Raw genomic sequence first — 72,089 nt, 5'->3', positions numbered from 1 at the left:
AGATATGTATAGTTCTGGATTTTCTTTCTAAAAAAGCCCTTAAGAAGAGAGTGGAGACTCCAATATATTCAGATAGACAGATGGGACACAGTATGTGTCCCATCTGCCTCTGTATATTAAAGTCTACCCTCTCTCCTTTTAGGGCTCTTTTGGAGAGAAAACTCAGTACTTTACATATCTAACATGGTATCAGAGCATATGTCTAGCACACCTCAAGGCTCAACATATATAATCTAATCTCATCGAGCCTCTGTCTCAAACTGTGTGTTAGCATGTCCCACATCGGTTAAACACAGTCTCATCTGCCTCTTTATATGTTGAGTCTACCCATCAAACATAAGGATCAACCAACCTTCTTCGCCTGCAGGGGCATAGGCAGATCGCCTTGAGCGGGATTGCTGTTGTGGTGTCGGCTGATAATAGAAGAAAAAATATTAGAGAATCACGTTTCTATATTAGGAAGTAATTTTTGGTTATTCTAGTTTTATAATTTCTAAGTTATTAAAAAAAATCAAAATACCTGCAATTTAGGGCGGAGTGCCTCTAAAGGTCCTTTGCTCTTCTGTGATCCTTGCTGTTGCACAAATAATAACCACATTTGGTTATTACTCCATAATTAGTCGTGCTAAAAGATTATAAAATTAGAGTTGATAAATTTGATTAGTCAATTACCTTTCCCAATGCCCAATCAGCAGAATCGAAAAAAGCCCGGTCATGATCCTATCCAAGATTTGACCAAGAAAGATGTCAAAAATCAAAACTGAAACTTTATTACCCTTTTTTCTTCCCAATTTAAAAAAAAAAATAGAAAGAAAAAAAAAAAGGAAACTTTTACCTTTGAGATCAAAGGGTTTTTCTTTGGCAACAATCCTCCGTACTTTTTCTTGATTACGGCTTCCTGCACAACACACAAATCTTGCTATAAATAGAAAAACAAAATACAAATATTATGCCTTTTTTATATTATACGTATCGCTTAGTTAAAGATATACACAAATCTAAGAAGTTTTTAGAAGATCACATAAAGATATTGTGGCAAAAAGCACTTGAAATTTGCAAAACGAATACCGAAAAGATTAAATGAAAAAATTAGCAGTCATTTGTTTTGTTATAGCAATATCATCCAAATTCAAAGAAATTGTTACCTATATAAATGGATAGATTTTTCAAAATATAATGTTCTAATAAGGGAAAAATTGATTGTAAAATGTTACAATTCACAAGATTTTTCAAACTACAACGACTTGATAAGATAAAAAAAAATAATTAAAAACTACAAATGAAAGTAGGATGCTATAATACACATAAATAAAAGTACTTTGCGATTTCTTGAATTTACCCCTAACAAAAATCTAATGTGTGAGAACTTACCTCCTGCTCCTTTGAGGGCATGGGGTTGTTTGTTTCAGACATTTGAGCTTATCGAATTTGCCCAAGACCTATCATCAACATAAGCATTTAGCATCGATTAATGAAAAATAACATGAAACATGAAAGAATCCATGATTCCAAGTTTCTATAATCGATAGGACATTGTACGAAAACCAAGATCTATCTCTTGAAAACAATATTTAAATTCTGATTTATGAATTAAGCTGCAATAATAAAGCACATACATCAAGAAAACACCAATCTTTCTCAAAAACGTAAGATCTACAAGTTTAAGCAACTTCGAGTAAGAATTTCTTCATAAATTAATTTACCCACAAAAAAGAATCACACGATAATTCCGAAGTTCGAATCTTTAAGTGAATTAAGTTGCCATTAATTCAATAGACGAAGCTCCCAGTTCACTGATTGCAAACATTAATCAAGAACAGACAGAGACAGAGACATGTATATGATTAAGAAAATCCCAAGTAGAAATACGAAACTAATTCAACTGTATGGGTAAAGTTTGAAGTAATTACTACTAATCTGCTGACGGAATCTCGAAAATAAGTAGATTTGAGGAAGAAGATGATGATTTTATGTTTGACTTTTTACCTTAGTCGATGATCCGAAGGAAATTGGCAAAGGGAAATCGAGATTTCTTTGTTTTTTGAAGGGAGATCAAGATTTCAGACAAGGTCTTAAGAGTTTCGTTCCCAAGAAGTAAAATAAAGAATAGATTAAATTTTACTTGTTAATTGAATAAGTTGTTGTCACTTGTCAGACGAGATCAAGAAATATTTTAGCCCATCATCTTAAGTGGGCTAGGTGTCCATTTTTGGATAATGTGGGATCACATAGCAATCAAACATTTATTTGAAGCCAATTGAGATTTTATTTATTTGATTTATTTTTAGGGTGTGTTATGTTGAAAGTTTTTAAAAGTTTCATTTTATTTTTTTTTAGAAAAATTTTGAAAAAAAAATAAAGCTGCGTTGAAAGCATTATTTTTCATCTTTTATTTTAAACTATCCAAAAGCTACTTCAAATAACTTTTAGAGTAAATTACACGAATGGTCCCTATGGTTTGGGGTAATTTGCGCATTTGGTCCCTAACTTATTTTTTTAACTCGGAAGGTCCATACTGTTTGTTTTTGTTACGCGCTTGGTCTCTACTATTTGTTTTTGTTACATGCTTGGTCCCTGTCTTACCTAAAAAGACTATTATTTAAATTGAGAAAAATGACGGGATAGGTAAGGTAAGGTGATAGGGTGGAGTTGGGGGTGTGATTATTTAAAAAAATTAAAAAAATCAAGGGAAAAGTAGTCTTTTTAGGTAAGACATGGACCAAACACGTAACAAAAAGAAACAGTACGGACCTTCCGAGTTAAAAAAATAAGTTAGAGACCAAGCGCGCAAATTACCCTAACCATAGGGACCATTCGTGTAATTTACTCTAACTTTTACATATTTATAGTTTTTTAGAGCATAGTTTTTAATTAAGACAAAAATGCATTTTTGGTCCGTGTGGTTATCCAAAAAGTGTGGATAAGGTCCAAAATGTTTTCAACTTGCATCATTAGTCCAAAAACTGAAACTTTTTGTGGTTTTGGTCCATGAAAAATTTAAAATTACTTAAAAAGACTATTTTGTCATTCCATTTTGTTTATTCCATTTTTTTTATGTATTTCAATAATTCAGTAGTTGAAAAAAAAAGCAAATAGAAAATATTATTAGCACCCCTCCCACCCCTACCTCTTACGCCGATAACCCTACCCCTCTCTTACTGATTTAATCCACAATCATACACCGATACACATACATAAACTATGAGCATAATGAAGTTCTGGGAAAAGATTCTGCAGATTCAACACATATGAGCACACATAATGAAGTTTTGGAAAAACTGATGTTGATTAAACATACATATGTGCACACACATACCTCTCTCTCTTGTGTCTCTCATTCTCTCTTCCTGATTCAACAAACACACACATACACATACTGATAAACTAGATTCAGAACATTGATAAGCCAACACCTCATTCTGTTACTCTCTTTCTTGAGGCTCTCATTCCAGCAAAGGATTTTCACCATCGGAGAAACCTCCAAGAGCGAAGCGACCATCAGTTTATGTGTGTAGTTGTTAAGATCCGAGATTTTAGGGTTTTTAGATGCTCATGTGGTGTCAATTTATGTGTTCATCGGTGTATTTATGTGATGAAGGTCTAATTTTCAAGCACTTGTTCAGAACCATTATTTCCATTTCTCAATTTCTTGAAGGCCCACTCTCCAGATTCTGATTCAATTTCTTGAAGGTGCAATATACAGATTCTGATTCCTTACAGTGACTCAAGTTCACCACCAAAGTTGTTGCGGATATGGATTTTAATTCGTGGTTGTTTTTGTGTGTGATGAACCCAATAGAGAAAGGGAGGGGTGGGGTTTACAAATTGGGAGGGTAGGTTAAGATGCTTTAGAAGATTGAAACCCCATTTTTCATGAGAACTGGTTTTTGGGGGAATTCCATGTGAGATAAAAACTGCTCCAGTACTATGGAATCATTTCAATGACGATGGTAGCTTAAGGTTTTTTGAGGTGGGTCTAAAATTATGTTACCTGGTGTTTTTGTCCTTGAAGGGATGATGAAGACGATGAGGGAAAGAGGGTTCTTCAAGTAAAGAGAGAGAGAGAGAGAGAGAGAGAGAGAGTGTGTGTGTGTGTGTGTGTGAGGGAGAGAGGGAAGGGTTCCCGGTGGAGAGGAATGGATGGGTAAGGATTTTATTTTATTTTTTAAACATTTAAATACTAAATTAATAAAGAAAATAGAAAAAAACAAATCAAAAGGGTAAAAGAGTCATTTCAAATTGTTCAGGGACCAAATCCATGAAAAGTTTATGATTTTGGACCAGTGGTTCAAGTTGGAAACTTTTTAGACTCCATCCACATTTTTTTGTTAACCACATGGACCAAATTTGCAGTTTAGTCTTTAATTAACTTTATACATTAAAAAATCGATTATTTTTATAGTTTTAATTAATTTTATATATTTATATTTTTTTAGAACATAAATAATAGTTGCTAGTTACAACTTTCTGCTTCTGGCTATAAGTTACTAACTTGTAGTTTACAAGTAGTTGTGCTACACATGTCTTTATTTTTGTTTAAAAATATTTATGGAAAATTTAATCATACAGGGAAAATGCAAAATACAATATAGATAAAACTGTAAAATTGGTCTATGTGATATGTATTTTTTTGGGTTTTCGCCCAAAACTTGATTTTTTTTTTTATTTTTTATTTTTTATTTTTTGCTTTGTTGTCATTTTATTATGTTTCTATGTGGAAATAATCATGTTAAACTTAAAATGACTAATATATCAATTTGTTTTCCTTATTTTCTTAAACACTTTTATCTTTTATTTTAATATTAATATTATGATAAATAAAGTGGGGTTCTCTCTCTCTCTCTCTCTCTCATCGAAATTTCTAATGAGATTCACTTCCATTTTCTCTATTTAAGTTTTTATCTTCGATCAATCCACTCCTAATAACACTGTAATACCCACTTATGATGAAATGTTATGTTAATATGTTATCAATTTCATCTTCGTGTTTTGATTTCTTTGTAAAAATGTTGTCTAGATCATTTTAATTTGCTCAATCTCAATGATAATTATTGTGTAAGCATCGCCCTCAGATCCTCAGAATCATGGCAGTTCACAAAATTCTATCGAGTGTCACCTCCGGTCATCAGATCGTGGTTATCAACAAATGGATATTTCAATACAACTTGTATTGACTCTGTAATACCTGTATTACATGACACTTTTATTCCATTACATGAAGAACCCTAGTAAAATTTATAAATAGGAAGTGCTTAAATGAAGCAGGTTTTCTGAGAAGTTCATTACTTGAATTTGTATACAGGTTGATGGTAGATGGAGATGAAGGGTTTAGTAGGGTTTTTTTTGTTCAGTTGGGTTTTTTGTTTATGTGTATGTATGTTTTTTGTTTGGTTGAAAGGTTTAAGCTTTTTGTTTCGATGAATTTTGGGTTCATGGAACAAATCAAAATGGTCAAAGCATTTAATCTAAAGAAAAGTCAAATTTGTCCTTCTATTGAAAAAAATGTGAAGAACAATAAATTTTAGTGGAAATCAGACAAAAATGAGGGTGGAATGAAGAATGGGTGTTTGTTGAATGCCATATATGAAGTTTGTTGATGAACTTAATTCATATTCGATGTGGTACAAGATGAATGAGAGAGAGAGAGACTCACTTTATTTATTATTATATTAATATTAAAATAAAAGATACAAGTGTTTAAGAAAATGATGAAAACATATTAAAAGAGCATATTAGTCGTTTTATGTTTAACGAGGATCGTTTTCATATAGAAACATGATCAAAAAGACCACAAACCCAAAAAAATCGAGTTTTGGACGAAAATCCAGAAAAAATACATACTACAGGGACCATTTTGTAGTTTTGTCTAAAATATAACTCTAATACGACATAAATTCTACTTATAAACGAACTTACCCTTAATTTTAAAAAAGAGAAATTAAATATCTTCCTACTTTTGTTCCTACAAATCCTCCTACCCAATTAAATGATGACATGTGTCATTTTATTATATTAAAATATCATTAAATGAACATTATATGTGACACATGTCATCATTTAATTGCGTAGAAAGATTTGTAGTAACAAAAAGTAGAAGGATATTTAATTTCTCTTTAAAAAATCATCAAAAAAAAGAAAGCATTAAAAAAGCGATATAACAATTTAATTAACTAGAAAAAAAACTACAATATATGGTTTGATCTTGATTATAACATGATTTTATTTGGAAAAACCTCTTCAATGAATGATCTAATGCTATCTATGAATTCAACATACGAAACGTCATGTTTTTATTATTGTTGAAAACATACATTACATTGAGAAAACAAGAGAAATGCATATATCTAAAAGTTAGGATACACCAAATTAAATTATGAGAACTATTCTAACTTTAATCTAATTATAGTAGCTTCTTAAATACATCGATTATGATATATATATATATATATATATATATATATATATATATATATATATATATATATATATATATATATAGAGAGAGAGAGAGAGAGAGAGAGTTAGGTTCAAGATTTTCTACTATATATTGTGTGCATGTAAGATTGATTCTAGACTAATCATTTCATTTATTTTAAGAAATTAATTAATGCATATTAAATGCTGAATATTTAATTAATACTCATTATATCTTCAACATGTAATATGCATTAATTAGTTTCTTAAAATAATTAAAATGATTGGTCCAGAATCAATCCTACATACACACAATAGATAGTTAGAACAAAATAACCTAACCCTACATATATATATATATATATATATATATATATATATATATATAGAGAGAGAGAGAGAGAGGTAAGTTCACATATTTCTCACATCTATTGTGTGCTTGAATGCACCAATAGGAATTTAGTATTAATTATATGTATATTAAATGATATCCATACTTATAATTCATTTTTATGGAAACTAATTAAATTAGTCATTAATGTCAACAATAATATTCTTTCAGAATGAATTCATATCTAGAAAAATGAGAGTGTATTATAGTAGAATACACTCTCGTTCTTCATATATATATATATATATATAGAGAGAGAGAGAGAGATGATCGGATGAGGACTCATTTTAAAGTGAGGACTCGTGAGGACACCTTAAAAAAATTGGAAAAAAAAATCTAAAAAAAATACAAATCATAAAATCGAGCATAGTTCTATGTAGGATGCTAGTTGTTTTTGTGATACTTGCATGGAAGAACGGGGTGTGACCTTGGCAAATATATGAAATACGAAGAGTTGACCCCTGATAATTGTATAAAAGACCACGATCTAGCCCTTGTTAAATGTATTTAACATCAGATCCTTGCCCCTGACATCATGTAGGATGCTAGTTTTCTTTTTGATACTTGCATACAAGACCAGGTAGTGGCCCATTACACTTGTATGTAAGACCCATATCTAACCCTTGACATTGCAAGGAAAGACCATGATTTGACCCATGACAAGAAGCAATTGTAAGATGTAACGCCCGTAGATCAGGACTAGTCAATTTAGAGACGATAAGCGTCAAAAATGACTTTTTTTTGGAAATATTATTTAGAAGGAGTAATCTTAACTAAGATGTAGTTTATGTCACGAGGTTTCCGAATATATAAAGAACGTCGAAATCGGAGTTATAACGAAGAAGTTATGACCTGTCGAAGTTTCGCGACAGAACCGGCACGACACAGCGCGACGTAAATAGTGAATTTACGTTAGAGCGATATTTATACAAAACAATCTAAATGAGAATTGAAGATCTCATCGATAGTAGTGCAACGACGGAAAGACGGACGAAAACGGACGTCAGACAAAGGAGTTATGAGTTTATAACGGAGTTTTCCTGTCTCGGCCTACTAAAAATAATATATAAGTAATATAATTATAATATATTAAAAATAAAGTCAAAACTAGCCAATGGAGTCTAAACGAGAGTTGTAGAGCATAATCTCACCTTCGCGTCGATATAAAGAACGTCGAAAACGGAGTTCGTATGCGAAAGTTATGAATTTCTGAAGTTCGGGGCGCGAAACCCCAAAACTGTCAGATACCACGATGTGGCAAGCAGTGTCACGACGTGGCCAGTCTTCTGACACCTCCGGGAGTCCCCCAGATGCAACTTGCGATGACGCATGTAGTGACGACCAAGCCCACGACGTGGAAAAAGGTGCCACGACGTGGCAAGGGCAGATTTTGCCCTATAAATAGATTTGAAGGGCCAGCCGAGTTTGGTTGCTCATTCTCTCATCTCTCACCTGTATTGCATCGATTTATGTGCAAAGAAGTACCCCCCGAAGCCCCGGTATCAACCCCGAAACCTGAAGATTCCGAGAAGAAAAGAGTTTCCGAGCCGCAACTCTGTCCGTAAGAAACCCGGTGTGTGAAGATATCCCGGTTTCATCGAAGAATATCTACTTGAAGAGTCGTAGTGTTGTCTGTGCATCGTCTAATCAAGTGAGTGTATAGTCCCTTTCATAAACACAATTTTAATACAAGTATTGTTTGAATGTATTAAGTGTATGTTTTGGGTGAGTGTGTGGTTACTTTCTTCTAACACATAAATATTTAAGTATTTGATGTGAAATACATGCTATGTGTTTATACATTGTTTGCTTATTTGAGATGAGTGTGGAATGGATGTTTTATATAGTTTTTAAATGAGTTAAACTGTATATGTATTTTATATCTACAAATATGTTGGGTAGTACATGGGTAGATGAGAGAGTTGGTATGTGATAAAATGATGAGGTATGAAAGATGATTAAGAATGATATTGGCATATGCACCAATTAGAGAATGTCATAATACTAGCAGATGCGCTTAAGAATAATATCGGTAGATGCACCAAGTAGTGAATGTCGTAATCCTGGCAGATGCGCTTATAGGATAATGTCGGCAGATGCGCCAAATAGAGAATGTCATAATGCTAGCAGATGCGCTTAAGCATAATGTCGGCAGACGCGCCAAATAGAGAATGTCATAATGCTAGCAAATGCACTTAAGCATAACGTCGGCAGATGCACCAAATAGAGAATGTCATAATTCTAGCAGATGCACTAAGCATAATGTCGGCAGACGCGCCAAATAGAGAATGTCATAATGCTAGCAGATGCGCTTAAGCATAACGTCGGCAGATGTGCCAAATAGAGAATGTCATAATACTAGCAGATGCGTTTATAGGATAATCCTGGCAGATGCGCTTATAGGATAAGGTCGGCAGATGCGCCAAATAGTGAATGTCGTAATCATGGCAGATGCGCTTAAAGGATAATGTTGGTAGATGCGCCTAATAGTGAATGCCGTAATCCTGGCAGAGGCGCTTAAATGATAAAGTTGGTAGATGCGCCTTAAGTAATAGTGGAATTTGTGTCTATTCCTTAAAGTCAATCTTTAGGAATGAATGAATGAAGGATAGGTGATTCTTAGGGTAAAACCTTAAGAAATAAAGAAGATAACGGGGATGGGTAATTGAGTTGATTGTTTGATGATTAAATATAATAATTATATTATTGTGGGTTGAAAACCCTATATGCTTATCAGGCTCCCAAGCCTGACCCACTTAGTTTTCTTTGCATTACAGGTAATGACACAAGAGTATAAGTTGGGGGACTTGACAAGAGGTTTTGGATTATAGATAAGTAGTTATAAAGAATTGTTGTAAGGTCTATTTTATACTGTTTATGCTTTTGGTCTGTATCGGAACATGACATTCCGAGATTTTGTTATTTAATGAAAATACATTTCTTAAAAGAAATGCTTTGATAAATGCTTATCCTATTTTTTTGGGACAAATTCCGCAACTGTTTTCTTTAAAAGATAACTCTGATTTTAAAACAAAGCATAAACAAACCGGTCTTTTCTGGCCATGAAATTGGGGATGTCACATAAGACTATGACTTGGTCCATAGCATGCACTATCTTATGTATGGGATGTGGTATTTTGGGGGACTCGCTAAGCTTTGTGGTTATGGTTTTGCTTTTTAAATCTTTTTAGGTACTCCCAGTTCCAAATGGAAGGCCTGAATTGACTGCACAGCATCCCCTGATGGATTTTTCAACACTGATTATTATTGTTTTTCTCTGATGTTGAAAGATACACTTTACTTTAAATGGGTTTGGAAAATATGTTGTATGGTATTGATGGTTTAAAAAAATGAATAAATTTTATTGGTACTTTTAGGAGATTGCAAGTTGGTATCAAAGCCTTGGTTTGAGGGATTCGAACACACTCTCCAGTGTGTTTGTACTCAAATTAAGTATTTTTATCTTTTTGAAAGAAAATAAATTTTCTAATTTTTTTAACAAAGAAAGGGGTGTGATGCTTGCAATAATCCGAGCTCAAGTAAGTGATTCCCAAAATACCCATACATGTTGATATGTTATATGTGTTATAGTATGATATGCATGTTAGGAGTGAGAATAAGGAGCTGCTTGGGATTGCATGCTAGAATGTCTGTTAGGAGAGATGCCTTATGCTGCCTTGCCTATTTAGTTTTGTTGCTCAAATGTTATATGCTTTGTGCTTTGTAGGACTTATATTGATGTTAGTTAACTATTAAATGAATATGTTAAGTTGCATGCCACAAAGGTTAAATAGTTTTAGACTGATTGATTTGGCTCTATTACGCAGCTCTCGTTTGATTCTAACTATTGTAGAGGTGGATCTTTTAGTCGAAAAATTATTTAAGTTTTATTGCATGTAATTGTATTCATGAAGTAGTTAGTTGACATTAGTAGGAGGCTTTTAGCATCTGGGGGCAGGGTGAGGTGGGAACCGTAGGAGAGCCTAAGAAGTGATTTAGTTCAAAGGGTGTGCTGTTTAGCGATTTTTTAGGGGGTGACTTAGAGGATTCATGAAAATTCTTAAGGAAAGTATGCATAGGTGTGGAAGGTATTATTGGGAACATACTACTAAAAGCACAAGATCCATACTCGAATCAAGGAAAGTCACAAGGATTCCAAGGGATGAGTTTCTAGCATAAGGGGTTGAAGGTAAGGTTTGCATCTTGCCTTCTGAGGGATCAAGCATGTGACTGGTGGGAGGAGGTTAGTCATGCCTTGGGATCTGAGGTCATGGCAACCATGTTTTGGAAATTCAAGGTGGAGGTTGCACCTGCCATTAAGGTACAATAGTTGGCGAGGGAGTTTCATGACCTTGGCCAAACGATGGAGACTATGGCGGAGATCACTGAAACGTTCATGGGAAAGGGCTTTTCTATTTCCACAGTATGTTGTAGGTGAAGAGATGAAAAAGATGAGGTATCTTGATATGTTGAGGGATGACATACGGGAGTTTGTGAGCATGTCGAGTTGTTAGACCTTGGAGGATATGATTGCCAGAGACTTGGAGGGAGAGATTGAGTTGGAGCTTCGGACGAAGCGGAAGTCAGTTTCACTTCAGTCAATAGAGGGCTCAACAAAGAAGCCCAATACTTTCGTTTCACAAGCTAGCAGCCAACATGGTCAGGGCCAGTACAACAAGAGCTAGAAACCGTACGTTGGAGCGTGTTAAGCAGTAGGTTTGAGTTGCTACAAGTGCGGAGAGATTGGTCATATTGGCTGGGATTACCCCCAGGGATCGAGTCTGATATGTTTTCACTAAAACCAAGTGGGCCACAAGAAAGCCGACTACCCGATACTAACAAGTGGAGAGATGAAGGCACCTGCTCAGCTACATTGAGGATTACTGATGGCCGCTAGTGCAGGATTAGTTTTTGTTAGGATCATGCCTTTAGGGACACCAAAGATTAGGTTAAGAGATACTTGAGCCACTCAGGTCGAATGTCAGTTGAAGGGTTGGTTAGCTCGTTGTACCAACCATTATCTTTAGTAAGGAGAACAACGGTTGTTGATCCATCAACCAACTTTAGAGTTGGTATGGTTATTTTCATATGGGTTTTGTTCAGTAGACAGTGAACCATTTGATTGGTTATATGTCCATTTTCGGTAGTTGGTTAATTCATTTTGTCATGAATTGAGATTTTTTGAGGATTTTGGAGTTGTATCAATGGAAGGTGCTATGAATGCATCAATCTTTCATCAAGTTTTGTGCAGTACAATTTTTTTTCTTTTGATGCATGTGTACCCTTGATCGTATGGTCATGGAATCTTTATTCTTTCAAGCTCGGGTTGGTGGAGGTCTTGAAAAGTAGAGTCCAGACGTTGCAGCGATATTGATCAAGGGATTCATCGGTATCTCTTGTGCCTAGTAATGTCAAGCGTAGATGTTAAGAATCAAGTAGTGAAATTCAGGTTAGCTTGGTAATTCGAATGGTTATAAATTTCTCAGGGTGTAGCTGAATCCAAGTGGGGTAGAATTGCATGGGATTAAAGGAAATATTCCAAGTGTGTTCCAATTTGAAGTTTCATATCCAAGGTCAAGCGGATTTTGGTTGAATTGAAGCTTATGCAAGGGATAATTAGTCAGTTGTAATTGGGGAAGCGGGTGTTGAAAAGTCAAAGTTATCTCGTCCGAAGACATGGAGCATCAACAACAATGCATTTTGGGTTAATGACTATGTTCAAGTGGAGGGTTGTCCAAGGGCCTCTCTGCTTGTTCTTGTCGGATTAAGGCTTGGGGTTCGAAACACAACTTGAGCGCCTAATAGGGTCTGTCAGGCTAGGGGATTCAGATCATGTTGATTTTGGCTAAGTATCCTTGTATGTTGTTGGCAAGACCATGAGGTTGGCCTGGTAATTGCAGGAGTGTTGTAAGACTACGATTTGGACGTAGAGTTCACTAGGATAAGATAGGCCGTTATGGGTGTGTTGTAAGACTATAGTTTAGTCTGTAGCATGTACTAGAATGAGATAGGCTATTGTAGGAGGGTTATAAGACTATGGCTTGGACTGTATCATTCATAAAGTTGAGATAGGCTATTACAAGAGTGGTTGTAAGAATGTGGGATGGCCACAACATTCATATAGTTGAGGTAGACCGTTGGCTGAGTTGGGTCGAGTGCGATGTAAGACTACAAGTTGGCCCATAGCATTCACCTGGAGTGAAACAAACTTGTTTTTGATCATTTTTGGTTGGTCAGTCGTCCTTTGTTTGGAATAGAGGTCTATTGGAGTCGTGTTGAAAGATAGGCTAGGATAGACTTTTTAAGTTAGGCTCTTGGTTGGAGTCGTGTGGTGCGACTGTGTGTGAGGTTGCCAACTTTAGCAATTGGATAAGGATTTATGTGTTTCAATTTATTACTAAATCAACAAGGGACTAGGAAAGTCTTGAGCAGATCGAACATGTGAATTCTTCAATCAACATGATTGATGTATACGTTGGTGTAGCTCTAGTGGTTGGGACTCGTAATGGGAGTCGCCTTTATATTCAAGTTCATGGTTGCCGACATTGGCGGGTGGTCATGAAATTTGTTTACAATTATCAGAAGGACGACATAGGACCATGGAGGTTTTGGTCGGCTCAAATTGTGGATTGTGGTCAACATGGTTTCAGATCGGGTGGTTTCTGTACGTCTGGTGGTCGGGGATAATTTAGAGTTTTCATGTTTCGGGTGAAGTAGTTAGTCCTTCTCTTTATGGCTAATTATGGTTTGTTGGTGTTCGTTTCTTTGATAGTTTGCGTGTTTTCTACTAAGTTTTGGCTTGGTAGCAGTGTCGGAAGGTGCTTGTCTATGTGAGGTGTCTTTGTTTTTCAGTGTTAAAAGGGATTCTAGTAGTTCATGCAATGTCGAATCATGTTGTAGAGTAAGGAGATACATGAAAGGAATCATTTAGAGGACAAAATCTAATTTTAGAGGGGGAGATTTGTAACACCCGTATCCCATAATGGATCAATGTATTGCATAAAGGAGTCAAAGGCACGGTTTTGAGGAAAACTATTGGTCATGGCGTGACAAGAAGACTGTCACGACGTAGCATAACAAATAGGTGAAAGCGTTTTTGGATGGATGTCATGGCGTGACAAGAGTATGGTTACGATGTAATGATAGCCGCAGTCCAAGCCTATGATCTTGTAGGGTTTCCCCCATATTTAAACCCCTAACCTCAAATTTAGGGCATCATTTCCAACCTCCATCACCCTTAAGAACCTTAAAGCAAACCCTAACACCATCTTCTCCATTTTTTTAGCTTACCTTTGGTGATTTGGTGCATTTGGAAGGAAGACGAAGGCCCTTGTGGCATAGCTATGTTTTAAATCCATGCATGTGATTGTGGTTCCATTTTTCATCATTTTGACCATCGTAACCTCAAGAAATGTGTTGAACATGCATGTCTACAAAGCATCAATTTTTAGAATGTTTTGGGAGTAAGAAATCCCTTGGGAAAGTTGGAATGGATGGATTAAAGAATTAAGGGATTAATGCATTAAGTTTCCCTAAATGCACTAGTCATGACGTGACTATATGGAGGTCACGATGTGGCGATGAGGCTCATCAACTATTTTGTATGGATTCTGTCACGACATGGTGGCATGACCATCACGAAGTGACAATGGTTTTGATCGCGACTGAGTTGTTTGTAACTGAAGTTTTGGATTAGGACTGAGTTCGTTAACCACGACGTAACCATGGGCTGGTCACGATATAGGTACAACTGATGGTAATGTTGATTGTTGAGTTCAACCTTGACCGTTGACTTTGGCATGGGTTAACTTTTGGTTAATTGGCTAGTTTTAGAAGGTGGACTAAGGGTTTACCTTGTGTTGTTTATTTGGAGGTGTATAACACACCCGTTCATTGGCTGAGAGAGTCGTTAAGTGTTGACTTCTTCTGCAAGGTGGGTCTTATCACTATACTATGTAGGATTGATATGTGTATTTTTATATATATATTTTTATACATTATATTTTAATATTTTGGCCTTTATTATTCTCTTTTAGATCTAAAAAGTACTCATAATGCTTTGAATTATGTTTTGCAGCTATTCGTTGTCGATAAAGCACAAAAGAAAAGACTGGAGCGGAAATCGGGCCTAGAAGCTAAAAGAAAGGAAAATGTTGGAGGAACGATTACGCCCCGCGTAAGTTTCATGTACGCCAAGCGTAAAGGCTAAGACGAGTTACGCCCCGCGTAATTCTTGATTATGCCCCGCGTAATGGCTGGCATCGGATAACTCCAATCGCGTATAAATCCTTAGTACGCCCAGCGTAATCCGACTTATGCCCAGCGTACGTAAGTCGGCTACAAAGGTTATAAAAGTCGATTTTCAGCTAATTAGAAGGGGGGATTCGACTTTCAACCTAATTTAGTCGATATTAAACTTCTGTTGAGCCGTTTTGAGGGTCTAGAAGGCGGCCGGAAGGCCGTTAAGCTAACGGGAGCGGAGATCGGAAGGGTTGGAGAGCGGATACATGTCGGTAATCATATGGGTTGTTAACGTGACCATGTTTAGCATTCCATTGTGTTACTATTCTGTATTTAGTTTCTGATTTTGGTGTAAAAACCTTTTACTTTGCGTTTATGATTGAATGAAGCTTTGATTATTAGACTAATTGCTATATTGAATTGTTTGTTTGTGGTTAATTTATCTTGCCAAGCTTGTTAAAAGATCCTTACGTATTAATGATAATTATTTGCTGTTAATTGTTAAGTGAATTGAGTTGTATGAACATCTGCTTGATTTCTTGTCTCTTATGATTTTGATGACCATCGAGATTATAAGTCTAGGAATAACGAATGTGAAACTAGGATTAACTTGGGAATAAGTAAGTTAATGTGTGAGCCTTGTTTGATGACCATCAACAAGAGGTTAATTGAATAATCAATTTGATTAACTATATTTACAAGTCTTGCTTGATACGAACTGAACACTAGGAAGCATGTTAGTTTAACCAACTGATCACTGTGTGAATTGACTTGTTTGCTAAAGGATTAGTTATAGTGAACGCAAATCTAATCATTTTAGGAATCGGTGAACATAAATAAATGAATTTGTGTATGCAATTATCTATGTTTTTAAGGTGTAATTTATCTAAATCAAAGTACCTGAAGATATTTGTTTTCCTGTTAGTTTATCGAAAGTTGTTAATTAATTGTTAGTTTGAGATTTATTAAACTATTTCTTTATTATTTTCATGTGACCTGTAACCTATAATCAAATATATTAAATCAATTCACCACCGTTCCCTGTGATCGACACCCGACTTACCTAAACTATACTGTAATCTGACTAGGTACATTGCCTATAAGTGCATAGATAGTTAAGTTTGTTAGGTTATAAATATTAAAATTAGTGAGTACTTTTGTGCACATCAAGTTTTTGGCGCCGTTGCCGGGGAACGGCTTGTCATTAATTTAGTTTATTTGATTATTCGTTATTTGTTTTTAGTTAGTTTTTATTTTGATTTTCGTTGATATCATTTCACTTGTCGGGAAGGTTCTTGTTGTTATTTGCAGGAATTTGGGATTGTACACATTGCTTGACTTTACTTTTTGCATGGGTTTCGAGGATGAAAGCAATTAGGGAATTCTTGACCTGCTTAGCCTACTACTTTGTTGATTTGTCCAACTCAATCCATGAGGCGTAGTATAGCAAGGCGTATTGTGGTGGCTAAGTGGATTACCGAGCTCTTGCTGTTCTTGACTAGTTAGGTCACTTCTTGTTCCGCTTTTAGTTAAAGGTGCAAAGAAAACAAAGGAAATATTCTAACGGGTCCCGAAAGTGGGTGTTTTTGCAAACCAATTCTTGCGTGCAAAGGTTTTTGATCAACCATTGTTGTTTGATCTTGACAAAGACAAGTGACTATGATGTCTCATTTTTTTTTTCACTCATCGGAAAGTCATCAGTTGCTGAAGAAATTAAAAAGAAAAATAATTGTAATTATAAGTCCCTAAATTAATTAGTTAAAAGAATGGAATTTCAAATAAAGAAAAGGAAATATTTCATTTAAATTATGCCCAACGTACATTTAATGTACGCCAAGTGTAATTCGACCACGGATCACGGATGCTTCTTTCCGGAGATGGGGTTACGCCCAGCGTAAGTCGACGACCAGGTTATATCTATTTACCCTTTGACTTTTTTGTTATTCTTTCAATTCTCTTCTACTCTCGCATACGCTATGACGACAAACTTCTTCACAAAGTCCCGATTCTTCTTCTTTTCTTGTAAAATTCGGCACACAAGTAAGTTTTTCGGTTACTCAATGTTTTGGATTTGTGTTTAAATCGATGGAATAAGCTGCAAAATGCCTTTGTTCGAAATCTAGGGTTTATAGGGTTCTTAAATTAGGGCCGATTTCACAAATGTAGGTTTTGATTAGAGCTTGAATGGACCGATTTCCATCTATGGACTAAACCCTAGGACTTAATTTGTCCTTAATCCCGTGATAGACCCATCAATTTTAGCTCGGGGACGGACGCCAAGCGTACGCCCTGTAAACTTCGATTTTTTACTGCCCCTATGAAGTTTCCCTATTAATTGTTTGTCAATCTTGAATAGATAAGGAACTAACAGGGGATTGATTCATCTTGTTGGACATAAGTTTAAAGGTGGTCCCGATTTTTTTTTCCTACTGCCTTGGACCACGCAGTTATATGTAAGATATGGTCCCGTTTTCTCTACTACACTGCCTGCGTATATGCGTAAATTGAAAGCTTTGTCATGAGTATTGATTTTAGAACCAGCAGAACACAGGTTCGTGAACTCTGGACGTACGCCCAGTATACGCTGGATGTACGCCCAGCGTACAGACCATACCCAGCACCATTTCTTTGGTTTAAAAAAAATTGTTAATTCTGTGAAATTTTGTTTGGTTTTGTGTTTGTGTTTATTTGTGCAGATTATGGCCCGAAGAACTCAACGGACCAACCCACCCGAGGATGTGACCGATCACCGTTTCTTACAATTTCCGCAAACGCTGAACGATGCAACCCGGGCACGATATGTCAACAGTTTGAGTTTGCTGCTCACCAAGGAGATCGACATAGCACCCTCATTTGACTGGGACTTGGCGACTCGGACTGGACTTGCTGCACTGATTCAGGATTTTTTGCAATACACACACTCGGATGCGAGTGGAGTGGATTTGTTTGTATGTCAGGGATGGGCATGATTGTTCAGGATCCAGAAGCCTGTTTATCGGGAATTTTTGCTGGAGTTCTACGCTACAGTTTCCTATGATCCGAGGAAGGCACCCGATGATAGGACAGCTTTTGCCTTCAGACTGGGGGGAGTGAGTCGGGAGTGCAGTGTCATAGAGCTTGCAACTCGAGTGGGTATATACACAACAGATGAGACGAGGAGTGTCCACTTCCCGGCATTCCTTGCTGATTGTCTTACGGAGCGGCCAGATGACTATAACGAGAACACTTTTTGGGCCGAGATTACAGGGGGAGTTTATACGCCATCTACTGCATGGGGTAGGATGATTCGGTCTACTACCTACAGACTGCTGCACCCGTTGATTTCCATGACTCTCACGCACCACAAGAACAGTGAGAGAGTGCCTTCGACAGACTTGTATTTCCTATGGGCACTTGTTACTCCAGGGAGGCACCTGAACCTTCCAGTTGCTTTAGCCGCATATTTGGGACGGAGGGCCAGGGGACTTCGGGAGGATAACCCGATTTGTGGAGGGCATTTTATCACGCGGTTAGCCCGATCATATCAGTTGTTGACGCGTGAGATCACGAGATCGATGGTGTTCCACGATATGAGGCCGATGAGCCTTCAGCTGTTGGAGTCGATGCGTGTACTCGAGCGGGGCGGAGATGGTGTCTTGCGGGTACGAGCAGATGATGTGGCGGACGAGGAGGGTGCAGCCGAGCCATAGCCGAGACGGGTCCAACGGCGTAGACCTGCTCCTCGGGGAGCGTAGCAGGGACCTGAGCCGTAGATTGATATGCGCTACCTAGCTCAGGGCATTGACCGTCTTGAAATGAGGGTTCAGAACCTTAGTGAGTATGTTGCACATGTGGACAGGCAACAACAGTGGTATGGGGATGCGTTGACCGCATTCTTTGCCCACCAGGGGTTTCAGTACTCGGTTCCCTACCCTCCACCATTCCAGCCACGACATGATGGGGCTGGTACTTCTGGGACACAGCAGCATGATGATGGAGATGATGAGTGATTTAGTTATCCTTTTTATTTTTATGTTATTTTTAGTTTATTTTTGTGTTTCTAGTTTTAGTTTTTTTTTTAATTTTATTTGGTATGTAATTAAACTTTAATTTAGGGTGTTTTTACTTTTGTTTTCCATGTTAATGCTCTTTGGTTCTTTAGATCTCTGCAGAATTTTCGCCCTTAGAAAGCTGGCAGTAAGTTCAGCAGCTAGGTCCGATTGTTGCTAGAGAGAGCCGTGTGAGAGTTCGAAGATTATGGTCAAGACCCACAATTTGTCATAAGTGTGGGGTGCATATTGATTTCGTGAGCGATTATTTCGAAGATTGGCATTTTTACGATATTTTGACTCTTATGATATGGATGAGCTGTTCCTACACCATAGAGTTGTTGGAATAGTGTCTAAGGCTGTAACTATATCCGGTTATGCATGGTCCTTTTGGGTTGCCTTCACCATAGCAACTTGATAGGATGATTTAATAAGAGAGAGTAAATATTATTAATATATTATGGGAATAATATAATGAATAATATATTGTTATTTGATTAATATAAGTCATAGAATTAATTAGAATTAATTTGGTGACTTAAAGAAGTTAATTAAATAAAGGGGTATAAACTGTCAATTGTTTGATAGTTAAACTTTAGACTGTAAATCCATTAGGATATGGTTTGGACGGATTCTAAGAGCTTTAGGAGAGCTAAAATCGTCCATATGCTTATCTAGGAATGGATTTGGATAGTCTTAAGAGAAGATTATCCAATTAGGGTTTAGGTTGTAACCCTTAAGGAGTCTACAAGTATAAAAGGACCCTATGGCATGGGAATTCGGAATCTAACCTAAAGTAAGGAACCTCTGGTCGAAATTCCTCCCCTCTCCTCTCTCCTAAATCATCCTCCTTGCTATTGGTGTTTGTAAGCCATCAGAGGAGTGACATTTGTGACTCTAGAAGCTCCAAGACCTCAAGATCAACAAGGAACTCAAAGGTATGGTTCTAGATCTATTTCAATGTTGTTATTTAACCTAATTAGTAATTAGAAGTCTTGGATTCAAAGCATGTTTATTAGAAAGCCTAGATCCGAGCATTAGGGTTTTTGCATGTGCACATAGAAAAGTTCTTATGGCTAAAACCCATCAGTGGTATCAGAGCCTAGCTTGGTTTTCTGTAAATTGTTGCTTGATTAACAGAAACAAACCTGCAAAATTCGATTTTTAGGTTTCTGAGTCATGGACTCGGCGAGTCTCAAAGTGGACTCGGCGAGTAGGCCTGACTCGGCGAGTCCCTTTGTGCACTCGGCGAGTCCAGGCGTCAGGAATGGCCAGATTCGGGATTTCTTTGTGTTTATCTTATCCAAACTTACCATAAACTAATTAGATCAATATTAATTCGTTTTTCTGATAAATATAATTGTTATCTTGATCTAATCAAAGGTAATTATCAACTAATTAAATATTTAATTTCCTTATATGATAATTAATTAATTATTTTGATTATTTTGGTAATTATCTTAAAAGAAATCTTGATTAAATCAAATATAGATAATTAGGATATTAATTGTTAATTGGAATTATTTGTTATTTGATCCTCCATGTTTTAAATGTTTAAAACTTGCCCTCAAGTTTTGAAATTTATATTTGTGATTAAAAGTTTTAATTTAGACAACTTAAATTTCAAAACCCTAGATTTTAAAAGGTTTAAAATACAACCCTATACTAATATGATATTACTAGTATAATATATATATATATATATATATATATATATATATATATATATATATATATATATGTATAACTAAATGCTAGTCTTACCGTTAGTAGGCCTCATTCACGAAGCCAATCTATAAGGTGGGTATAAGGTTGCGGCCTATAAAATGGCGCTTAATGGGTGTACACTCACACCCACCGCTTGCTTGATTGGTGGAGGGTCGTTAGCCGAACGGGTAGGATAGGGCAACCTCATCCTCTCATTAAAAGTATAATAAGAAATATAAAGTAACTACACATATTTTAATAAAATTCCCAATCTTAGTTACTTTAGGAAAAGTGAATTGATGCAATCCCATGAAATTACACTTTGCACATTGCTAAGAAGTTAGTGGAGCGTGTGTGGTTTACCGGCACACTAATTAGTTCTAAGCGAAGGTGGCAAGGGGTGATTCATTGTATATCATAGTTCGATGGAGCGTGTGTGGTTTACCGGCACATCGAATAGGTGATCGTTACAATGAAGGCACCATGTGAATTTGCATGGTTATTCACACCCACTTTGTGATCCTCGGTATCCCAGTCACAAACAAGAGGGGCATATCGAGATTTAAACATGCCATTGAATAGTTTCAATGAATCTCATCCGAACCTAGGAATTCTCAAAAACACTTAGGACTAATAGTTTAGGTTTTTGTGATGGAGAATTAGTGAATTGTCATTCACTTACCTTCAATTTATTTGCATGTTAGATTACGGCATCCCTTTTCTAATATGTAAATGTTATTGTTGGATCCTAGCCCTAATTTTTCTTATTGGGTGATAATTAGGGATTCATATTCTAATCTATCTTTGTCCTTTTCTAATTATAGATGTCGAACGCAAACAACGCTGCTGCTAGTTCTTTCACGTTGATGAGCCTTTGCCAAAAGGTCACCTTCGATGGAACGAACTTTAGCGAATGGATAAGATACATTCGCACCATTGCTCGCTATGAGGACAAGGAGTATGTCCTTGATGAGAAGCTCGAGAAAATCAACACCGAAATCGCTACTCCAGCCGAAATCACCACCTTTGAAACTCATGAGCGAGATGCAACGAAGGTACATTGCATCATGATCGCTACCATGAACTCTGAATTCCAAAAGTCCTACGAGGACATGTACCCGTACGAGATGCACCAAGACTTATTGGAGAGGTACCACCAAAACGCGAGACAAGAGCGGTATGAGATTTTCACTAACATGATTTCCGCGAAGATGGGTCATGGAGAATCTCTTACCGTGCACTTGCAAAAGATGCAAAGGTATGTCGACCGCCTTCGCAAGTTAAATGTTGACTTCGGGGAAGACTTGGCGATCGACATGGTGCTTCACTCTTTGCCTCCGATGTACAACCAATTTAGGATGACCTACCACATGAACAAAGAGGAGGTCACCCTAAGCAAACTCCAAGGTCTCTTGAGAGTCGCTGAGAGCAACTTCAAGGACAAGTCTGTTGCACCTACTCCCAATCCGCCCGCTGCTCCTGTCTTGGCTATTGGTCAAGGAAAGGGAAAGAAGAGGAAAGCTTCATCGAAGAACTATCGCAAGGCGAAAGCCCGAGATGGTGCCTCTTCTAGTGGGACCAAAGTTGATCCCGCTAAGCCCTGTCCTAACCCGAAGGAGGCAGAGTGCCACCACTGCCACAAGATAGGACATTGGAAGAGAAGCTGCCCAGAGTACCTGCAAGAAATCAAAGAAGGAAAGATCAAGCCATCTTTCGCAGGTATATACACAATTAAATCTAACGATTCTAATCATGCTATTTCTTGGGTCCTTGATACCGGTTGTGGTTACCACATTTGTTCTAATGTGCAGGGACTAAGAAGAAGTAGGGATATGGAGCAAGGAAGGATAAATCTAATCATGGGGAACAGAAGATCGTCGCCTGTGACCAAGATTGGAGTGTATTCTTTAGTGCTTAGGAATAGTTTGGTTTTAGATTTGAACAATTGTTGCTATTCGCCAGAAATGGCTAGAAACATCATTTCATTTCATGGTTTGTATAGACAAGGATTTAGATTTTCCTTTAATAATAAGAATGGTTCTATTTTAGCTTATCTAAATGGTGTCTTTTACTTTGAAGCTATACCATGTAATGGAATATATGAAACCGTTATGATTGTTGATAACTTAGGAAATGATGTTTTGAATATTGATTCTTCCACTAGTATGGATAAAGCATCCTTGTGGCATTGTCGTCTTGGACATGTCAACAAGAAACGCATAGCCCAACTCCAAAAGGATGGAGTGTTAGAGTCATTCGACCTTAGGTAAGATGACACATACGAATCTTGTTTACTTGGAAAGATGACTAAGTCACCCTTCACGAGTACATGTGAAAGGGGCGAGGGTCTATTGGACCTAATACATACCGATGTATGTGGACCATTTAGATCAACCACGAAGGATGGGAACCGCTTCTACGTGACTTTTACCGATGACTATAGTAGATATGGGTATATCTACTTAATCAAGCAAAAGTCAGAAACCTTTGAAAAGTTCAAAGAATTCAAGAATGAAGTGGAGAATCAATTGGGCAGGAAAATCAAGATGCTTCGATCCGATCGAGGAGGAGAGTACCTAAGTCTTGAATTCCACGATTATCTCAAGGAGTGTGGAATAGTTTCGCAATTAACGCCTCCTAGGACACCGCAGTTGAATGGTGTGGCAGAAAGGCGTAATCGAACCTTATTGGATATGGTTCGCTCTATGATGAGTCGTGCTTCACTACCTATCTCTTTTTGGGGGTATGCCTTAGAGACTGCCGCCCATATCCTTAACCGAGTCCCTACCAAGAAGGTTGCCAAAACACCTCACGAGATGTGGACAGGGAAAGCTCCCTCGTTGGCACATATCAAGGTTTGGGGTTGCGAGGCTTTCGTAAGACGAGATACTCACGACAAGCTTGAACCAAGAAGTGAGCGATGTATTTTCATCGGCTACCCGCAGACATCCTTTGGATATCTCTTCTATAGACCGAAGGACAATGTGGTCTTCGTTGCAAGGAGAGGAGTTTTCCGAGAGCGAGAACTCATAAGCCAAGGAGACAGTGGGAGGCAAATCGAGCTTGAAGAGATTCAAGAGTCGATAGATGAAGGAACCTCTACCACTGGCACTCAACCCGAGGAGGAAACTCCGGTTGAACCAATTGACGAGTCCTTACCTCTTAGACGTTCCGATAGAGTTAGAGTTCTACCCGAGTTTTATGGTTTTCATATTACTACCGAAGGGGACACGTATATTAGTGATGGTACACTAATAAATCTTGATGAACCTAATAGCTATAAGGAAGCCATGGCAGGCCCGGAGTCTGCGAAATGGAAAGAGGCAATGGATAGCGAGATCCAATCCATGTATGATAACCAAGTTTGGAATTTGGTTGATTATGTGCCCGGACGTAAGACCGTTGGGTGCAAATGGATCTTCAAGAAGAAGACCGACGTGGATGGAAACGTGCACACATATAAAGCACGATTGGTTGCGAAGGGCTTTACTCAAACTCCTGGAGTTGACTATGATGAGACCTTCTCACCAGTTGCGAAGATTAAATCTATTAGGGTGATGCTAGCTATTGCCGCATTTCATGATTATGAGATTTGGCAAATGGATGTCAAGACCGCTTTTCTTAATGGGAAGTTGGCTGAGGATGTTTACATGGCTCAGCCCGAGGGGTTTGTGGATCCGAAGCATCCGAATAGAGTGTGTAAGCTTGAGAAGTCCATTTATGGACTTAAGCAAGCGTCTCGCAGATGGAATCTTTGCTTCGATGAGAAAGTCAAAGAGTTTGGATTTGTACGAAGCGAAGACGAGTCTTGTGTATATGTCAAAGCCAGTGGGAGTATAGTAAGCTTTCTCGTTCTATATGTCGATGACATATTGCTCATAGGAAACGACATCCCGACTCTGCAGGAAGTTAAGTCCTGGCTCGGGAAGTGCTTCGCTATGAAGGACCTCGGAGAAGCTTCTTACATTTTGGGAATAAGGATAGTGAGAGAAAGAAGTAAGAGACTAATTGGACTTAGTCAGAACACTTACTTGGAGAAGGTACTAAAACGTTTTAGTATGGAAAACTCAAAGAAGGGAGAACTACCAATACAAAGTAATGCCAAGTTGAGTAAGACTCAAAGTCCGAGTACCGAAGCTGAGATAGCAGAAATGAGCCGAGTACCATACGCTTCCGCAGTTGGCTCAATCATGTACGCTATGACTTGTACTCGCCCTGATGTAGCCTTCGCGTTGAGCATGGTTAGCAGATATCAAGGGAATCCTGGCAAAGCACATTGGATTGCGGTGAAGAATATCCTTAAGTACCTTCGGAGGACGAAGGAATGGTTCTTAGTCCTCGGAGGGAGTGATGACTTGAAGGTGCGAGGGTATAGTGACGCCAGTTTTTAGACCGACAGGGACAATTACCGTTCGCAGTCGGGCTGGGTCTTTACCCTAAATGGAGGAGCAGTGACATGGAAGAGTTCCAAGCAAGAAACCGTAGCTGATTCAACGTGCGAATCAGAGTACATTGCAGCGATTGAAGCGTCGAAGGAGGCAATATGGCTAAAGAACTTCATCGGTGATCTTGGAGTCGTACCTGCCATAAAGGAGCCCATGGAGATTTTCTGTGATAACGAAGGTGCGGTTGCCTTAACCAAGGAACCGAGGGATCATGGTAGATCAAGACATATCGACAGAAAATATCACTTCATCAGACATCGTGTAGAAGAAGGACAACTCGTAGTGAAGAGGATATCATCAGAAGATAACCCAGCAGATCCGTTTACGAAGGGACTGAGTAGGGTTAAGCACTTACAACATGCTAGGAGTATTGGGCTGAAGGATGATATTAGCATAGATTAGATAGTATTAGAAACGTATAATAGATAAATGTAATTAACATTTGATGATTAAATAAAGGAGTTTTATTTATAAGTAATGTTACTATCTTATGTTAATCGTTTAACTATTGTTTCTCTTTGCATGTTTTGACTTCCAGAATAATTGAAATTATTAAGAATAATGGAATTGTTCAAATTGTCCACAATCGTTCATATGTTGGAAGTAGATATGAATGAAGATTGTCATGAATTGGTGTGTAGAATGTCTAAATGGTGTTAGACATAGCAAAGGGTTGCTGCAACATTCATGAGTGCTTATGAACTAGTTTTGAGCATTGGAACAAACCCGCGCTTGCTGGAATCACCTTATGGAATAAGATATAAAAGGGTGATCGCAAGACGATAATATCATATAGTCTTAAAACCTAGATATATGGTTTGTTATTTGTTAATTGGTTGTACATTGATAATGCGAAAACGCATCAGTAAATCGGTGTTATAAAACGCATTGTTGTGTATAGTTGGTTAATGAATAAGTAAATGCATATAAGTCGAAGTTTATCTGTAACTTTTATCTAAGAAGGTAAAAGCGATATCTCGGCCGCTCGATGATTTGATTTGACTTATTTGCCGGGCCCGGTCAGAACTGAATTGATGTGTTCGATTAAGTTCTATGTCAAATAAATCAGAGATCGAGAAACCTAAATGCTTGACTAACCATTCCATAGGATTGCCAGCATGATATCTAACAGAGGACTGTACGATCCCTTATCTAAAGGACAAGATTGATTAGATCAGAGTTTGACAGCGTCTTTGAGAGCTACGATTGCAAACCGAATTGTACTTGTATAGTTACTAGACTTATCCAAGTGGGAGACTGTTGGAATAGTGTCTAAGGCTGTAACTATATCCGGTTATGCATGGTCCTTTTGGGTTGCCTTCACCATAGCAACTTGATAGGATGATTTAATAAGAGAGAGTAAATATTATTAATATATTATGGGAATAATATAATGAATAATATATTGTTATTTGATTAATATAAGTCATAGAATTAATTAGAATTAATTTGGTGACTTAAAGAAGTTAATTAAATAAAGGGGTATAAACTGTCAATTGTTTGATAGTTAAACTTTAGACTGTAAATCCATTAGGATATGGTTTGGACGGATTCTAAGAGCTTTAGGAGAGCTAAAATCGTCCATATGCTTATCTAGGAATGGATTTGGATAGTCTTAAGAGAAGATTATCCAATTAGGGTTTAGGTTGTAACCCTTAAGGAGTCTACAAGTATAAAAGGACCCTATGACATGGGAATTCGGAATCTAACCTAAAGTAAGGAACCTCTGGTCGAAATTCCTCCCCTCTCCTCTCTCCTAAATCATCCTCCTTGCTATTGGTGTTTGTAAGCCATCAGAGGAGTGACATTTGTGACTCTAGAAGCTTCAAGACCTCAAGATCAACAAGGAACTCAAAGATATGGTTCTAGATCTATTTCAATGTTGTTATTTAACCTAATTAGTAATTAGAAGTCTTGGATTCAAAGCATGTTTATTAGAAAGCCTAGATCCGAGCATTAGGGTTTTTGCATGCGCACATAGGAAAGTTCTTATGGCTAAAACCCATCAAGAGTTCTATTTCGACGCGAGGAAGACGTATCATCCCGGCTGCCACGACATGGTTGACACTTTCCTATGTTGTGGGGGATTTTTCATCGCGAGAAGAAGATGTCATTTTTGAAGACATGATGTGGTCGACACTTTCCCACGTCATGGTTACTACACATTGTATTTGTTTGCAATCTTTTGCACCACATTTTTGAAGTCGGCAGTCTTGATTTTATTTTTCGACAAATTCAGAAGCAACAGTTCCAGGTTTCAGTCTTTCAGCGATATTTGGAGCAACTTGTAGCAGCCCCATTCGATCTCGCCACAACTACCCAGGGGAGTCTGTTCCTTTTTCTCCCTTTTTATGTTCCTAATTCGTTTTAGCATACAATGAGGGCATTGTATGAAATAAGTGTGGGGTAGGGGATCGTTAATAGTAAATTATAAAAATAAAATAATAGTTAGGAAATTGCTAGATTTAGGAAATTTAAAAATTTTAAAACTTGAAATAATAGTTTAATTTAGAAAAATCTAGTGATAATCTAAATTTTTGCTAATATTGTATGAAATGATCCGATGAGAACTCAAATGTTTAGTTGAGCCAATATACGTTATAGTGCATTTGTGGCCTCCCGTATTTTAGTGAAATCATGGAACAAAACATAACCCCGCTTGGTTTGAGGGATGCAATATGTTTAGCAGCCTAAACCTGAAATGTATCCAGGAAAATTATTATCATTAACCAATAAAGGTTGAGGTTGAGCGCCTCTGCTTAAGCATGTAGGTTTTGAGTGAAAAAAGTGAGGTACATGTAATATTAAAAAAAAGAGAGAGAATTACGAGTAAAGTTTGAAGAATTTTGGAGCAAATAAAGTGAAGATCAAAAGATCAAAATTCTAAGAAATTCAAAAAGTTGAAGATACCAAAAATCAAAACAACAAAGGTGGTGAATTCAAAGATATCAAAGATCAAATTATCAAGGAAGTGAAGAATTCCAAAAGAGCTCCATAGTGGTATCATAAATTGTAATTCTAGATTATGTATGTTTAGGTTGTTCAACTAAAAATACCTTGAGGATAAGGAGGTTTTCTGCGGATGGATTCGGAGGGGTACATAAAATGAGCATTGTTCGGAAAAAGTGGGCAAGCGTTTATGAAGATTGTGAGTATTTAAAGTATGGGGGTACTTTAGGAAAATTTTAGACACAAATGCATGCGTTGCGGTCTTGACATAATGGCTGAGTTCTAAATGGATTGTTTAATGCGATGTTGGTAAAATAAAATTAAAATTTGCTTGGGGGCAAGCAAAGGCTAAGTGTGGGGTATTTTGATATGTGTATTTATATATATATATATATATATATATATATATATATATATTTAAACATTATATCTTACTATTTTGGCCTTTATTATTCTCTTTTAGATCTAAAAAGTACTCATAATGCTTTGAATTATGTTTTGCAGCTATTCGTTGTCGATAAAGCACAAAAGAAAAGACTGAAGCGGAAATCGGGCCTAGAAGCTAAAAGAAAGGAAAATGTTGGAGGAACGATTACGCCCCGCGTAAGTTTCATGTACGCCAAGCGTAAAGGCTAAGACGAGTTATGCCCAGCGTAATTCTTGATTACGCCCCGCGTAATGGCTGGCATCAGATAACTCCAATCGCGTATAAATCCTTAGTACGCCCAGCATACATAAGTCGGCTACAAAGGTTATAAAAGTCGATTTTCAGCTAACCAGAAGGGGGGATTCGACTTTCAACCTAATTTAGTCGATATTAAACTTCTGTTAAGCCGTTTTGAGGGTCTAGAAGGCGGCCGGAAGGCCGTTAAGCTAACGGGAGCGGAGATCGGAAGGGTTGGAGAGCGGATACATGTCGGTAATCATATGGGTTGTTAACGTGACCATGTTTAGCATTCCATTGTGTTACTATTCTGTATTTAGTTTCTGATTTGGGTGTAAAAACCTTTTACTTTGCAATTATGATTGAATGAAGCTTTGATTATTAGACTAATTGCTATATTGAATTGTTTGTTTGTGGTTAATTTATCTTTCCAAGCTTGTTAAAAGATCCTTACGTATTAATGATAATTATTTGCTGTTAATTGTTAAGTGAATTGAGTTGTATGAACATCTGCTTGATTGCTTGTCTCTTATGACCATTGAGATTATAAGTCTAGGAATAACGAATGTGAAACTAGGATTAACTTGGGAATAAGTAAGTTAATGTGTGAGCCTTTTTTGATGACCATCAACAAGAGGTTAATTGAATAATCAATTTGATTAACTATATTTACAAGTCTTGCTTGATACGAACTGAACACTAGGAAGCATGTTAGTTTAACCAACTGATCACTGTGAGAATTGACTTGTTTGCTAAAGGATTAGTTATAGTGAACGCGAATCTAATCATTTTAGGAATCGGTGAACATAAATAAATGAATTTGTGTATGCAATTGTCTATGTTTTTAAGGTGTAATTTATCTAAATCAAAGTACCTGAAGAGATTTGTTTTCCTGTTAGTTTATCGAAAGTTGTTAATTAATTGTTAGTTTGAGATTTATTAAACTATTTCTTTATTATTTTCGTGTGACCTGTAACCTATAATCAAATATATTAAATCAATTCACCACCATTCCCTGTGATCGACACCCGACATACCTAAACTATACTGTAATCTGACTAGGTACACTGCCTATAAGTGCATAGATAGTTAAGTTTGTTAGGTTATAAATATTAAAATTAGTGAGTGCTTTTGTGCACATCAAGGATGCTAGTTGTCTTTGTGACACTTGCATGGAAGAACAAGGTGTAGCCCTTGGCAATTATATGAAAGACTAAGATCTAGCCCCTAAAAATTATATGAAAGACTAGGATCTAGCCCTGGCAATTGTATGTAAGACTAGGGTCTGGCCCTTAGAATTTGTATCTAGGATGCTATTTATCTTTGTGATACTTGCATGGAAGATAAGGTGGTGGCCCCTGACACTTGTATGTAAGACTCGGATCTAGCCCTCGACATTGCAAAGAAAGACCATGATTTGGCCAATGGCAAGAAGCACCTGTAAGACTATGACTTGACCCATAGCATGCACTATCATATGTATGGTATGTGGTATTTTGGGTGACCCATTAAGCTTTGTGCTTATCGTTTTATGGTTTAAATATTTTTAGGTATTTTTAGTTCCAAAGGAAAGGGTTCGACTATGAATGGTTTTGGAACAAATCTTGTATGGTTTTGATGGTTTAATAAATTGATGATTTTTTATTGGTATTTTTGGGACGTTACAATTTCCGCTCCTGCTTGGTCCTGTTGATATCCCTAAGTATGTTGCATATGTTGAGTGGTATGTAGCTTGATACATTGCAACTATAGAATAAGCCTGGACAATATGATAGAAGTTAATGAAGGTTAAAAATCTTCATGCCGCTAGAGCATGACCACACATTATACCACGATTGTTCCATTTTCCTCATGTACATGTTCGAAGCCGAAGATTTACAACATAAGTATTCCACGAATATGTTATTTAAAGCATGTTGAATGACATATATCTTGCCTGCCACTAGGTAGACATGTGCATCCTCCTTTGACGCATTAAATCTACATGCGGGGTAGGTGGGTACACCAGAGAACCCTTTACAAAGCAAATATTATAATTTTGATCATTGTACAACTACATACTATTTTGTTATGTATATACTATTTACCTCTTAAGTCATTATGTTGAATATAAATCTGTTGAGTGTACTCACATACTACCTCAATAAGCATCGCTATCAGTAAATTACGTTCATGAATCGATAACATGTTTATGGCCTAAGAAATATCAAGGTTGATGACATTCCAAAAGATGGTAGGTAAATAGGGTCTTGCCTATTTCACATCACCAATATTGGAAAGTCTGTCACGTGTGGTACCTAATCATACATGTTGTAGTCAAACAAAGTTTTCTTCAAAATTAGACACTGTACATAATTTTCATATACACCAGAACAAAGGATCAAATGTCCTATTTCGACCAACTCTAGAGGGCAAAACAACAACCACACTCTTACAACAATACCCATGATATAAATATGTAACGCCCACGTTTCCAGGCTAGGCATTTTCGTTGATGTAATAGTCTAGGTTAACCTTTGTAACCCGTTTTGAAATAATAGAAGTATATTATTTGAGTATTATGTGTTTTGTGCTTAACTGCTTAATTATGTGATTTGATTAAATAAGAATAAAATGAGTGTCAAAATTTAAGTGTAAAATAAACTTGATATCTTTGGATAATGTTATAGTAGTTGAAACGAAGTTTCCGAATATATAAAGAACGCCCAAATCTGACTTCGTATGAGGAAGTTATGATTTTCTGAAGTTTCGACTTAGCGGTATGCAGCCCGAAATACTCGATTTGAGATCAAGCGGTTTTTAGTCGAATCGATCTAAACGAGAATCGAAGATCTCGTTGTTCGTATCGAAGCGATGAAAAGTTAGGCGAGAACGGACGTCAAACGAAGAAGTTATGAATTTATAACGAAGTTTTTCTGTCCCGGCCTACTAAAAATAATTAATAAAATTAAACTCAAAATTAGCCGACGGAGTCTAAACGAGACTTGTAGAGCGTAGTCTCACCTACGCGTGGATATAAAGAACGTCGAAAACGGAGTTCGTATGAAGAAGATATGAATTTCCGAAGTTTATTAAATAATTTGTATTTAAATTTAATCTTTAATTCGGATGTATATCCGAAGGAGTCACCAATCTGATCCAAAGTACGCCCAGCGTACCGCAAAGCATGACGCACCTCGCACTCGAGTTCTTCGGATGACGCATGCAGTGACGCATTCGGAGGCCTACGCCCCGCGTAAGGCAGTACGCCCAGCGTACTGCGAGGCCTCAGCCTCCTATAAATAGGATGCGAGGGTTCCGGGTATTTTTGCTCATTTCTTCTCCTTTTTGTGCCGAAGCTCTGCGCGTAAACCCCCGAATCCATCCCGACACCCCGGATCTCATATCCAAATTAAGAAGGAAGTTTCACGCTCCCGGGATCCCGAGAAGTGCGATTCCCGAGCCGAAGCTGTGCCCGCGAGAAGTTTGATTTTTGTAGAGATCTTCCAGATCTGCTGAGGATTACTACTTCTGCAAGCCGCAGTGCTGTCCGATCATCTTTTGATCAAGTGAGTGTATACTACCTTTCATAAACATGATAATAATACAAGTATGGTTTGAGTGCATTAAGTATATTGTTGTTTATATGCGTAAGTGTGTGGTTACTTTCTTCTAACGCATAATTATAAAGTATTTTATACGAAATACGTGTTATGTGTATAATTTTGTGGTTATGTGTGTGAATGTGTATTCACTTTCTTCTATCTCATAGATATGATTTATCTCTATGAAATACGTGTTATGTGTGTGTGCCTCATCTGTTATGTGGAATACGTATTGATTAAAGCATGCTATACAGGTTTTTAAACTATGTATAAAAATGTATATTTTTATCTACTAATATGTTGGGTAGAACATGGGTAGATAGTTGGTGTGTAATAAACAGATGAGAGGCCTCATTGTTGTTTTGATTCAGTCATCTAGCGGAGTTTAGATGATGACCACAAACTATTCTAGACAGTCATGTGGAACACTAGCAGGTTCGCCACCTGTAGGTGTTAATGAACTTGGGCGTTCATTCGCTGTACTCCATCCCCCTCATGGTTGCCTTATTTGACTTATATGGCTGAGGAACCCCCGAAGCATGTGTTGTCGCCCCGATGAAATATTCTTAGACTAGGTCCCTTATGTCAGTTGTCTTAGGGATGTAAAGTGAGAATAACGGGAATTGGTAATTGGGTTATTGTTGGTTGATGGAATTAAATATGATTATTTATTGTGGGTTGAAAACCCTATATCCTCACCAGGCTCCCAAGCCTGACCCACTCAGTTTTATTTGTATTACAGGAAGTGGCGCAAGGGCATAAGATGGATGAACCATCAAGTTGTTTTGTTTACAAGTCTGTATATGTATATATTTGTTGAATGACTTGTAATGTTAACGTTTATGCTTTATGGTCTGTATCGGAACATGACATCCCGAGTTTTGATTATATAATGAAAATACATTTCTTTTATGAAATGCTTTGGTAAACATTGTTTTATCACGTTTTGTTTTTGGGAACAAATTCCGCAACTCTTTCAAATCAAAAGGATTTACTCTGAAATTATTTTAAAAGCATAAATGAAAATCGGTCTTTTCTGGCCGAGATTTTGGGGATGTCACAAAATATGGGAAAACCTAACTTACAGAAAAAAAAAGTTATCACAACGTCTGTATTTGTTATGAACACTACTTCCCTAGTGTCCCAAAGAGCTTTCTCCGAACTCATGAGGAACCAGGTAGAAGAGTCGACATTATTTGTCACACCTATACAAAATGCCATTGTTATGGTATGGTTGTTTCCGTTTATATCAACCACCATGAACATTGAATGTATATAGTCCATGGGTAGTAATTATCGATCCAAACCATAACATACATGTACCGGACACGAAAATAAACAGGTTTGGGTTGAGATTGCTGACCCGCTAACTCGATTATTTCATAGGTTAGGTTCGGGTTGTGTATTTGGATTCATGGGTCAACCCGAATATATATATATATATATATATATATATATATATATATATATATATATATATATATATATATATATTGTATTTAAAAATTTTATTTATGAAATGTAAGGACTTAGTGAGTTAGTGTGTATAGTGTACCCTAATCCAAAATAAAGCACAGAGACTTGATCTGAGACAAGAGTATTGGAGGCTTCCATACTCGAAAGTCCTCATCCATCACTCCTTAATCCTCACTTGCTCACTACCGGTTAGCAGCTCTCGTTGGCATAATGCACCACCAATCGACCATAGCAAACCCACCGCACGTCCCTCTTATGCTCCATCTTGAAATCACCACCTTCATCCTCCGATAAGTAACATATAAAGATTCGGATTTTAGATTTCTTCCTAATGTGGTTAGGAATCATATGAATCCTAGTTTATATTCTTAGGGACTGTTTGATAGGATCCAGATTTTTAAGATCTAAATTTTTAAGTGGATTAAATTTTTAAGAGTGCTGAAATTTTTAAGATCTGAATTTTAACATGTTGTTTGGTTGGAACCTTTGAATTGTTGTGTTGAATGATAAAAATGACCATTTTACCATTATGTATCATTTCTTTCAGTTGCAACATCATACATTTGGGAAAAAAGTTCCATCAAAGTTGGATGCTAAAAGTGAATATCATACATGTGAAATATTTTTTTATCATCAAAGTAGGATGCTAAATATAAACATTACACCCGATATTACAAAAAAGTACAATGTAAACTAAACAATCAAAGATCGAAAACAAAAATCAACAAAATCACCAAGATCAACAACAGATTCCATGAAATCATACTAAAATCCAAAAAAAGCAAATTCACAAATAGCAAAAATATGATAATTTGAAATTAGAATATATGAGATTGTTCAATTATCTAAAAAATATAATCTGAAATAAGAAGATACATACAAATTCAATCAACAACTTAACATTTAATAAGACAAATTGAACTATAGTCAAATGTTTGAGTTGGAAAGTAGGATAAGAACTAAAAAGCATTCAAACTAAAAGCATCTATTCACCTCAATTCCATTCTGGTGCTTGTTATTCCCATCATATCCTTCATTCAAATCATCTTTACAATCATGGCCATGATGTTGGTGATCATGGTTATCATCAGATGACTTCAATTCATGACCACTTATCCTTTTTTATCCTTTTGGATGTTTGTGCAACAAAATTAAATGTGGTTTAACAACCCTAGCAACCAACCGGTCTTCAAAATCATGTATCAAAGCTAACAACAAATTAGGGAAAAACGATTTCATGTTTAGACTTTACGACAAATTTTATAGAAATCGATTTTAGAAAATTAGGGAAAAACAAACTTGGTGCGTCATGGCAGTTCAATGGAGGTTGTTGGTGCTTTCCAGGGCGAAGACCAACACTATCAACAGTGGCGTTGTCAACGATTAGTGTCGGCGTTCTGACCATGAAGGTAGGAGTGGATATCCGAAGCTGTCGGAAACTCATGTGTATGTGTGAGGTCAAAGACACACTACAAGAAATCTAGGTCTTTACCCACACATCTTATGTGTTGGTAGAAGCCTATTATATGTTAGTAATTGTCTTTACCCACACATAAATGAAGTGTAACCATGTGTTGGCTCATGACTGTAGATATAGATATTTATCTACACATACGTTATGTGTGGATATATAGCTACTTATACCTACACATACATGTGTGGCTAAAACTAATAAATATGTGTGGATAAAAGTATTCTAAGTTATTTGAAAGATGACTTGGAAAATGACTTGGTCAATGACATGGATAATGATGTGGCCGATGACATGGACTACATGGCATGACATGGACAATGTTGTGTCAAGTTATGTGGCATGTCCATATAAAAAATGTTGGTGACACATGTCAATAAATATGTGTAGGTAAAGATATTTGTATGTGTATATAAAACAATTATGTATGGTTTACATGTGTAGGGAAACTTACATATAAAATACACAATTATCCAGGGGCGGACGCAGGAATAAGTAGTAGTAGGTGCACAAAAAAAATTCCGATCAAATATAACCAAAAAAAGTTACGAGTGCATTAAACATAACAAATTTATGTAGACAAACTTCGTGAAGGGAAAACTGTTCTTTTCATGGGCAGGTTCCTGGTCTCATGGTGCTTGTTTCCGTTTTGGTTGTGGTCGTACAAAGTTTTGAAGGCTTATTACCAAAATTTCATTCCGAATTAATGCATTTTTATAAGTTCAATTGTTTAGAGCAATATATATTATACAAATGCCAACTAATAAATGCATTTGTATAATTTCGATACATTTTGCTTGACAAAACAAACGAATCAATTCAAAATGTAGAATGAGACATGAATTGAGTTAACCTAAATTTTAATAATTATGAAGAGAAGCAGTTGTTTAGTTTGAAACATATGTAATGCATCTATACACATATGTGTGCAATGTGTATGAAACCTTACATATAGAACATATTAAAATTACATAGTTTCAATCCATGAATATATCGACAAATTAACGTTTTTTAAACATAAAACTATTCTCACAAAATTTTCATATTATTGTATTATTGTTTTATCGTGTTTTTTTTTTTTTTTTTTTTTTTGTGATGTAAAAGTTATTACGTCGAAAAGAAATTAAATAGAAAATTATGAAAGGTCATGGGTCACAAAGAATTTGTATGTAGCTCTAACATATACAATTGTGTGTAAAAATATATATTAAATACAAAGAAGGTTGAAATGATTTTGAGTTCGTGGGAGCATATGTTTGCTAATGAAAAAAAAATGAATTTTTACTAAATGGTTGTCAAGTTAATGAAAAAACAAACGATTAAGATATGAATTTTAAACGACGAGGAAAGTGATTTAATTGAGTTTTACTGAAAACGACTTAAGTTTTAACAAGCTATATTCACGAAGCCCTTTTTGTTGGCTAGATATTATTGGGGGCTAATAACAAATTGTACATAAAAGTAGAAGTAAATGTATAAATAAATAAATAAAATTTGCCGTGGGGCAAGGAAAAGTGAATGTAAGAATAAATAAAAAAAAAAAAAAAAAAACTTGTTACGAAAAAATCTGCACCTTTGACCAACTTAATCATCCTAACTTTTGGTAATATGTGCGAATTGCAATAATAATAAATACGTTTCTTTATAGGTGCATAATAATAAAAAAATCTTTTTTTTTACATTATTACGAAAAAATCTAGTAGTTGTCGGTGCAACCTCGTGCACCATTATAGATCCGCCCCTGCAATTATCAAACGCAAATTAGATATAAATTACGATAAATAATAAAATAACGACAAATAACAAATGTTACATTTTTGCTACGCATTGGAAACATCAACAAAGATGTCTGCATAATTCAACTGTTTTACATACAAAGTACACAAATATTGAATCTATAAAAGAATAATATCTTATAGGAAAATCTCTCATTGCAAGTCTCGTAAACATTTGAACTCATAGTAATTAGGTGCACTGACTTGATTAAGTACCAACAAAATCTGCAACACAATCTTCTCATGACATTCAGTTAAGGTTTTCTTCTTCGTATTCAGAGATATGTTTTGCTTTTGAATATTCAGCATTGCGCAATGACAGGTTACTGAATTAACTTGAGACCTGAAGCTTTCAAAAGATCCATTCAATAAACCAAAAATTGTAATAGTTACTTTTGTAATTAGTGACCGATTATAGTTTTTTGACATAAGTATTCGTGAAGTGGTCTAAAATAAATAAATGTGTATGCATATGGCTAATTAATTGACAAGCCTCAACGTGCTAAAATGTTGGCCTTACAACTTCAAATGACCATGCATCCACTTAAGTACAACAAAAATGGGGAAATAAAAAGTTAAGACTACTATTGCTATAAAGAAGTTTTTATATTTTGTAAGCATATTATCTTCCAAAATTAGGTAAATAAGAACAATTGGCAATGACTTGTGTAGGGTAAAAAAGAACAATTGACAATTGCTCCTGCAGAAACGAATTCGAGAGGATAACAACTCTAAAAAAATAACAACCGGAACTTGAACCATTCTAAATTGGTTAATAACCGTGGAACGGGAACCGGAACCAAAAATATCAAATTTGGTTCTAGAACGATTCTAAAAGCAACAGTTGAGGACCGGCTCCAATTTCGGTTCCAAATACCCGGTCCGGATGCTTATATATATATATATATATATATATATATATATATATATATATATATATATATATATTATATATATACACATTGGGATTTTAGGCTTATAACAACAATTAGTAGCTACATAAACACATTATTCACAAGGGATACCTAAAAGTAAATATACCAACAAAATTATGAATAAGCTCTTACCATTCTTACGTCACTCTTGGCAACTCTTTGCGCACTTTTTAGAACCTATAAAAAAGTAGAGTATAGCAACCATCAATACATACATAATATTGGAAAGTGGAAACCCTTAGAAAGATTATGCATCACTATTTGTCATCAAACTTGTAGAGTGATTCATGGACATACAATCGGACAAAAAAAATTGGTTTCATCTACGTCTAGAGGATCCAAGACAGTTTAAAGGTTTAAATGATATTAATCTTTAATATCTAATTATTCTCAAAAATCAAAATAGAAAAAGGCGATACAAATCTTAGAAAATTAGAAGAAAGCAAGGCTAGAGGAGGAAGTTAAATACAATCTGAAATTATAATGATGTAGGTCTAAAATCTGAAATTATAATGATGGATTTAAGAGAATGAGAAGAAATATATACAAAAATTCAACTTTAGTTCTGGATTCACCATCATGGAAGCATATTCGTCTTGAATCTCTCTGCACACTTTAAACAAACAAGCAAACAAAAGGCAAATCGAATGGTTTAATCAGATAACATATTAATTTAAAATATATGGTTGAAAACTAAAGAAATTACAAGCTAATTGTAGTTATAAAGGCGAAGGAGATACACGGGAAAGCGATGGAGAACATGATTGGTAAGGTGAGGCGTGGTAATGCTAGGGTTCACATGGGACATCATGGGAATGGATTTTGGATTTAATTGTATGAAATATCTAAAATAAATATGGAGAATTAGTTGGAGCCTAGAGGGAATTAAAAAACGTAAAAATTAAGTGGGAAAAGATGGAAGGAAAATAAAATTGAAAAATAATTTAAACAGAGTGAATGAGTAGGATCATATCTTAATCCGCCATGTAAATTTCAAAATCCTAATCTAATATGTTTTAAATTTCTACGTCATTTTCTCTATTTTAATAAAGTTAAATCATTTTTACCTTATGCGTAGGTTTTATATATATATATATATATATATATATATATATATATATATATATATATATATATATATATTATACTTTTAAATATCAAATATATGTGAATTAAACTACACTCGTCAAAATATAGTTAGATCAAATTTTGGTTATCTTACGTATTTCGTTAACATGTAAATGTAAATATTATATATTGGTGAAAAACTTAATGATGTTTCCAACCATACATTTAATTTTCAAATATGTATCGGTAGTAAATATTCCACGTCATTTTTAAAAAAATAAAATAATTATTATTATTTTATTTAATTACACGTTCATATAGAGAAATAATATGTGCTGGTGAAAGTTAACAAATTATCAACACATACATTGATTTTTTAAGTTTGTGTGGGTAATTTACCTACACGTTAATAAAATTTGTTACATGTGTGGGTAAAAAACTTGTTACAGATGACCATTTTTTAGTAAACTTTACACACCAAAATAGAAGTGTTAGATAAAAAGTATTATCTACACAATGTAAGTGTTAGATAATCACTAAAAATTATTATTTTCAATTACCTACACATATAAAAATATGTGTGGGTATTTTCCCACACATTAACATGTGTGGGTAACTTATGTGTAGATAAATACCTTAATTTCTTGTAGTCACAGGGGTGACTATGTTGTGCAAGGTCAATGATAGGAGGAGGTCGGGGGAGGTGGTCGACGATGGGAGGAGATGATCAGTGTTGGATTTAGTCGGATGTGGGAGACGACCAGATGGATGCTGAAAGTGGGTGTGTGTTTGATGGACAAATGCATATAAGGGCAATAGAGGGAAGACCATGTTTCTTTTCTTTTCAAATATAAGAGCATCCACAATGACGAGTTTAATAGGAGAGTTGAATGAGATGGTAAGTCTATGTGTCATTCAATGAATGAAACTATACTAATGTGAGATGCCACCTTGACATTCCATGAATTTGGAGTTCAATGGCCATTGAACTCTTCAATGGAAAAAGGAAAGTTTTTAATTCTTAAATATTTACTATAAATTACATCTTTGTAACATTCTATTGAACTTTGTAGAGTTCAAAGCATTGTAGAAAAAAAATGATAGAGTTGTATGGATTGTAGAAAGATAATGTGACAATCCATTGAACTCTATGAAGTTCAATGCATTGTGGATGTCCTACGCTCAAGTCTGGAAGTTTAAGAGGCTTTTAAAAGATTATGAGGCTTTAATTTTTAGGATACTAAACACTCTTAATCTGAATTATTAAGAGGTTAACTCATAATTTGTCAATTAAGAGGCTACCAAACAGCCCCTTAGTTCTTACCCTTGTATTAACCCCACAATTACTTTGTAACTCAATAGCATCATCAATTCTTCATTCGGTTCTCCAAGGGAAAGAATGGGTTTTGGGGAGATAGTTTTTGTATCATCTTATTAACACCGTCAACGGTATCAAAATTTCAACTTAAAAAAAATATCAATCTAATATGCTATCATTGTTATGAACCATATGCTACTTAAATGAGTTATGTGGGTTCGATTGGGTTGATGTTTCCAGCTCACCAACCTGAATACATATATAGGTTGAGTTAGATCAATGTATTATTAATAGTCAACCCGCAACCTCTCCAACCGAATCAGACCCAAATGCCATGCCACTCCTAGAGGAACATTACCTATAAACATAACCAATATATTTTCAACAAAATTAAACACTTAGTTGTTATGAATTTAATAAAATAAAATAAAAAATGGAAAAAATTATCTTACCACGCGTCCAAGAGCCACAAAACATAAATGAAAACAACCCATAACATTTGTTATGTTGTTGGTGTAACTATGGATGTTCATTTTTCCAAGGTTATGCAAGTAAAAACAGACAACTTGACAATTTTTTTTTCATGATCACAATTTGCATTTTGAAATACATCTAAAACACAATTACGAGTATATAGTTGGTGTCTGGAATGTAAACTAGACAATCTATAATTGTATAAAGCCAGTTCGGAACGCTGACACATAGTTTGAAATATATGTTCAAAATGTACGGTCTTCCGATATTAACTACGTCAATCTAGAATGTACGATCGCCAGATTTTCCTGACATCATATCTCGCTAACCACCATGTGGAACGACCTTTACTACTCCGGAATATGGTATTTTAGAGGTGGTGTTAATTTTGCAAAATTTGAAAAAAATTTGGTCATTTTTATGAAAACACTCGTGAATATTGGTTAGTTTATCAATTTCACCTAAAGATAAAATAAACACTTAATATATACTACACTTAGTATATTAAGTATGATCAATGAAAAAAACATATATTCTAATGGCGGTGAACGATCGAAATAGTAATTAGTTTAAAAAATCCCAATTAAAAATGCTCCAACTCTTCATGTCATGTAAGAACCATTTACCTGATCACACCAACTCATAAATGGCAACGAGGAAGTGACCTCATAACATGCTAAATAGCGAAATTCTATTAGATAAAAAATGTCGACCCCTTATGCCCCCAAAAAAAATTGGGTGGCGAAATTGAAAAACATGATAAAATATACTGGTTTTCTATTATTTGCCTTAAATGAAATATAGAATTAGATAAAAATTAAAGCGCAAGAAATTATGAATATATAATGAACCGATAAAGTGAAAGAGTTGAACATAAATGTTTTCATAATTTCTTCCATTAAAATTTATCTATTTGATTAAGTTCTCTTCTATTCATCGTTTTTTCCCAGTAAAATATATGGTACTGTGTGCCAATTAATTTGCACTTAACATTATATAATTTTATATAAATAAAATCAATAAAATCATTTTTAATCGAAAATCAGATCATGAATGGATAAAAAATTTGATAATCTGAAAGTTTATAATGAAATTCTTGAAAATCCAGCAAAAAGTTCAAGAATTGATGATTGATGGAGTAGGAAGTTGGTACTCAAAGTTGAGCAGGTTAAAGGGCAGCGACCAAAGCCAAAAAGAAACCCTCGTTGACAACTAACACGTCCATTTCTATACCAACTCAACTATGTTTCTGTTATATAAATACACACATTTCTCTTTCATTTTATCTCAAACTATTTCAACACCACCTTACACAACTTCTTTCCCTGCCAACTCTTTAGCCTTTCCAATTGTTAAAAAGTCCCCAAAACCAAAAAATGACAAAATCCGTACGATTGGAAGAAGGCGATGCCTCTAAGGTCTTGGTGCCCGTTGGATCAAACAAAGGGGTTTCGGTGATGGATCTTGTTTTGCGTTTGGTTGGCATTGCGGGTACTTTAGGTGCTGCAATTGCCATGGGAACCAATGAACAAACCCTACCTTTCTTCACTCGGTTTGTGGTTTTCAATGCAGAATACGATGATTTTCGGTCATTCAGATTGTTTGTGATTGTGAACGCGATAGTATGTGCGTATTTCGTTCTCACCATCCCGTTATCCATCGTTCACATCATGAGGAGTGCGGCAAGAGGAAGCAGGATTCTCTTGATCATCATGGACACGGTAACAAGACACTAATATAGTGAATAAGTGTTTAGGTTCTGACTAGTAATGATCAGAACCTAGACATGATAAAGATACAATAATTTTTCAATATTATATCATTATAGCTCTCGCTATAACGATATTACACTATAACTATATTACACATCATTTACCCTTACATGTCTAGATGCTTACTAGACTGATGTAATGGTAGAATGACACGTAATTTAAACTATAAGATTTATCCTATAACTTTATGTTTCTTAATCGAGGAGCAAAGACATGTAATAGTGATCGATTGTTAATGGTGTAAATTTGATTTTGAAGGTCATGCTAGCTCTTCTCACTGCGGGCGCATCGGCTGCAGCCTCAATCGTGTATTTGGCTCACAATGGAAACACTTCCACAAATTGGTTGCCGGTATGTCAACAATATGGGGACTTTTGTCAAGGCGCATCTGGTTCGCTCATCGGATCATTTGGAGCAGTGGTTGTGTTTATCCTGATAATCTTGCTCGGTGCTATCGCGCTATCTCGACATGCAAAACGCGTGGTGCTCTAATGCTAATTTGATTTCACATTTGAAACTAAATTGTTCCTTTTGGGCTACAATTACTATATATGTGTGTTTTCACCTTGTGTTTGTTTGTGTGAAATATTTGAATGAAATATAACAAAGTTTGAACTTTCTATTACTTATATGTTCACTTTTACATCATATAAACAAAATCAAACGCGTGCAATTCACTATGCTAGTATAGCAACAAGATTGTCAATCGACTTCAATGTCTTCTCATAGTATAAGTAAGATTCGTACACCTTTGGTGACCGAATATAAGTATCAAACTGCAATATAGATTACAGATAAAAAAAAATGTTATATTTTTTTGAGAGAAAAGTTAAATTAGACAAGTAATGGAGCAAGTGAAGATACCTCAGACATGTTATTGACCAGCTCATTAGCAGCTTTAACGTAGGAACTTTTTCTGGGTTCTGGTACTATTGACATCGCATTCTTCAAGTCCTGATTTAAATAAGCCGCTTTTAATCTTATATAAAACAGCACATACCTCCACGACATAGTCTCCAACATGTTCCTAATGCTGTGCAGTCCCTCCCTCGTCTGCCGGATTCGAGCCACCGCATCCTCCGGCGACAACCCCGGTTCAAAAAACCGTTCCTTTATGAACGATCTTGTGCCCCAGCTCTCGGCTGATGCTACCTGGACATTAAGGTTGTTTAATGCAAGTAGTGAAATGGAGGTGGTTATGATGAATTTCCGGCGGCGGGTTTGGGCTTCTTCACCGGAGAATGTGGCTTTTATAGGTGGGAGTGGGTGGCTGTGGCGGCGGTGGGAGGTGGTGATTTGGGGGTGGAAGAGGGTTGTGGGGTTTGTAATGGTGTTCATGGTGTTTGGATATGGTGTGATGAAAATTCTTGGTACTGCATGATGATGAGTGAATTACGGGCAGGTACATGTTGCTGCCCGTTAATCCAATCTGGACCTTGTCTTTTGATGACGTGGCATTCATTATCTTCTTGAGTAAATTTCATGATGGACCTTGGAGTTTAGAACAAATTAAGTATTTATGCGCCCCTGAAATTTTCTTCCCGAGGACGTTGTTAAATTGTGGGTGCATATGTAAACTGTAAAGTTTTCTAAGCTTGTCAAAACTTATGTTTTCGTCATGCTAGTTTTAATGTTGATAAAATAGTTACTATAAAGCTTGAACACTTGCAATTTGTATAGGGACTATTCATTTAAACAAATATATTTGAGTGATTCCACCCTACACTTGTTACTTTGTTATATTTATTCATCAAATCAAATCTAGTTGGATTTTTATGTGTTCAGATTATTCAGATTTTTGCCAAAATAGGTCAGTTCGTAAAAAAAAAATTAATAATAATAATAATAATAAAAGTAGGGTGTTTTGAGATTCATTTGTATGAATGGGATGATGGTTCCACTTTGTATCAATAAATATCCAAAAAATTATATAAATAAAGTTGCAAAAATAGTTATGGTTGTCAAAATTTTGTAGTTTTGGTCCAATAAATTTTGAAGGTGCACCAATGGTTTAAAATTGGATCTTTTTATTGATTTTGGTCTCTATCAACTTAAAAAGACTATTATACCCCTTAGATTTTTTATATATCTATGTTAATATTTTTAATTAATTAAAAATAAAAAATGACTCAACTACCCACCCCTTTTTTCTCTCTCACCCCCTCTCTATATATATCTATATGGTTTTATTCTCCAAAACACAAACATACTCAATAAAATACACATACACACATTCAAGAACATACCAACTCAAGCCACCACTATCACCACAGGTTGCTACTACATACATCACCGGTTAACACCGTTGCCACCACCACTCTACATCTGAACTCCGACGAGCTCTTATCTGGGCTGAGAAAGCTACACGCTATAACTCGAGTTCTCCGAACTCTGACGAGAAGATATCTTTAGACCGACTTTCGGAGTTCTACCCCTTCCTCGTTTGTTGCTTTCACCGGAAATAGTCATCTGGTTCAAGGGTTTTATATCAGATCTTTGTTTCAAACCATTTCTAGGGGAAGGCTTCCATACAGTGTTATGGTTAGAGTTTTTCACATGGTGGTGGCGTCGGTCTGTTCTACAAACGAGATTTGGAAATCTTCAAAAGCATCGGTGGTAATAGTGACATTGATGAAGTTCACATTGATGTCCAAATTTGATCCATCAAATAAGAGTCGAAATTCGATGGGTCAGGAAAGAATGGCAACGTGTTCGTCGAGAACGTAGCCGTGTCCAGTGGCGAATCTAGAACAAAATATCACGTGGTTTCCAAATAAGTGAAGCCGGTCAAAAAATCAATAACACTTGTGAGGGGTCGGGTCGTGTACAATTTAATGAAATATAACTGAAAAAAACGATCAGCCACCACCAATTAAAATTTAAAAAAAAACGACTGAAATGTACTTGAAAAAACCGAACGATTTAATGGAAAATTAGTTGATTATTAGTACATTGATACCTTATTGTTTGATAAAAACTATATAGTATATCTAACTCTATGTATTTAACAGCACAAATGTCTCATATAACTTATTTTTTGCCCCTTTTAAAATAGCTTTTTAAAACATTTTTTAGAAAAACAAACTGTAGGTCTTTTATTTTTTTTTAGATAATTCTTAATTTTTGTGGTATATATATTATAAATGAAATTCAAATTTTAGGTAGGTCCTAGGACCTACCTTCTTATATGTTAAATAATCCCCTGGCCATGTCTGGCAAGAACGTTGGCGACTCCTAAGGTTCACTGGTGGTGGTGATTATGAAGTTCCCTTTTTGTGAAAATAACTAAAATAAATCCTACCTAATAAATGAAAGTTTTCTGTCACATATCACTTTCTTATTGATTTCGCCACATATCATTTTTCTAGGAATTATAGAATTAATTTTTTCCATTTGTAAGTTATGATGTTTTCCATTTTCATTTAATTTCCACGTCACTATATTAATTATGAGAATTAGAATGGAAATGTCAATGTCAACTATAATTTCATTAATTTCTTTTTTAGTTTGCTAAATGTCATCACTATTTAAGGAGTTCATGCTTTTTAATTATAATGATATATAAGTTTAAATTAAATTAAAATCAAGTTATAATTAGATGAATACCAAAATAATAGTTATTCTATTTACATGATAAAATACGATTATATTATACTTGTGTGTTACAATGTCTATATTATTTATATTATTACATGACATTTAGTTACTATATATTTTTAATATACATGTAATACAATTAAAAAATCATGAATTAGCATTTTAGGCTTTGTACATGTAAATTCAAAATTTTCATATAGTAACATCATTTTTAGTTATATATACATTTTACTTTGTAATATCTCCATTTTACTAAGTTAATTGGTAAAACAAATTAATACTTTTTCATTACAGTTATATTAAAATAATTAATATTGTTTTATAGATTCCAATACAAAATGGATTCACCCGACCCTAAGCACATAAGAAAACAAAAAAAATTACTTATGGATAATAGAAAATTCAATGTTATGTCTATCATTGAAATTAGTAATTGTTTCTCTGCAAGTAAAATTAATTTTATTGTCATTCATTTTTTAAATTTATGTTTTCTTATAAAAATATTGTTTTATATCGTATCAACTTTTCATGTTTAGTAACGAATACATTTTCTTATTCATTATTGCTACTTTTATATAGCATATGTAGTTTATCGTCAGCAACATTTAAGATAATCAAATAATTCTACGTATCTTGTCAGTGACAAAATGTCAACCCAAATTATTTCATATGGATATCAATATACACATTTCCAATCTATTTTCAATTTTAATATCATAGTTCCATTATCTAACGATATTAAAGAGAAAAGAAAACTTAAAAAATTATATTTGGATAACAAAAGATTATGTCCACCACACCAAGCAATATTTTTTTTATCATGCAATTTATTTGAGTTTTCATCGGTAACTTTGTGTTACATATTTCTAGTTAGTTAATTGCTTAATTTATTATGTGTAGCTTCTAATATATATTTGTATTAAATATTGTTATTATTTCATAATTAATGCTTATCATGATCACATTGATTTCAATCTATTTCCATTTTTTACTTAATAAATCCGTTATATATCATTTCCAATGATATCACTTCACTTATTTTATTTTTTTTTCTTAATATATATGTTAAGTTACAAATAGTTTTTATTTTTAGTGTAACTTATATCTTGTAATTTTTTAGACAACGATGGTAAACTTAGCAATAAGACATCTAATTTTGTATTTAAATAAGTTTTGGAAATTTGTGATACATAACAATTATTTACAATATATCAATAGTTTTTTTTTATTAGTATAGATTCAGTTACTTACTGATTCATCAATTCGTTTAAACTTATTTCAAAAATTTACTTTAAAAAATGTTTAATGTTGACATCTTCATATTCAAAACAATTATTTAGAATATGTCAATAGTTTTTTTTTATTAGTATAGACTGAATTACTTACTTATTCATAATTTCGTTTTAATTATGTAAAAGTAGTACTTTAAGTTTGTATTTATGTAAAAATAATACTTTAAGTTTAAACACTTAATATCTAAACTTTTATATTATTATATTTTTAATAAACTCGTATAATACACAAGTCTCACACCTAGTATTATCAACATAGCAGGAGAGAGAGAGAGAGAGAGAGAGAGAGAGAGAGAGAGAGAGAGAGAGAGAGAGAGAGAGAGAGGGTGGGGTGGGTAACATTTTTTTTTCTTTTTTTACTGAAAATAATAAAAACTATTAAGAAATTAAAAGAAAATTATTTAAAGGTATTTTTGTCATTTCAGGTTGGATTTGGACCAAAACCACAAAAAAATACCAATTATAGGGACCAAAACCACAGAAAAATATCAATTATAAGGACCACATTCACACAACATATCTAAAAATAGACCATTGATGCACCATCAAACTTTTTTATACCAAAACCATAGAATTTTGCCAACCATAAAGACCATTTTTACAATATTATCAATTATATATTTCACCATTTAATTTTTCTTTACAACCATCCAACTTACATAATACAATATACTTACATCCATCTTATTACAAATTTATCGTATCTATCTATTATATTTAATACATAAACTTGTTTAATCAAAATATATAATTAAGATAAATATATTATTTTAAACCAATCAGATCATTAAAAATAATTTGTTAAGAACATCTACAATAGATTAATCAAAACTACTTGGGTTGAGGTGATTTGGTAAAACATATGAAAGATATGGTGGATAACCTATTGACTCGTGTTCAAATCTTGACACTATTAAACCCTTGTGGTCATGGAGGTTCATCTGCAGTGACATGAAGCATAACCTTATGTTTGCACCGGGGAATTAGTCGGTATGTGAAAAATAGTCCGGCACTCTCGTTAGGTAAGTTCCATTTCCAAAACAATACAATAGATTAATCAAAGGTCATCATAAAACTCTCTACTGTTAGAAATCATTAATTGTTGTTCTTGCTAATTTTCAAAACAAATAAATATAACATATGTTATGATGAAGATTCCATAAACACATAACAGGATATGACACTTAAAGATATGAAGAAAATAAAGATCATAAGAAATTAATGTGGATTAATCAACGGACGAACTCGAAAATGTATTATTAACTGTAGTAATCAACCAAACGTTTTCTGCTTAGGCTTACAAAGGCACAAGACGATCTATTTATAATGACATATTGACCTAAAAACTGCTCTTGGTCAACCCTAAAAAAATGTCATCAATGTTGTAGAAGTTTTTTATGGATCCTATATGCCTCTTGATATTGCGCCAATATTTGATCCAATATGCATAAAATAAATAACATGAAAAGGGCTAACTTTCTCGTTGGTGACCACTTTCAGAAGTTGTTCACCCACACCGACATGTTAAGGAAAACCAACAAAACTTTCAACACCATGCGAGATGAAAAATTATTCTTAGTGATCACTCTCACTACTTATCTACATTCCATCTTAAATTTCTTGGCATATTCACGACCAATGGACCATTATTGTTTAGTGGCAGTTACGTTTCAATAAATCAGAAATAGAATCTCACATTTTTTAGCGTTTTTGCATATGCCTAAATCCATAGTGTTGCCTTTATAACATCTGATTATGCCTATATGGCTACCAACTCCACTCCTCTTCAAGTTGTTTATGCTCCTCATGTTTCAGCAGTTACTGTTGATTACTTAGTTCTTCCAGCTTCATCGCCTCCTTGTCATGCTATGATTGTTCTTAATGATGTTAAAAAGGAGAATAATGTAGAAGAGGACTCTTTATCTAAGAGGGAATATAATCTAAGGATGAAGACGATTTTTTTGGCATGTATCATTCGTTCATTAAAGCTAAACCTATACATGTCATTCTTGTCTACATGCTTTAACCAAAACACCAACAAACACCATTTGACTGGGAGCCATTATCTATGAGTGATTCATCTAAGGATAAAGACTCTGATCATATCAACTCTATATATTAGAAAGGAAGGATACATCAAGTTGATACTCATTTAGCCTAATAGCCAAGTAAAAAGCACATTGCACCACCTTTAGTTGGGCAAATGGTAAAAGAATTAGGGATCATGATAGATGAAACATGGTAATTTTCTAAAAGACGTAACAACATTCTGCTTCATAAAAAGATCAAAAAGATTGGAAAATTTGTTGTTAAGGAGTTGGCTATAAAAGAAGGGATGTTAGAGGAACAACAAAAAGTGATTAACCAACATTATAAGTTTATATCCAAAATAGAGAAGCTAGTCAAGCTAAATTACAAGATAAACATGCATAAGTTTTCTTATGTGCTGAAAAGGAGGTACTTACCATGAGAGATTATTCAAATTAGATGTATAATTCACAATCATTATAAGATCTTAAACATGTATCTAACTAGAAAGACAAATCATTAAACAATGGCTAATGAAATTATGATATATGACTTGATAAATTTTGGGTTTAGTAAAGTATTGAAATCATGAAGTTGATTTTTGCTTTACAATGAACTAAGACTCGTTTTATTAGATCTTATAATTAAAGTGTGCAACATTGATACCATTCCCTAGGATAAATGGAGGTAGGAAAACCAAAGGAAAATCGCTTTAAGTGTTGTTACCTTACAGTAAGAGTGAGTAAAATCGAACCCCAAAATTGAAAAAAAGAGAGAAATCAAAATAGAAATCGACGGTTTGGGGTTTAGTTTTTTTAAAACCGAAATATTGGGCTCGATTTCGGTTTTAGGAAATGTAAAACCGAGAAAAAACAAATTGAACCAAATTTTATATGTGTTTTGCGAATTATATTTATATATATATAAGTGTTCCATGGGTTAAAAACACAAATGGAAGTGTTGTTTGGTGGTTAAAGCAATGAGGTATTATACAAGATGGCATAAGTTCGAAAATGGTTGCCTACATTTCAATCCTACATTTAAATTATTGTATCATATTAAACTAGTGAAGAGACCCATGTTTTGCGTGGGTCGGAAGGTATTTTCTTAGATTTTTTTGTTTACAAAAGGCTGTAGCTACCTACTAAAGTTTTGTATTCTTATTCTTTGGTGTCAATGACATTCACTATTTCTAATGATGCATGTAATTTTTTAATATTTTTTGATAGAATAAAATGATATGCTATAATTGTAAATCATAAGCACCGAAATTGTAATTTAATCTTGTTTGGTATTTGTTTACATCAAAAGTGGTGCTTGATAATTCTACATTTATAGATACAAAAGTTGCAAACTTTCGATGGTTTGGTAGGCAGATATTTACATCAAAAGACTTGGTTTTTGAAGATAGCATCTGAATATCAGTCCGCGTAGCATTTGCCTTTTGTCAGTTTTTGTGTAGTGTCATTGTGCATGACCTTCTACATTTTTTATGTTCATGACAATTTATATATCATTGCTTTGATGGCAATGTCATCAAGATCTACTTTATCATTTATGAGAATGACAAACATAAAGAAATGAGAGATTACCAATTGTTGGGCATGGAGTAGCCTGGATGGCTTCTAAAATAAAAATCCAACCTACATTCCCTTTCCCTTTCTCTATATGCTACTTTACATGCAAAATAACATCAAATTCAAATTGATGGTTTGATTATGTAATATGCATACATTAATCACTGTTACTAAAGATAAAAGAGAATGGGATCGGTTTAGGAGGTTATTTACCAAGTTTTTTCATTAAAAATAACATGATCTTCAGAGCAAATGACACGTTTAATTGTTCTGATTTCACCCTATCTTGTTCCTTAATAATCATTACATGTAATTAAATAAAGAAAAACCATTTACACTTACACATGAGCAAGAAAAAAGCAACAATAAAAGTGGAAAAGCAGTTTTTTTCTATTTCTTATACATTATCCCCTCTCAAAACTTTCTAATGGTGTATGAGCTTTTGAGATGCTTTCCATCCCATTCTGTGCTACTAATAGAAGATGTTTCTTCATTATAGTTTATAGTGAATTATTATATTTTTTTATAATCTAATAATGTATACCAATTTATTTAGTAGCATATAACAGTATTATGTTGAAGTTCGATGATGAGGTTTTAGTTGGTGCAGGTGGAGATGTTGAATTTCTGGAAGATTAGCAACTGGTGAAGAAGAAACCCAAATGGAAAGAGGCGGTGCAGGGGTCTGTGGCGGAGGCGGTGTCACCGAAGATGGATATCAGAAAATAAGAACACAAGGAGTATGGTGGGGTGAAAAAGAGAAGAAAATAGATGCACAAGAAAGTCCATTAGTGACTCCAATAGGAGAAGAATGTAGAAATACCCATAAACAAAAGTAGTGGTTGGTCGGTGGTTACTATCGGGAAGTATTGACCAGGGATTAAACTAACCCCGAGAAAGTATTAAAGGTCGATGGGTAAAGGTGGAAGGATCCTGTCAAGATTGAGGGTGAGTAAGCAAGGAGATGTAGAAGAAATAAAAGGGAAGAAGCCACATATCCTGAAGTCGGAGGTGGTGGAACAAAGAAGCGTTCTAGAAGTTGGTACCAGGCATAAAACGGAGAAATTTAAAAAAATGGACAAATCAATACCAAAAACTGCTAATAAGGGGAGTTCTTTTTCATATATATATATATATATATATATATATATATATATATATATATATATATATATATATATATATATATATATATATATAGAGAGAGAGAGAGAGAGAGAGAGAGATAGAGAGAAAGAAAAAGAGAGAGAGAGAGAGAGAGAGAGAATTGTAAAAATGGTCCTTGTGGTATGCATTTTTTGGGTTTTTTGGCCAAACCACAACTTTTTTAGATTGATGGTCCTTTTGAGGTGGTTTTTCTATGATTTTGGTCCCTCGGTAAATTGAAATGACTGTAATTTTTTATGTTTTTTCTATTTAATTTAAATGAAAAATAAAATAAATAATAAAGTTGGGCCCACCTCTCTCTCTCTCTCTCTCTCTCTCTCTCTCTTTCTCTCTTCTTCTTCTTCTTCTTCTTCTTCTTCTTCTTTTTCTTCTTCGTTTGGATTGTTTAGAAGGGAATGGTGAGAGTTTGACAAACAATGGGGATTCGCGGAAATAAGTGGTACTAGTGGTGATTCGGGTTCGGTGCCAGAATCAGTGGCGTTGGAAACTTGTTCCTCTTTTGGATCGATCAATTCATCGATTTCAGCTTCGAATTTGACCTAAATTGGGGTTAACAACGACGATAATAGAGTTGGTGGATAAGCAGGTTAAGGTATCTGCTGCTTTGGTTCGATTGAAAGGTAATGAGAACGAATCTCAAATGATTCCTGAATCCGAGAGTATAATCTACAATCCTTCATCCACGATTCAAATGCAAACGAGTATGATAATGACCTTGTGTATGCTCAGATTTACAAGATCCAACCTTCTGTGCCTCCATTTTCGCCCCAAAAGTTTGAAATCATGAAGAAAATGGAAGCAGTGGCGTTGTGTGATTCCTCTACACAAATCAATGCTTCACAACAATAACAGTGTAGCCCAGTTTCTTTAATTGTGTGCTTGTGGTTTAGATAATGTTTATATAGTGTAAACATTATTTAAACTAACAACTAAACTTAAAAATAATACAAATTTATATAAATAACCAGTGATCGGTAGATATATTTTATATTCTAACATTCTAACCATGTTAATGAAATTCTCTATTTCGTTTGGCTGCTTTGACATTTTACCAATAATATGAATTTATTTATTTATAAGAAACAAATGAAAATAATTGTTTATTCAATAAACTAAATGTTGTCTTTTTTTTTTTAGTTTTTAGACTTTAGCATGTTTCTCATCTTTGAGATAGATAGATGGTTAGAAAGACAAAAAAAAGGGGGAGCCTAATGGTAACTAGTAAGAGAAAGACAGAAAAAAGGGGGAGACTAACCGCACCACAATTAAAATTAACCACAAAAACCGCATAAACCGCAAACGATTAACCGCAACAAAAACCAATGGTGAGGTTTTTTTTTTCAAAAAACCGCAAATTTGCGGTGCGGTGCGGCTATTAGTTTTCAAAAACCGCAAAAAAAAAACGCACCGCACCGCATATATTATATACATTTTTTATTATTAATTATTAATATATTAAATATTAAAAATAATACAAGTTTTATGGATGAAAGAAGGATAAAATTCTAAAAGACACAAGTGTTTGTTTTTTCTTATGTTTAACTTTGAAAAATGGTGAACTTTGATAATTTTAAGATATTTATTGTTAATTACTAGTGATTTAACGTTTATAAGATATTAGTTGTTTGTAATTAAGCTAATTGTCTTATGCCTTATGGTTTTTATTATTACAAGTAATATCTTTAAACTCTTAAAACTATTTAAACTTCAAAGTGTGGTTAAAAACCACACAAAATAATCACACCAAATCCATGCGGTTAATAACCGAAACACAAAAAAACAAAACTGTACTGCAAAAATAACCGCCTAACCACATCGCAAAAATAACCGCACCAAGAGGTTTTGAAAAAGGATTAACCGCATTTGCGGTTAGTTGTAAGGTTTTGGCCAATAACCGCACCGCGCTCACCCCTAACACGTTCACCTTCTTATGTGCACCATAGGAGTGTTATAGTGCACAAAACCCAACAGTGGTATTAGAGCCTAGGACTGTTTTCTATTATATTTGATGCTTACTAGTTTTTCAAAGCTGAAAAAGTAGAAATTTTGGCCTCTGACTGGTGAACTCGCTGAGTCCACTCAATAACAGAGCAACTAGTTGAGTCCAGTTCTTGCACTCAACGAGTTGAAGGCTCTGTTTGTCGAATTTCGAGTTTTTTGGCCTAGTTTGGATTGAGAACACTACCACAAACTGTTTTGGATCATTGAAAATGTTTTTATGATATGGTAGTGCTTGTACTCATCCAACCACAAGATAATTGTCAAAGTTTTAAAATAATTGTTGTTTTTATATGATAAACAAAATTGCTTTCAAATTGTTGACTTGAAATTATCTTGATTATGAGTTTAGTTAGATCATAGATTATGTGATAATTTTAGTTTTTATAAAAATGATCTAGATGAATTTTAATAACCTCCATAACTTGTCCTCAAGTTATGGAAAATGAAAGGTCTCATACATTAAAATCCTATTAAACACATAAGTTATGAATGTGAAGAGTTTTGACAAGTTTCAAAACTTGCCCTCAAGTTTTGCAATTTGTAAAGTCTCATCAATGAAACTTTAATTCCAAACCCTAGAGTTTTAAAAGTTAAAATTCAACCCTTATACTTTATAATACTATAAGTTATATATATATATATATATATATATATATATATATATATATATATATATATATAAGCCTAGTCAGTCTTACCGTTAGTAGGCCTCATTCACGAAGCCGGTCTATAAGGGGGGTATAAGGTTACTGCATATAAAATGGTGGTTTAATGGGTGTCCACTCTCACCCACCACTTCCTTGACTGGTGGATGGTCGTTAACCGAACGGGTAGGATAGGACATTAATTCTCCCTCATTAAAAGTATAATGATAAATATAAAATAACTAGATTTTTTTTATTAAATTCTCAATCTTAGTTACTTCAGGAAAAATGTGAAAATTATGCTAATCCATGAAATTACACTTTGCACCTTGTTAAGTCATTAGTGGAGCGTGTGTGGTTAACCGACACACTAATCTGGAACTGACAATGTGTGGCAAAGGGTAGCTTGATTTTAATCATAGATTAATGGAGCGTGTGTGGTTAACCGACACATTGATTAGGTGATCTGTAACATTGGGTGTACCAAGTTAATTTGCATGGTTATTCACTCCTTTTTTTGTGATACTCGGCATCCCAGTCACAAACTTGAAGGGCACAATTGACATTTAAAACATGCCATTGAAAAGTTCAATGAATGTTAAAGATCTATGAATTTCAAACCAATTAAAACTTAATAATCTATTTTGTTTTTCATGGTGGAAATTGGTAAATCGTCATTTACGTACCTTCAAATATTTTACAATTGGATTACGACATCCCTCTTCGCAATTGTAGAATATTGTTTTCGGTCCTAGCCTTAATATTTCATATTGGGTGTAATCTAACCTAAACTTTATTCTTCTTCTTTTCAGATGTCTATTCTAACCAATGCTTCTACACCAATTCCTTCAGACTCTTTCTCCCTCATGAACCTATGTGGGGGGTCATTTTCGATGGTTCGAACTTTAATGACTGGATTCGTAACATCATAATGGCTATTCGCTATGAGGACAAAGAATATGTCCTGGATAAAGAGCTTAAGGAGATTGATGTAACCACTGCCACTCCTGAGCAAATCGTTGAACACACTACTCATGAGAGGGATGCGACAAAGGTGTCGTGTCTAATGATTGCTACCATGACTGCTGAGCTACAGAAGTCCTATGAGGACTACTATCCCTATGAAATGTATCATGATTTGATGGAAAGATACCATCAAAGTGCTCGACATGAGAGGTATGAGATCATTGCCTCCATGATCACAACCAAAATGAAGGATGGTGAACCCATCATGGCCCACTTGCAGAAAATGCAAAGATATGTGGACCGCTTGCTTAAATTAAATGTCAATTTTGATGAAGAGTTGGCCATAGATATAATTCTACACTCTTTACCCTCTTATTATGATTAGTTTCGTATGACTTATCATATGAACAAGGAGGAGGTGACTCTCAGCAAGCTTCAAGGCCTTTTAAGGATTGCAGAGAGCAACCTTAAAGTCAAGTCGGTTGTGTCTAGTACTCCTACTACTACTACTTCTGCCCTTGTTCTGGCAATAGGACATGGAAAGGGAAAGAATAGGAAGGCTCCTTCCAAGAGCCGCAAGGAAAAGTCTCTTGATAGATCCTCTTCTAGTGGGACCAAAGCTGGTTCTGCTAATTCCTCTTCCAATCCGAAGGAAGCTGATTGCTTCCATTGTCATGAAAATGGGCACTAGAAATGAAGCTGCCCCAAGTACTTGCAAGACATAAAGGATGGGAAGATCAAACCCTCCTTTGCAGGTATTTACACTATTCAATCTAATAACTCATCGCATGCTAATTCTTGGATCCCTGATACAGGTTGTGGATTTCACATTTGTTCTGATTTATAGGGACTAAAAAGAAGTAGGGATGTGGAGCACATGAAGATAAACTTAATCATGGGAAATAGGAAAATGTCGCATGTGACCAAGATTGGAGTTTATTCTTTATTGCTTAGTAATGGTTTAAATTTAGATTTGAATAATTTTTGTTACTCGGCCGATATGGCAAGAAATATTATTTCCTTTCACAGTTTGTACAAACAAGGTTTTACAGTTTCTTTTAATAATGAAATTGGTGGTATTAATGCTTATTACAATTGTGTATTTTATTTTCAAGCATTACCTTGCAATGATGTGTATGGAACTGTGAATGTTGTAGATAACCTAGGAAATAATGTGTTACACATTGATTCTTCCAATGATTTGAATAAGGCATGGTTGTGGCATTTTTGTCTTGGACATCTCAATAAGAAGCGCATAGCCCAACTCCAAAATGATGGAGTTCTAGAGTCATTCGACTTAAGTTCAGATGACACTTGCGAATCTTGTTTACTTGGAAAGATGACAAAGTCACCCTTCACTGGTACTTGTGAAAGGGGTGAAGGTTTGTTGGATATCATACACACTGATGTGTGTGGACCATTCAGAACCGCCAAAAGGGATGCTAACCGCTTCTATGTGACTTTTACTGATGATTATAGTAGGTATGGCTATATCTACTTAATCAAGCATAAGTCAGAAACCTTACAAAATTTCAAAGAGTTTAAGCAAGAAGTGGAGAATAAATTGGGCAGGAAGATAAAGATTTTGCGATCCAATCGAGGAGAAGAGTATCTTAGTATCGAGTTCTTTGACTATCTTAAGGAATTTGCAATTGTTTCACAATTGACGCCACCTAGAATACCACAGTTTAATGGTGTGGATGAGAGGCGCAATAGAACCTTGCTAGATATGGTTCGTTCCATGATAAGTTAAGCTTCGTTACCTATCTTATTTTGGGGGTATGCCTTAGAGACTGCCACCCATATCCTTAATCTAGTCCTTACCAAAAAGGTTCCCAAAACACCTCACAAGATGTGGACAGGGAAGGTTCACTCGTTAGACCACATCAAAGTTTGGGGTTGCGAGGCTTTGTGAGATGCAAGACTCATGCCAAGCTCGAACCTCAGAGTGAGCGATGTATTTTCATCAGCTACCCGCATAAGTCCTTTGGATATCTCTTTTATAGACCAAATGACAATGTTGTCTTCGTTGCGAGGAGAGGAGTCTTTCATGATAGAGAACTCATATGCCAAGGGGAAAGTGGGAGGAAAATTGACCTTGAAGAGCTTCAAGAGTCAAGCGGTAAAGGAATCTCAAACACTAGCAATCAAACTGAGGAAGAAACTTCGGTTGAGCCAAATGACGATTTCATACCTCTCAGGCGTTCCACTAGATTTAGTGTTCCACCTGTGTTATATGGTTTTCATATAAAAGTTGAAGGTGATACATTTATCATTGATAGCACACTGGTAAATTTGGATGAACCTAATAACTACAGGGAATCCATGACAGGCCCCGAGTCTGCAAAATGGAAAGAGGCTATGGATAGCGAGATTCAGTCCATGTATGATAATCAAGTTGGGAACTTGGTTGACAATGTACCGGATCGTAAGACAGTCGGGTGCAAATGGATCTTCAAGAAGAAGACCGACATGGGTGGGAAGGTACACACATATAAGGCACGACTGGTTGCGAAGAGCTTTACTCAAACTCTGGGAGTTGACTATGATGAGACCTTCTCACCAGTAGCGAAGATTAAATCTATAAGGGTTATGTTAGCCATAGCTGCATTTCATTACTATGAAATATGGCAAATGGATGTCAAAACCTCTTTCCTTAATGGATAGTTGGCTGAAGATGTTTACATGAGTCAACCGGAGGGTTTTGTCAATGCAAAGTACCCTAATAGAGTATGTAAGCTTGAGAAATCCATTTATGGATTAAAACAAGCATCTCGCAAATGGAATCTTTGTTTTGATGAGAAAGTCAAAGAGTTTGGATTTTCAAGAAGCGAGGATGAGTCTTGCGTATATGTCAAAGCTATTGGGAGTATAGTAAGCTTTATGGTATTGTATGTAGATGACATACTGCTCATAGGAAATGACATCCCAACCTTGAAGGAGGTTAAGTCCTGGCTTGGGAAGTGTTTCACTATGAAGGACCTCAGAGAAGCTGCTTACATCCTAGGGATAAGGATATTGAGAGATAGGAGTAAAAGACTAATAGGACTTAGTCAAAGTACCTACTTGGACAAGGTGTTGAAAGGTTTCAGCATGAGAACTCCAAGAAAGGTGACTTACCTATCCAAGGCAATACCAAACTGAGTAAGACTCAAATTCCGAGTACAGAGGCTGAGATAGCATAAACGAGTCATATACCATATGCTTCTGTAGTTGGTTCGATCATGTATGCTATGACTTGTACTCGCCTTGATGTGGCCTTTGCTTTGAGCATGGTCAGCAGATATCAAGGGAACCCTGGTAAAGCTCATTGGACTGCGGTTAAGAACATTCTTAAGTACCTAAGAAGCACTAAGGACTAGGTCCTTACTCTTGGTGGGAGTGATGACTTGAGAGTAACGGGGTATAGCGACGCGAGCTTTCAAACCGAAAGAGATAATTTCCACTCTCAGTTGGGCTGGATATTTACCCTGAATGGAGGAGCAGTGACATGGAAAAGTTCCAAGCAGGAGACTGTAGTTGATTCAATGTGTAAATCAGAGTACATAGCAGCAAGCGAAGCATCGAAGGAGGCGATATGGTTGAAAAACTTCGTCGGAGACCTTGGAGTCATTCCATCCATAAAGGAGCTTATGGAGATTTTCTGCAATAATGAAGGGGCGGTTGCCTTAACTAAGGAACCAAGAGATCACGGAAGATCCAAGCATATCGACATAAAATACCACTTCATAAGACATCAAGTAGAAGAAGGACACATTGTGGTGAAGAGGATATCGTCAAAGGACAACCAAACAGATCCCCTTACAAAGGGACTGACTAGGGTTAAGCACTTGCAGCATGTAAGGGGCATTAGGCTAACAGACGGTATTATTTTTAGTGATTAGATAAACCGAAACTTGTAATAGCTAAATTGTAATTGACATTTTATGATTGAATAAAAGGAGTTTTATTTATAAGTAAAGTTACTGTCTTGTGTCAATCATTTACTATTGTTTCACTTTGCGTGTTTTGACTTCCAGAATAATAAGATTTATTCAAACTATCCACAGTCGATCATACGTTGGAAGTAAGTATGAAATAAGACTGTCATGAGTTGGCTTGTAGATTGTCTAAGGCGTTAGGCATAGCAACAATTAGCTACATTATTCATGAGTACTTCTGAAATAAGATTTGAGTATTGGATTGTAACATCCCGTTTTAAGGAAAGTAATTAGATAATAAATCAGGAACCATCGGAAATAATAATAATAATTATTATTCTATATTATTTGAGCCTAAAATCGAATGATAATTAATAAAGTGTTGGTTTCGGGAAGTCAAATGACAAGATTTGAACTCCAGGGGTTAAAAGTGTATTTGTAGGACTTAATTTGTAAGGAATTTATGGAAGTGGGGGTTAAAAAGTAAATTATGGACCTAAGATGAAAGGATCTTGGAAAGGAGGGGACTAAATGGTAAATTTGGGATTAGTTTTGAAAGAACTTGGGGATGGAGGGACTAATCTTGTTAATATGGGGGAATTTCTTTAAGAGGCAGGTATATAACCTCCCACTCGTCACCTTGCATCCGTTAAACCCTAACCCTAAGAGAAAAGTGCAGGCGCCACCCTTATGCCTCCCTCTCACCTTCAACCGTCGCCACCTCTCTTCTCATCTTTCCGATCAGCTAATGGCACCAGGGAAAAGCTGTCGTTAACCTCCATTCTTCCCACGTCGTGATAGCTCGAGATCGCTGTGAAGAGGTGGGTCACGGACGTCACTGTTCCATTGACCACTAGTATCAGTCTCGTTCGTCGCCTTCTGCCAACCCACTCCACTGTTGTATTGTTGTTCCTACTGCTGACGACGACGACAAAGAACCGAGAAGTGAAACCATCACGTTGCGAGGGCTGGAGGAACATAACCGTGGTTGTCACTGTTTCAGTTCTCGAGTGAAGACACATAGATCCCTCTCTCTTCTCCTATCTGATTCAGTCGCGGCTGTGACCACCGAAACCCATCTGCCGCCGTTAGCCATCGCTACATCGTTGGGCTGCTGTTGTCGTCACCGTGAACCACCAGGTGGGTGGTGGTGTTACTGTTCTGGCGGCTGTGTGGGTTAATTTAGTGTGTGCGTGTTTTCTTTGATCTTAGTTGTGTGTGTGGTTTGTGTAAATTGGAAGCAAATGTGAGCCACCACCACCACCGTAAGGTGGTGGCTAGCACCTCCGACTACCACCTGCCGCCACAGTGTAGCTGTGTGTGTGTGTATTATTTAGGAGCGTGTAGCTTCATGTGTGTTTGTATTGAGTTGTAATTTGTAAATGGTTCCCTGGAATAGTAATAGAAAATCCATAACCACCACCGTGAGGTGGTGCCTACCGCCATCGGCCGTCGTGTCAGGTGGCAGTGTGCTTGCCTCGTTAAGTTTGATACGTTTAGGGTGTTTGAAACTCTAATAGGCCTCGTAAACCCTAATGGACTCTAATGGACCCCAATAAAACCCTAATGGGCTTAATGATATTTTAGTGGGCCTAATAGGCCCAATAAAGCCCTAATTGACCTAAAAGCCCAACAAATAATTAATGGGCTAGTATTTGTGTTGGAAACCCTAATTAGGGTTTGGAAAACCCTAATGCCAATAAAATCCTAATATTGAGATTCATTGGAACACTCACACGGGAATTATTTAATAAGTTGAAATATTAAATAATAATCATTGGCAACAATTAATCTAAGCAATATTGGACTTAATGGATTAAGTCCTTAATGGGTTAAGTAGGAAACTTAACCCTAATCATCATTTCATTAGAAAACCCTAATTTCACTTGGGCCTTAAGTTGGGCTTTTTATTGGGCTTTGGTGATTGGACTATGGATGGGCTATTCAAGAACAAGTAAATGGACCTGAATAATTTAATAGGCTTTAGGATAAGGCCTATATGAGGGTTTGGGCCCAATTTGGAAAATTGGGGCGTAGATGGGCCATAATTTGGGCCTTGATGATTATATGATATTGGGTCATTGGAAATGCCAAATGTTTGGACTGGACTAAGTAGTTGGGCCTTTAATTATGACCATGTAAAGGTTTGGGCCCAATTTGGAAAATTAGGCCATATGTTGGGCTTTGGCCCATTACTTGACTTTTGGGCCTTTAGAGTGTGAGTTGGACCTTGGGCTTGGAACCCACTTGTTAATTGGGTGTTGTTTGATGTTGGCAGTTCGGGAATCTGTCAACCAGCAGCTGGGGTTTCATCTGCGGGACTTCAACAGTGCCAGGTGAGTTCTCCTCACTATATCAACAGGGTCTACGGCACCAAGGCCGACCTTTTATGATTTACATCCTGGTTTAGGATGGTTGCTATGTTATTGATATTCTAGATTACATCTTGGTTTAGGATGGTTGCTATGTTATTAATATGCTAGATTTCATCCTGGTTTAGGATGGTTGCTATGCTAGATTTCAGTTAGATCGGTATCCTAGTTATAGGATGTTGTTATGCTATTTGATCTGTTAGATCGGTTTGACTGTTATGAATGCTAGCGTATGATATTTATGTGCACATGTTTGTTTGATTGGGGGTTAAGTTGAGGCGGTCCTACAATGTGTTGTAGGCTAACATACCCAGGACGGTCCAGATAGACTATAGATCCAGGAGGGTATGTCAGTAAGACCGAAGGCCCAGCGAGCGGTCCGGACAGGCTGTAGGCCCTGCAAGGCGGTCCAGACATGCCAAAGGCTCGGGAGCGGTCCAGATAAGCTGTAGGCCCTGGTGAGGGCGGTCCAGTCAGGCTGAAGGCTCACTATGCATGTTGTTTCGTTATATGATATGACGAGCGGTCCGGATAGGCTGAAGGCCCCGAGGAGGGCGGTCCAGACGTGCCAAGGGCTCGGAGAGCCGTCCAGATAGACTGAGGACCAGGATTCGGTCCAGTCAGACTAATGGCTCATTATGCATGATGTTTGCTTATATGTTTATATGATATGGTTATATCTGTATGGCATTGGTATTTTGGGGGTAACTCACTAAGCCTTCGAGCTTACATTTATCGATTATTGTTTCAGGTACTTCAGATGATCTCGGGAAGGCAAAGGCATGCTCGTGCACCTCCTCATGTTTTATGATTTGGTTCTGGGAAACTCTGATATTAAACCATTTTTAGAAATACATTTGTGATGATTATCAGTTTTAAAAAAGCTTTAAATTGGCTTGATTTTTATGGGTGTTACATGGATCAACCCGCGCTCACTTAAATCACTTCATGGAATTTATCACGAGTGATCGTGAGACGATAATATCATATAAGTCTTCAAAGCTGGATATATGAGCTGTTGACGATGAATTAGTTGTGCATTGATGATACGAAAACACATCAGTAACTTGATGTTATAAAACATATCGTTGTGCATGATTTAATGAGTAGTTGGTATATACAAGCATATAATGTTGAAGTTTATTTGTTCCCTTTTATCCTAAGAGGATTAAAAGCCATATCTTGGGCCCCTCGATGATTCTGTTTTGACTTATGTGACGGGCCTGGTCAGAACTAAATTGACGTGTTCAGTTATGTTCTATGTCAGACGAATTAGAAATCGGGAAACAAACTGCTGGACAATAAGCATGACATTGTTCCATGTATTTGTCCAGCTGATATCTTGAGAACAAAGGATTATATGATCCCTTATCTAAAGGATGTGTCACTGACTGGGTCAGAGTTGACAGTGGCTTTTGAAAGCTTACGATTGCTAAGTCGGATCCTGAAGTTACATTGGCAGCTATAGTTATTAGACTTATCCAAGTGGGAGACTTTTGGATTTGGTGTCTAAGCCCATAACTATAATTGGGATGTACTTGACCCGATAGTAGCATGGTCCTTTTGGGTTGCCTTCACCAGTGCAATTTGATAGGATGGACTTTTGAGAATAAGGTTATTTATGATTTATTAATATATTACAAGTATAATAATTATTAATATCATATTATTTAATTAGTATTGATCAAGAATTAATTTGGAATTAATTTTGTGGTCAAAAGAGACTAATTGAATATATGAGGATTGTAACTCAATGATTTTTTTAGTGTAGATGGGCTAAACCAATAAGTTAATCCATGGATAGTCCATGGAGGTTAAACCCAATGGAGCATAAGAATGTGCAAAGTCATGGAGCATTAGGGTTTACAAAGTGTAACCCTAGCATTTGCCACACTATAAATAGAACCCATCATGAGCCAAAAACGGTTACACCATCTCTTTGAGATAAGTAACTTATTCTCTTAAGCCTCCTCTTGCATATTGGTGTTTGTGAACCATTAGAGGCATCACACTTGAGGTACTCAAGCTTTCAAAGGTCACGAACTCTACCTTACTCAATAGTTAAGCATCCAAACTAAGTTTTTCTATTATATTGCTTCAATTGTATGCTATCTAGGGTGAATGCTTGGAAAAAAAATGCATGTATAATTAGAGAAAACATAGATCCAATGCATTTAGGGTTGCATGTGCACCATATGAGTGTTATAGTGCTCAAAACGCAACATATTGGTGCACCACCATTTGAGCTCCTATGTGGGAGGGTTGGGTTTTAGTATACTACAACATCCTACGGTGCACATACAACCCTAAATACCTTGGATCTATGTTTTCTCTATTATACATGCAAATATGAAGTTTCCAAGATATTACCCTATACTAGCATACAAATATCATATACTTGTGTAATAAAATAGATAGAATACATACCTTTTTTATGTAACTTGTCTTCATGAAGCTTGAGTGCCTAGTGCCCCAAGTGTGACACCTCAAATGGTTCACACAACACCATGAAAACTTGGAATAACCTTGAGAATAAGGATACTTTGGTTCTCTTAGTGAAATCGGCCTTGCCCTTTTGTGTACACACACTAGTCCACAATTTCACCAACCAAGGACATCTTTATATAGTGTGAAGATTGGGTTAAAACCTAATACCCATGACCTTTCATTTCATATGATCCATGGGTTAAACACTCCATGGACTATCCATGAAAGCTTAGCCCAACCTAAATGAATTTGGCCCATCACACATATATATCTAAGAGTCCATATTTAATTAGTTCCTTTTTGATCACTTAATTAATTATAAATTAATTCTTGATCAATACTAATTAAATAATATGATTATATATTAATATATTAGAACTTATGATATATTAATATAAATCACTAGTATTCTTTTTCCTCATCTTGTCTATCCAATTGTCCCGATGCCATGCAACCCAAATGGACCATGCCGGGTCGGGTCAAGTCTTACCAATTATAGTTATGGACTTAGACATTAATCCAACATTCTCCCACTTGGATAAGTCTAAAACTATTACCGAGTAAGACTTCAAACCCCGACTAGAAATCATAGCTCTCAAAAGCTTCTGTCGAACTCTGACCTTGCCAATGAACTCTGACCTTTGTCAATGACTTGTCCATTAGATAAGGGATCATATATTCCTCCATTCTAGATATCAGATGGACTGAGACATGGATTGTAATCATTCTCTCTGTCCATTTGTTGTTTCCCGATTTCCGATTTATGATGACTGACTGATTGAACAAATCAAATCAGTCCTGGCTTGGTCAATCACTCATATGTGTCATCATTAAATCATCAAGGGGCCCACATATATCTCTTTTATCCCGAAGGTAAAAGGAATGGATAAACTTCGACTCATATGGCTTGTTCTACTACTTGTTGAATCATACACAAAGACACGTTTTATAACATCGAGTTACCAATGCGGTTTCGTGCAATCAATGTACAACCAACTCATAGTAACAACTCATATCTCTGGGTTTGAAGAATATAAGATATTATCGACTCATGATCACTCATGATAAAATCCATGAAGTGATTCAAATGAGCGCGGGTTGAATCCAATACTCAGAACTTATGAGCACTCATGAGTGTTGTAGCACAACTTTGTCCACCAACTTAGACCTCTACAAGTCAACCCATGACAGTATTGATTCATATATACTTCCAACATATGACCGACTGTGGATGGTTTGAATAACTTAGTCGTTCCGGAAGAATAACCTACTTATTATGGAAGTCAAAACATGAAAATTGAAACACAAGAATAAATGAATCAAATATGGTATCAAACCCTATGAATATAAATAGACCACTTTTATTTATCACCATACTGATTACTCATTATTCATTCTTTCGGTTTTATCAACTTTATACCTGAATTAAAAACACTAGTTGTCCCATGCTCTAAGCATGTACACTATGTTTTTCTAAACAATAGCTTTGCCATACACCAAGTATGCACTATATGTTTATCTATGATCCTTACGTTGTGAACTAGATCGATTGAACATAATTTCAATGATTCTCTTTTCACACTTCCAAATCCTTGTTGTAAATGTAAGAATTCCTAGCATTTATTGAAATCTGTTTAGATTTTAAACTTATATGCATTGTTCCTCTTGTAATGATTATGCACAAAGCCACAAAGACTTGGTAACAATCATTACAGAGTATTCCAATGGGGAGCAATTCCATGGAAACGATGTCTCAAATTCAAAGCGCATTGCTTTGAACATGCTTCTTGCATTAAGTTTCTTTAACCTTACACAGATTGCTTCCACCTATGAAGACAACTCTATATTCCCATTTTGACTACCACTTCTAAACAAGAGTTGCCTCTTTTCAGACTATGTCAAAATGGTCCTTCCAATATTAACAGTATACTTCCCATTATTCTTGAACAACCAATCTTTGGTAAACCTTAGATTGTCCTCGACAATTGCTTAATCACTTTAGTCATATCCAATTCTAGACATTGTTCCCCTTAATGCCCCAAGGCATTTGGAAAATTCAGAAAGGATAAATATTATAGCACATGTAATCGATCTTGTACCCAAAGTAAATGGGACACGATTCATGATGTTTCACATAAAGACATGGTTCTAGACCAGTCTTTTGCCATAATAATTTTTTGTTTGTTATATTCTCAAAATTTGACTATGAAAAGGGATGTCGTAATCATAATCGAATTTTGAAAACGCAATATATAGAATTTTCTTAAGTTGAACCAAACCAACATAAAATTGATATATATACATATATATATATATATATATATATTCTTGACTAAGATGATTAAAATCTCAATCTAAGCCATTTAGAATTGAAATGAAGTATAATTTCCTCTCCCTTAATTATAGCAAAACAACTTTTTCAACCCCTACAACCTCACGAATTGAAACTTTTGTTTTCTATAATTAACATTGCTAACTTGCAATACTTATCATAATTATCATGCTCCCACTAACATGATGATTATTAGCATAACACTTACGCTCCCACTAGCTTTGATATGTACTCAGAAATCAGCTATTGACTTTCTTACCAAAGTTCAGATTTCTGATACTAGATTGCTTTGATAAGACTTTATCAAAATCATACACCTTATCTTAGATAGCTCACAAGTGTGTCTAAATAATTTTAGAACTATGAAAAGGGATGTCATAATCATAGTCTGAATCGTTTAGACCTTTGCTATCTGCTTCAAATCTACTTGGTGGAAGTGTTTCCTCACCATCATTTTCATGAATCGGAGAGAAACCTTATGACCCTTAGATTTTATGGTATATGTGTTCCTTTCCATGTGAATTTTTTTCAAAACCATAATCACAAGACAAGATTAGTGACAATTCCAAATTCATATGGACTGAACTTGTGTAATCTTAAATACATGCCACCTGGCAGCTCAAGGGTCTGCCATTGCTTCCAAGTTGATATGCAACCAATTAAGAACTCTAAGAACTCATATGCAAAGCCAACCTTAATTGGAATGGGCACAAAAATAGAAATATGCCAACACGATAGGTTATAAGCCTCATGTCGTGTGCTAGTGTTAAACTACAAATTTTTTTTTATTCTTGATTACGTCTTGAAATTCTTTTTAGGATTTTTAAGACTCCCACTGTCCTCTTGACATATAAGAATATCTTGCCAAATATTCAAGAGATGGTGCAGATTCTTTATCAAGACAAACACTTCACACAATTGGCCTAAGTTGGTCTTTGTTTTATCCAAAACATCACAACTTACTAATTTCAAATGTACAAGGGTAGGACACTTTTACTCTTACATTTGACAAATGTTTTAAACCTTTCTTTAAGATATTTCACTCAACTTACAGTCTTGGAGTATGACTCTAAGACTTGTTTTGGAACGAAGTATGACTCATCTTCTTGATTTGACCACTTCAATAACTCATAGCTCCTCTTCTTAGCTATCAAAATTCACTTAGAGGATGAATTGTGATAAGGTCTCTTAATCATTAAGATGATCATATAACATGATACTAAAGTACTCTCCCATCTTTTCAGATTCGAGAAACTTTTATCCTTCTGCCTAATTTGATTCTTCTCATTCGTTCTGCCATACATCGAAAATTTTCCAATGTATTAGAATTACACTTAAGTCTGTAAGTATAACCATATTTACTAAACTTTAGTAAATCATGACGAATAGTCTTAACGATTATTTGTGGTGGGCTTGATCAGTGCACAAGAATGTGTACTCGATCCCTTAGTCCTTTACTTGACTCACATATACATGTGAACAAGGAACTTGTCTTAATTTTTCCAAAGCTGAAAGTTCTCATTCATCATACTGTACAACTTGTATGATTCCAAGTTTCTATCCAACTAAAAGCTTGGGTGATGAGAATCTTTCCTTATTTGATAAATTTAGACACTACCAAAAATGAAAGAATCAAACTCATATTTCCACTCTTGCTATTAATGGAATCATATAAGCAACAATTTTTCGCAAATGCCATTGTAAGGATATTTTAAAATAAATAAAAACAATTTTTTTTATTTTTAAAACTTTGCGGAAAAACTTATCCTTACAGTGCAAAAGCATATGAAAAACTTGTTGTTATCTATTCCTAAGCAATATATCATAACTCCTAAGCAACAAATCAAAATTCTGATCACCGAACCATGCAATCGAAATCCATCTTCGCGATCAGAATCAACATATACTTCCTTTAAGTTTCTTTACTATTCTTTGATTCTTAAAACATCAACATGTGACCTAGTCACATCATGTAACAAGAATCTCAGAATAGAAACTTAATAGAGTTAGATAGTGGACTTTACCTGAAGTTGAGTCAAACTTCTTGACTTGATCAACCTTATGATCTTTTAGATAAATAGGCAGCTTCGCAATCAATGTCCCTTCCTTTGGCAAGAGAAACATATGGACTCTTTGGGAATGGTGCACTGGACTATCTCAGACATGCCTTTCTCTTTACCATTTAGTCAAACAAGTTGACTATGGCCAATCCCTTTCCATTAGGAAGAGAAAGTTTTTCTGGATATCTAATGTTACCATTTTTCAAATTCCATGGAAGTTTGGGAAGTCGATCTTCTAATCAAATTTGCTTTATTAGCCTTCCAAATCAATGTTGATTCAGCAGTACCAAGCAAATAGATAAGATCATTAAGGGTCTTGTCATAGTCTGTTTCATAGGAGTCCCAAAGGAACTCACTATGTGACTTAGAAAGTGATTAAACCACCAACTTTCTCAAGACTTTGACACCTAACTCTCCCGGCTTGTTAATATGTGACTTCATCTCCAAGATGTGATCACACATAGTCCTTGCTTGCCAATAGGGCTTGAGTGACCTTGAACTTGTGGGTTAGGGAGAATAATTTGAGGAGGTGGTGGAAGTGAGGTTCCAAGAGATTTGGGAAGATCATAGATGTCTGAACTAGACATATTTTGGGAGATATTCAACATAGTTGATCTAAAGTCCTTAATATAACACCCAATATGAAATATTAAGGCTAGGACCCAATGCAATACTTTTATAACTTGGAAGAGGGATGCCGTAATCCAAGATATAAAATATTTGAAGGTAGGCGAATGATGATTCACCAATTTCCACCATGAAAACGAAATAATTTAATTAGGTTTTTACTTGGATTTGAAACTCCTAGATATTTTGAGATTCATTGAATTGTTCAATGGCATGTTTCAATCTCGAGTGTGCCCTTCAGGTTTTGTGACCGGGATGCCGATGATCACAAAACAAGGTGTGAATAACCATGCAAATATACTTGGTACCCTTAATAATTTACCCCTTAATCAATGTGCCGGTTAACCACACGCGCTCCACTAATGACTTAAGCAAAGTGCAAAGTGTAATTTCATGGGTTAGCACCAAACTCGCATTTTCCTAAGTAACTAAGATTGAGAATTTATAAAAAGTTTAGTTACTTAGTATTTATCATTAATACGTTTAATGAAGGGAGAATTATAGTATGTGTCCTACGCGTTCGGCTAACGACCCTCCACCAGTCAAGGAAGCAGTGAGTGAGAGTGGACACCCATTAAACTGTCATTTTATAGGCAGTAATCTTATACCCCCCCCCCCCCCCCCTTTATAAACCGACTTCGTGAATGAGGCCTACGAACGGTAAGACTGATTTGCTCTTATACATATATTTATTATTAACTTATAATACTATAAAGTATAAGGGTTGAATTTTAACTTTTAAAATTCTAAGGCCTAACTTGGAATTAAAGTATTCATGGGGAAAACTTTAAAATTCCAAAACTTGAGGGCAAGTTTTGAAACTATTCAAAACTGTTGGATTTTCATAACTTATGAGTTCAATTAAAGTTAAACATTTTATTTAATGAAGAGACTCTTGAACCTCCACAACTTGATGGCAAGTTATGGAGTCATAAAACCATTTAATGAGGGCAAGACTCTTCATTTTGTAACCTATGACAATTTTTATAAGGTTTAAGATTCATAAATGTGATTTTTCATATAACTTGAGGACAAGTTACAAAAACACATTTTATGAACTATTTCTAGATCAATTTGGATTGAAAACAACTAACACACAATTTTTTTTTATTAATCTAAATTAACTCATAAAACAAGGTAACCAAAAAAAAAAAAACTTTTCACGTTCCATAACTTAAGAAAAAGTTATGGAATTCTTTAAAACATTAAGACCAAGTTTTGTAACTCCATAAAAAACTTTGAATCAATTTTTTTAAAACCTTTTCATATCCGTAACTTATGGAGGTTTCAAAAAACTCTTTAGATCAAACTTTTAAAACTAATAAACTAATCATATCATTTTATCTTTTACTAACTTTGACCTAATTCAACTCATATAGCAAATGATTCAAATTTTACAAATAATTAGTTTTTCACAAAAACAAGTAATTATTTTAAAATTTGACAAACGTCATGTTTTTTTTCCTTTTTATTCAACTTTGAAAATAAAACATTTGCATCAATATAACAGAAAACAACCCATGGCTCTGATACCACTGTTGGGTTTTAGTATACTACAACATCCTATGGTGCACATACAACCCTAAATACCTTGGATCTATGTTTTCTCTATTATACATGCAAATATGAAGTTTCCAATATATTAACCTAAACTAGCATACAAATATCATATACTTGGGTAATAAAATAGATATAATACATATCTTTTTTATGTAACTTGTCTTCATGAAGCTTGAGTGCCTAGTGCCCAAAGTGTGACACCTCAAATGGTTCACACAACACCATGAACACTTGGAATAACCTTGAGAATAAGGATACTTTGGTTCTCTCTAGTGAAATCGGCCTTGCCCTTTTGTGTACACACACTAGTCCACAATTTCACCAACCAAGGACATCTTTATATAGTGTGGAGATTAGGGTTAAACCCTAATACCCATGACCATTCATTTCATATGATCCATGGGTTAAACACTCCATGGACTATCCATGAAAGCTTAGCCCAACCTAAATGAACTTGGCCCATCACACATATATATCTAAGAGTCCATATTAAATTAGTTCCTTTTTTATCACTTAATTAATTATAAATTAATTCTTGATCAATACTAATTAAATAATATGATTATATATTAATATATTAGAACTTATAATATATTAATATAAATCACTAGTATCATTTTTCCTCATCTTGTCTATCCAATTGTCCCGATGTCATGCAACCCAAATGGACCATGCCAGGTTGGGTTAAGTCTTACCAATTATAGTTATGGACTCATACATTAATCTAACAGTGTCGTACCCCAGTTT

At 35.4% G+C, this 72,089-nt stretch overlaps 3 protein-coding genes and 1 long non-coding RNA gene across 4 annotated transcripts in view; 1 reads left to right on the top strand and 3 right to left on the bottom strand.

The window, feature by feature from the left end:
- LOC145070379 (uncharacterized) overlaps positions 1 to 2,123 on the bottom strand; it is a 2,609-nt gene extending 486 nt beyond the window's left edge. The window contains exons 1-6 of the mRNA XM_079017310.1: positions 1,987 to 2,123; positions 1,372 to 1,439; positions 836 to 898; positions 673 to 720; positions 521 to 574; positions 353 to 413 (exon numbers count right to left, since the gene is read on the bottom strand). Coding sequence (XP_078873436.1) covers positions 353 to 413; positions 521 to 574; positions 673 to 720; positions 836 to 898; positions 1,372 to 1,413 — 268 coding nt within the window. The 5' untranslated portion in view covers positions 1,414 to 1,439; positions 1,987 to 2,123. The remainder of the gene's footprint in view (positions 1 to 352; positions 414 to 520; positions 575 to 672; positions 721 to 835; positions 899 to 1,371; positions 1,440 to 1,986) is intronic.
- A 35,047-nt stretch (positions 2,124 to 37,170) lies between these two features.
- On the bottom strand, positions 37,171 to 38,810 carry LOC145068837 (uncharacterized). Its single transcript, XR_013689150.1, has 3 exons — positions 38,628 to 38,810; positions 38,213 to 38,257; positions 37,171 to 37,488 (listed from the first exon to the last, which is right to left on the bottom strand). It is a non-coding gene; the product is annotated as an uncharacterized LOC145068837 (long non-coding RNA).
- A 3,407-nt stretch (positions 38,811 to 42,217) lies between these two features.
- On the top strand, positions 42,218 to 43,337 carry LOC145068782 (casparian strip membrane protein 1). The gene is made up of 2 exons (XM_079015779.1): positions 42,218 to 42,661; positions 42,971 to 43,337. Exons 1-2 carry the CDS (start codon positions 42,317 to 42,319, stop codon positions 43,202 to 43,204), a joined length of 579 nt encoding a protein of 192 aa, XP_078871905.1. The 5' UTR covers positions 42,218 to 42,316; the 3' UTR covers positions 43,205 to 43,337.
- PNSL2 (PsbQ-like 2) lies at positions 43,314 to 44,091 on the bottom strand. Its single transcript, XM_079015780.1, has 2 exons — positions 43,577 to 44,091; positions 43,314 to 43,488 (listed from the first exon to the last, which is right to left on the bottom strand). Exons 1-2 carry the CDS (start codon positions 44,048 to 44,050, stop codon positions 43,390 to 43,392), a joined length of 573 nt encoding a protein of 190 aa, XP_078871906.1. The 5' UTR covers positions 44,051 to 44,091; the 3' UTR covers positions 43,314 to 43,389.
- Between the last annotated feature and the right edge of the window lie 27,998 nt (positions 44,092 to 72,089).

This window comes from Lactuca serriola, chromosome 8, assembly GCF_051521515.1.
Source record: "Lactuca serriola cultivar US96UC23 chromosome 8, Lser_US96UC23_V15, whole genome shotgun sequence".
In the NCBI taxonomy this organism is placed as follows: Eukaryota; Viridiplantae; Streptophyta; class Magnoliopsida; order Asterales; family Asteraceae; genus Lactuca; species Lactuca serriola.
Note: the sequence above shows the minus strand (reverse complement) of the source record. Positions and strands in the feature narration are given on the sequence as shown.

What these genes read in the sequence shown, in the direction of transcription:
- PNSL2 (XM_079015780.1), bottom strand. Translation starts at nt 44,050, where the DNA reads ATGAACACCATTACAAACCCCACAACCCTCTTCCACCCCCAAATCACC. An exon ending in TGGTCAATAACATGTCTGAG is followed by an intron (nt 43,489 to 43,576) that starts GTATCTTCACTT and finishes TCTATATTGCAG; the next exon opens with TTTGATACTTATATTCGGTC.
- LOC145068782 (XM_079015779.1), top strand. Translation starts at nt 42,317, where the DNA reads ATGACAAAATCCGTACGATTGGAAGAAGGCGATGCCTCTAAGGTCTTG. An exon ending in TCTTGATCATCATGGACACG is followed by an intron (nt 42,662 to 42,970) that starts GTAACAAGACAC and finishes TTGATTTTGAAG; the next exon opens with GTCATGCTAGCTCTTCTCAC.